The 72,089-nt window shown below is 36.6% G+C and overlaps 2 protein-coding genes and 1 long non-coding RNA gene across 3 annotated transcripts; all 3 read right to left on the reverse strand.

The window, feature by feature from the left end:
- Window positions 1-28,407: 28,407 nt before the first annotated feature.
- LOC113277254 (high affinity nitrate transporter 2.5-like) lies at window positions 28,408-30,889 on the reverse strand. Its single transcript, XM_026526396.1, has 3 exons — window positions 30,573-30,889; window positions 29,124-29,951; window positions 28,408-28,787 (listed from the first exon to the last, which is right to left on the reverse strand). The coding sequence occupies exons 1-3, from the start codon at window positions 30,887-30,889 to the stop codon at window positions 28,412-28,414; spliced, it is 1,521 nt and encodes a 506-aa protein (XP_026382181.1). The 3' UTR covers window positions 28,408-28,411.
- An 8,738-nt stretch (window positions 30,890-39,627) lies between these two features.
- Window positions 39,628-41,741, reverse strand: LOC113277255. Its single transcript, XM_026526397.1, has 7 exons — window positions 41,702-41,741; window positions 41,409-41,560; window positions 41,183-41,321; window positions 40,948-41,087; window positions 40,747-40,860; window positions 40,522-40,653; window positions 39,628-40,444 (listed from the first exon to the last, which is right to left on the reverse strand). Exons 2-7 carry the CDS (start codon window positions 41,451-41,453, stop codon window positions 39,995-39,997), a joined length of 1,020 nt encoding a protein of 339 aa, XP_026382182.1. The 5' UTR covers window positions 41,454-41,560; window positions 41,702-41,741; the 3' UTR covers window positions 39,628-39,994.
- A 3,049-nt stretch (window positions 41,742-44,790) lies between these two features.
- Window positions 44,791-47,497, reverse strand: LOC113277256. The gene is made up of 4 exons (XR_003324817.1): window positions 47,019-47,497; window positions 46,704-46,797; window positions 46,175-46,383; window positions 44,791-44,953 (listed from the first exon to the last, which is right to left on the reverse strand). It is a non-coding gene; the product is annotated as an uncharacterized LOC113277256 (long non-coding RNA).
- Window positions 47,498-72,089: the final 24,592 nt, after the last annotated feature.

Consider the following 72,089-nt stretch of genomic DNA (forward strand, 5'->3'; position numbering starts at 1 on the left):
ATTTATGCTAATATTTCTCAACCGTAGATCGAAAACTTAGCTTGTCACACACACTTGGGTAGACGTTTAATGGGTTTGTGAAAACCATGCCCAAACGTGTACGTGTATGTTGGTTCAACATAGTAACCCAAAAGGTTAACCATATGAGCATTTCATATTAACCTTGTTCTTCTTCACCATAACTAGTTCAATTGATTCAAATGAACTAGTTAAAGAGTTGTTCAATTGCTATGAGATCTTATGTAACTACACAAGACACAGTTGAAACAAAGATGATTCGATTCGATTCGATTCGATTGAATCGGCTCATGAACTTTATATCCACGGTTTGCGTGAAGCATTCCTTAGTAATTTAAGTTTCATGTTCAGAGCACATCTTTAGATCATAATCTCTTAAGCTCACAAACAAGTTCGCGGACTTAAGACAACCGGTGGAGTTTTCCAAACTCAGCAGAAAATATCGGCAAAGAGACTTTCTCCAGTCCGCGGACTAGGTTCACGGACTTACGCGCAAACGAGTTTTGGAAAATCCCAGCAGAAATTCTCGGTACAAGAACTTCCGTCAGTTCGCGGACTGGGTTCGCGGACTTGGAAAAGCCAATTCCTTCGGTTTCTCTCAATCAACAAAGTTCGAAAAATTCGGATTAAGGAATACATGGTTATGTAATCTAAACTCGCATTCCAATCATTGAGACATTCTCAGAGGACGTTATATAGTCGTTATTCACAGACCGTTTCGCGTCAGAGCAATTCTCAAAGTAATTGAAACTTTTTATGACTTTCGTCACTAGGTGAAGATAAACTTGATCAAAGCGAAACGCTTTACCAACACATGATTTCGAGATATAGATAAGCGAGATATACTCGGCTCGAAAAAATGTGTATGATCCAGTCTATATGGCATACAACTTTTGTCTCATTAGAAGTAGGAGATAGAAGAGATAGACTTTTGAGTGATAGATAAGTTCAAGTCTTCACATACCTTTTTGTTGATGAAGTTCCACGGTTCCTTGAGTAGATCTTCGTCGTTGTATGATGAATCGCCATGAAGTCCTTGAGCTCAACTACACTTTTTTATCCTAGTCTGAGACTTAGCTATGTAGGCTAGAAATCAAGACTTATAGTTTTGATCACTAGCATTGACAAACATGCTTGAGATAGCAACGCATGCGAGGTCGACCGATCTATGATCTAACAATCTCCCCCTTTGTCAATTTTAGTGATAAAACTATTAATACATATGGAGTACAAAAAAGATAAACTTTAGTGGCTTTTATTCCATAGTCTAATCTTCAACGTTCCCTGAGATCTTCATCCTTGCAAGTACTCCAATGATCCCAAAGGTTGTAAGTTTAACATCACGTTGTTAAAGATCCGTAGCTATAACAATGAGAGAAATCGAGATTCTCAATCATTATTATACAGTGTCATAGTATTATTATGTAACATCAAAGTACAATTGTATCACGACTTTAACAATAACACTATGGTGATATGTATCATTCCCCCTTAGTCAATACTCCATCTCGATCATGGAAACCACTCCCCCTTACACAATGATCCAAAAACCATATGTATTTGTAGTGTGAACTAAAATATTTCTCCCCTTTTTGTCAATAAAATTGGCAAAGGTACAAGAACGGGATCATAATTAAATTTCCACAAGAGACATTTCATAGACTAAAAGAAAAATACATACCAACTTAATTTAGATGCAATCATAAAGCCGAAGCTAAATGCATTCATCAAGGAGTTTTAAGATACAAGATAACCCCTATAAAATTCCACAGCCGCACACCCCGCAAGATATTACCATTAAGCACAAGTTCAAAAGAACTCTCCCCCATTTGATGTCATTCCCGAAAGAACAACAAGAGAGACCTTCTTTTCTTTAAGTTCAAAAGAACTCTCCCCCATTTGATGTCATTCCCGAAAGAACAACAAGAGCGACCTTCATTTCGAAAGAAAAGAAGGATTTTTAAATTGGACACCAAAAACCGTAGAAATGATTTTCTATATCCAAAAGTCAACCAAATTAATCACAAGAAAACCCATGATTAATTTAATTTGAATACGCAACTAAATCAAACCACAAAAGTGATCAATTTAATTGAAGGTGCTCAACATAAGTAAACTTACGGAGCTACGACTAAGGTAATCATATGGAGACGACTAACTTAATCGTTCGCATACTCAACATAAGGAAAAACCTTACGGAATATACAACTATATTAACCAATAGAACATGATTTGTATAGCCGTTCATATACTCAACATAAGAACTTGTGGAATATATGAAAACTCAACTAGACTAATTACAAGAGAACTTATAATTAATCTAATTGGAATACAAACAACCAAACTAATCAATTTAATTTTCAAAAGATTTGCTCGACAAAAGAAGACTTTCGGAGCAAATAACTAAATAACCAACCAAGATGATTAATTTAGTTCACAATGCTCAACATATAACATCTTATGAAACAACCAACAAAGCCAATAAGAATAATCGACTTAGTTGTAGCGTGCTCAACATAAGACACACAATGGAGCCATCACGGTAAAACATAACAAAATGGATCAATGAAGATCAATACCGTGGATAACATACAAGGATCTATTATATTTTCCATCATAATGACATAATAGACTTTATCCTTGTCAAACAAAAGATTTTATCCTATTTTCCATCAAATACATGACTGCATAGGAATAACTTTTGTAATTGTCAAAAGTCCATTCGTCCTTTCATCAATACGAATATCAATTTATGAACGACTTTACTTTTGACACAATATGGGACCTTCAATTTCACGGACGTAAACAATGCATATCCCATAATCAAATTGCAATATCACAAAATCATAACGATCAATACTGCAATAACATCATCCTCCAAATATTTTTAGAATTTAAAAATCAATAAACCTAAAAAAATAATATAAGAAGATGAAACAAAAATAGCTATGTGTAGTCACAATCATCGCTATTCAATGCACTAGTTATTCTTCCAACTAAACCAAAAAGAACATATACTGGGCAACAATTCCTTTGAGAAATTCTTTATCATTCCTGAAATCCTTGTTATCGACAACCATCGGGACATAAGGTTCACGGAGATAAGTGTCAATACCCACGAACTTTCTTGGATGAAGAGGTCGAATTAGGGTCCTCTGAATTTCCAAAGATTTAGACACGGACGTCTTTATTTCATAAATCTCCCTTCTTATTTCCTTTAACTCATCAAGAACATAGGAAAACTTCCGAGAGTTAGAAGGAACAACCCTGGGTTTTCTTGTATTCCTTCTTTTTCTTTTCAGGGACTTAGAAACAGGAGATTTTTCTTTTTCCTTGATTGAAGACTTAACAATCATGTTGAATCCTTTCCATCTGACGACATAGTGCTTTGAGAACAGTTATAAACAACTGGATTTGTGTGATTGAATCACTTAACTCAACAAGCAGTCTTATATATGATGTCAAGAGGAAAAAGGAATGTAAGGTTCGAAACCTATTGACAGGTTCGTATACACCCAACTCTAAAACCGTATAAAGAGTAGAATTGTGGATAATAACCCTTTCTTTTATTTAATAAACAAAAAATAACAAAACTAAGAAAAGAAGGAAAAACTCTTCTGAATCCTGGATCAGCACTCAATCTTGTCTCTTTTCGAACAGGCACATGAGACAAGATATTCCCAACAACCCAATCAAGTTGTGTTGCGATGAACAACGATTTGTCCATTTTTTTCCTCATGGGAGGAATCCTCTGATCTTTGTCTATCAAAACGATTTGACCATATTTTCTTTTCAAATGGTCTTATTCTATCCTTGGAAACCAACTTCTTAGACGAAGATAAGATCCTACGTACCTCGGCGGTCTTCTGAGCAAGTTTCATCTTCCTTGCTAATCGATCTGCTCTTCGTTGAAGTTTGCTGGCGTGCCTTATTTGGTGCTTGTATTTGTAACACCTTGATAGTTCGTGTCCCTTCATCGAACAAAACGAGCACGTCAAGCTTGGATAGTATTCAGGCATCTGAGATGTGCAAGCAGATAGACATACAGTTGATCTTGAAACATCACTAAAAGGGTGTCCAGTTATCAGATTCAAAGAATCTTCCAGCTTGATTGGGTTTCCCTCTTCTCCGAACCCATTGAGGTTGATATATGTATTGCTACAAGTATCAAAATCGATGTTTTCACAAAGAAACCCTACACTTGATTTCCTATCTTCATCGGAATCATAGGTTTCAGACATTTCATCAAGTGTTACAGCTAGACCTTTGTTCCCAGTGTATTTTCTACGATTTGGGCATTCGTTAGCAAAATGACCAAAACCCTTACACTTAAAGCACTGAGGCATGTCCTCGTCATCAGCCTCGTCAGCATCCCTGTTTTTAGGAGGCACGCGACCGTGAGGTTTGTCTGATGACTTAGGTTTGTCTCTTGAACACCGTTTACTTATATTTAACAGAAGATCCCTAAACTGTCTTGTGATCAAGAAGACTGATTTGTCAAGATCTTCATCCGAAAAATCATCCTCAGACTGATCATCCTCAGAGACATGAACACTCTTACCTTTGACCAGTAATTTAGTATTCTTCTGTGCTTTAAAGGAAACATCTTTACCGACTTTGGATGTATTCTCATGGTCAAAGATCTTAAGCTTTCCAAACAAGGTGTTTCTGGAAATATTATCGAGGTTATTCCCCTCAACGATGGCATGCTTCTTAGACTCGTATATAGATGGCAACGATCTGAGAATTTTCATCACAATGTCCTTTTCAGGAATAGTCTTACCCAATGTAAAAGATGCATGAACAATTTCAGACACTTTGTGATTAAACTCATCAAATGTTTCTTCATTTGCCATACGAAGGTTCTCCCAATCGGAATTCAGGTTTTGAAGCCTAACATCCTTTTCACTGGAGTTTCCATCAAAATCGTTTTCTAAGATATCCCAAGCATCTTTAGATCTAGTGCAGTTTGTCACATGATGCTGAAGATTTGGGGTAATTGCATGTATGATAGCATTCAAACCGTGGGAATTTTGCTTTGCAGCAGTTATCTCAATATCGGAGTATTCACCAATAGGTTTGGGAACGTTTACATCACCGACTGCCACAACGGGAGCATCATAGCCATTAACCACATATACCCATGATTGAAAATCACCCGATTGAAGAAAAGCTCACATAGCAATTTTCCACCATAAGTAATTGGAGCCATCGAAGACTGGTGGTACGTTAATAGAGATAACACCTCTGTCCATAGAGTCAGATCGCTACAAACACAGACTGATGAGGTCTTAGCGTGTTTGCCTGCTCTGATACCAATTGAAAAAGCGGGGATCTAACAACACCACTCAATATTTCGCTTAACAATCTGTATGGACTAACTCTGAAATACTTTGCTAGAGAATCAACTAGACAGTCAGACTCAATCTAGATAAAAGTATCTCAAGGAGTTAATATCTCTCTCTTGATTTGATTTTTACTCAAGCTAAAATCAATAGCGAGTCTTTATCAAATACAAGGAATAACTTGGACGGTACCAAAGACCAATGTCCAAGGATCTATCAATATCAATCAACAACCAAAGGTTGGATTTCCAATTGATGATCACGAACGCACAACCTGTATTATTTCAATTATATAAAATATAATGCGGAAAAGAAATAACACAGACACCAAAAGTTTTGTTAACGAGGAAACCGCAAATGCAGAAAAGCCCCAGGACTGATCGCAGTCGTATGCGTCAAAAATAATTCACTTTCTCACTCAACTAAATTTAAATGAAGTATGTGGTAAGAAAGAGTTCGTTCCCACAGAGAGGCTTTTGTTGTTATAAAATTTCAGTTTCTTAGTAACCAAGGGAGGGATTTTTGTTTTTATCTAAGCAATAAAATCAATTGAAAGAAATAAAATAACTTGAATAATTAAAAAGGAGAAGATATTGGTCACGTGATAGTATCATTCACAAACATGTATTTTCATCAATGGCTAGAATTGGTATTTTAATCTTTCATTTACTAAAAGTCCTAGGATACCTTGATCGCAAGAGTATCCCGTTTATTTCCCGATTTTATCACAAACAACATTAAAAGATGCTATTGTGAAATCTACCTAGAAAGCAACCTAAAGTGTAAAAACACAATTAAGTTTAACTCCCTAAGAGCATTAAGTTCTAAGAAATAAGACTAATCAATGCAAACAAACGTGTAAAAGCACTAATTCGTTTTAATAAAGGTTATGATTCATTTGTGACTAGTAGGATATATCACTACAAGCACTACCCACAATTATGCTACTTGTAATCAGGAATTATCACTTTTTCGTATAATAACCCTAATCTAGCAATAGAGATGAAGACTAATCTAATTGATTCCGGACTCAACCAAACTAGCATTCCAATTATATAACAATATAAACCATGAATCATAAACAATAAAGTTGAGACAAAACTAATCCATTGATTTAAATATCATGCTCGAGAAATCAACTTTTATCCCATAACCAATAATAGTATTTAGTTACTCATAGCTTTTGAGTTCATCATAATCAAACCCTAGTCTCCGCTCTCCTCCAAACTCCAAGTATAAAAATACTTCATCCTCAAGAAAGTAGAAAACTTTTCTTTTTTGTAGCTCTTCTTAGGTCAAGTCTTCAAAAGCCCATCACCAAGAAGTCCACCAAGCCCATGTGTGTGAAGAACACATGTAAAAAACTTGCCAAAAGTGGCCGCAGGAAAACTGGTGAAAGTGCTGGAAGTTGGCCGGAAAAGAGCTCAAGTGACCGGCAAAGTCAAACCGGTAACCGGTCAACGAGTCAACCCAGTCAAAGCAACTGAGTCAGGGTCTAGTCGGCCGAGTTAACTCAGTGTCTGAACTAGACTGAGTCAGTTAGCTAAACAGATGAGTCAGGTCTGGCTCAATCTGACTCACTTTGGCCTACGCCATTTTGCACAAACCTGAGCTGTTGCAAGCCATAATGTGGTGCACCATGATGGTGCTTCACAACCTTCTACACTGCTTCCTTGGCATGTTCTTTTTGGCTGTAACTCTATTACCTCATTATCATAGCATCACTGCACTTACAGCCTCAACAACTATGCATGCGACTTCTTCCCTGTTAACCTAACATTCATCTATGCCACCATATTAATTCCAGCACAAAGCTCGATTGCAATCTTCTCTGCATTTATGTCTTCTACCAGCACTCCATATCAAGCTTCATTTGTAATCCCCAGTGCCTTCACTTCAGCTGCCATTCCTTTCTTGTTCTTGACTGCGATCTTCTTCTCATAGCTTCAGCTGCAACTCCACCAGTCCATCTCCACAATAGCAGTAAGACAACGCCACCAGAGACCCATTTCCTCCACCTGATTGCAGTTTTTCAGCCACACATCCATAATTTCCTCCAATTTCAGTACCACCATGGAAACTCACTGCACAAACACCAACGAACCCCATTCTGTCTTCTCAGCTGCACCACTTGTTACACAACTGCACATTGAGCTCAAACATGTCCTAGACATACATCTAACACTTCAGATCAAACCTTCATGGCAATCATCACAATCTCTCAGTAGCAACACCAAAATCAAGTCAATACTGCATCCATTAGTTCTAGTGCAACCACCACTATCTCTGTGGCTTCATCTGCAACCATTCAAACATCTCAGAGCCAACTCCACTCCCAGCAATTACAACTGCCACTGCAATTACAGAAACTACCATGAGCATAACCTGTTCATTCCAATTTTATTTTTGCAATTGCTCCTGCATCCTCACTACACTATCACCACCTGCAATGAGCTCAGTCTCCATAAACCTCAGCTTCACCTGTACCTATCCACCTCAGATTCAAACACAACACAACCATGGCAGCAGTACCACCAACAACATCTCATTTGAGCCTACATTAACTTCGACAAAACCCCTGTAATCTCTGGCAGAACCCATGACCTGCAATGTCTCAACTGCAACAGCTCCACAGTTAAAACTGCAACTGCATCCAAGCTCTCCTGTAACTTCAGCAACACATTCTGTAATTTTTCTCAAAACCCATTCAATGAAACTTGTTTTTCATTACCAGCTTGCATCAGAAACTCAACAACATCACAACCACCTCAACCTGCAGTTCCAGCTTAATTATACAACCCATATCTCCATTTGCAGCATCAATTTCATACAGATTCAAGACCTAATTTGAGGTACCACCTCTCTAAACTTTCCCATCAAAAGACTAACCAAAACCCATTTGAATCTCGACTTTAATCTTCACTCTCATTGCCAGTACACAACAACAATTCATCATTTGAATCTCCCCTGTAATTTCTGCAACAACTGCCACATTTAACCCATATCTTCTTCTCTGATTTGAAACCCTAACCCTGAATCAATCGAGCACACCTCAGGAACATCCAAATCCTAACTTCCTTTCAATCTGATTTCTTCTAATGGCTGCAGTTGATTTCTTGCTCAGAACCCATGTATAATCACTTCACCAAAACCCATTAATCCATGGCAGTAACATATCAAGCCCTTGAAATCGAATCGATCTCAAACAACAACATAAATAATTTCCCTATCAATTTGACTTACATCAAACCCCAATTCTTTCTTATGATTTTATCCTCATCATCTCTATGAAGTCTTCTCTTGATTTCACTTGTTCTCTCTGAATTTCTCCCTTTCATTGAACGAAGATGCCATCACTTCTCGGTTTCAGACAGAGGGTGAGGAGTAAATATCTAATGATAAGAAGAAATAATGATAAGAAGAAATGTGTTCTCTCTGATTTTTAGGTTAAGTGTAGGAACCAAAAATGCTATTGGCACCCCAATTTAGTGGTTAAGGGGCAACCATCTCACACATGACAGTTCATTCTCCACCTCTTCCTTGCGCAACCTAGTCTGCTCTAAACATAACTCGCCTGTGAATTAATATTTTTGCCCTTTTACGCTCCAAATGTATGATTTCTCCTTCTTTTGCTCCAAAAGACTCCATTGCACCTAATAACTCAAAACTAAACATAAGAGATGCAATTCATAAGGATAACAACAAAGAAAGCATAAATACTAGATATAAAATTAGGTGCTTTACAACACCTATCAGGGACCTAGTCCAGATTGAATACACACTGTATTAAGCCGCTACAGACACTAGCCTACTCCAAGCTAACTTCGGACTGGACTATAGTTGAACCCCAATAAGTCTCCCACCGATCCAAGGTACAGTTGTACTCCTACGCCTCTGATCCCAACAGGATACTGCGCACTTGATTCCCTTAGCTGATCTCACCCACAACCAAGAGTTGCTGCAACCCAAAATTGCAGACTCAAATCTGTCTCACACAGAAAAGTCTATCAAAGGATAAATCTCTCCCACAGATAAACCCTAGGTTTTGTTCCGCCTTAAGATATGAAATCAAGGTGAACAGGAACCAATTGATAATCCGGTATTATATTCCCGAAGAACATCCTAGATTAATCAATCACCTCTTTACAATCCTTCCTGACTACACAGGCAGTTTGTCGAGGAATCACAAACAGTGAGACGAAGATGTTTGTGACTTCGTTATCTTGCATATTGGAGAACTCTCACGATCTCAATCCAATCAAAGATTGTACTCGTACGATAGAAGAGGCAAGATCAGATCACACAACTACGATAAAAATAGTATCGGTATGGATTCACAATCCCAATGAAGTCTTTAAGTCGTTAACCTGGTTTTAGAGAAGAAAACCAAAGGTTAAAGGAGAATCGACTCTAGCGAGCGCACTAGTATCACACAGACGTGTGGGGATTAGTTTTGCACAATGCTAGATGTCTCCTTTATATAGTCTTCAAATCAGGGTTTTTCCTTAGTTACAAAGCAATCCATATTCACCGTTAGATGAAAACCTGATTTAGATTCAAGTTAATATTTCTAAATCGTTAGATCGAAAACTTAGCTTGTCACACACACTTGGGTAGATGTTTACTGGGTTTGTGAAAACCATGCCCAAACGTGTACGTGTATGTTGGTTCAACATAGTAACCCAAAAGGTTAACTATATGAGCATTTCATATTAACCTTGTTCTTCTTCACCATAACTAGTTCAATTGACTCAAATGAACTAGTTAAAGAGATGTTCAATTGCTATGAGATATTATGTAACTACACAAGACACAATTGAAACAAAGGTGATTCGATTCGATTGAATCGGCTCATGAACTTTATATCCACGGTTTCCTTAGTAATTTAAGTTTCATGTTCAGAGCACATCTTTAGATCATAACCTCTTAAGCTCACAAACAAGTTCGCGGACTTAAGACAACCGGTGGAGTTTTCCAAACTCAGCCGAAAATCTCGACAAAGAGACTTTCTCCAGTTCGCGGACTTACACGCAAACGAGTTTTTGGAAAATCCCAGCAGAAATTCTCGGTACAAGAACTTCCGTCAGTTTGCGGACTGGGTTCGCGGACTTGGCAAAGCCAATTCCTCCGGTTTCTCTCAATCAACAAAGTTCGAAAACTTCGGATTAAGGAATACATGGTTATGTAATCTAAACTCTCATTCCAATCATTGAGACATTCTCAGAGGGCGTTATATAGCCGTTATTCACAGACTGTTTCGCGTCAGAGCAATTCTCAAAGTAGTTGAAACTTTTCATGACTTTCGTCACTAGGTGAAGGTAAACTTGATCAAAGAGAAACGCTTTACCAACACATGATTTCGAGATATAGATAGGCGAGATATACTCGGATCGAAATATCAAATGTGTATGATCCAGTCTATATAGCACACGACTTTTGTCTCATAAGAAGTAGGAGATAGAAGAGATAGACTTTTGAGTGATAGATAAGTTCAAGTCTCCACATACCTTTTTGTTGATGAAGTTTCATGGTTCCTTGAGTAAATTTTCGTCGTTGTATGATGAATCACCATGAAGTCCTTGAGCTCAACTACACTTTTCTATCCTAGTCCGAGACTTAACTATGTAGGCTATAAATCAAGACTTATAGTTTTGCCCACTAACATTGGCAAACATGCTTGAGGTAGCAACGCATGCGAGGTCGACCGAGCTATGCTCTAACATAAGCAGAACTAACATTGTTGGAGTATGATATTTTAGAACCAATACCCATTGTTTTCAAACCAAGTGGTTTTGAATTTTGAATGTTAGTTACACCTTTTAAGATGAGATTCAAGGTGTTTTGGAGAGACTCAAACCGATTGTTCTCCAATCTAAGCATATACTTCCTTCGAACATGTCCTTCTATCACAGAAGTAATAGAGATTCTGAGTTCTGATGGGATCAAAAGGAGTATAGTTGACACAAAAACTACCATAAGTACTTTTGCTTCTTGGGGTAATTTTTTTTTCTTGCTCAAATGATTTTGATAGTTTATCCGTTTTCAAGGTAGTAACACCTTGAGTATGGCCTTCTAAGGAAGATTCTGTTAGGACATTATGTGTACCATCGGAAATCACCTTTTATAACTCCTTAATTTTCTCAAAGGCCAAGGAAAACGTTATTCTTTCAAATTCACAAACACTACAAGGAGTATGAGGAGTATCCTGTATTCGTTTAAGTCTTAAGTCATATTTCTCAAGTTGTGGCCCAAGCGAGATAATTCGGATATCCACTTCATCCTTTTCTTCGAGAAGAATCCTTACTCGTGAATCCTTTTCATTAACCTTACTAGTGAGAGTATTGAATTTTTTTTTCAGCTTGTTGACTTCAGAAGCCTGAATTATAAGATGTTTAAGAACCTTAGCACTTTCTTTGGATGCTTCCCTTTCCACTTCTGAGTCATCCTCATCAATAAGGTAGCATGGATAATAATTGCCAATACCTGATTGTTTTATAGGAACAAAATGTCCATCTATTTTCGAGAGAGAAGAAGATCCGATCTCATAAATATAATCCATAAAGACAAAACTTTTAATAACTAGTGACACATTATCAGAGATTGAACTCTTCTCCGAAGATTCATATCACCACAAACACAGTCTTGTTAGGTCTAAAAGTGCTTGCATCTTCTGATACCAATTGAAAAGGACAGGGTACCAAGTACACCACCAAATTTTTACGGCAACCTGTATGGACAAAACCTAATACAATTATAAGTAGGCCAATTTAATGATCCTTGAATAATATGTATATAGAGTTTATATCTCTACCTCTTTACAATCAGAAAGTCAAGACAACAAAGTCGGTGAACCTGATTGCATACAAGAATACTTGGACGATCTCAAAAATCAATATCCAAGATCAATCTAGTCGTATCCAAATAATTGAATCTGAATTCTTCTAAGTATGAAACATGTTATTTATCTTTCAAGATACAAATTTTACAAGAACGAGTCTTTTAATCGATCACAATTAATATGGACTTATCTAGTAAAATTGATTAGTACTACTTGTGATATTCCTATCATAAAGATAAAACAATATAATATGGAAAAGTAAAAACACAAGACACAAGAAGTTTTGTTAATGAGGAAAACTGCAATTGTAGAAAAACCCTGGGACCTTATTCAAATTTGAATATCGAACTGTTCCAAACCACTACAGACACTGGCCTATTATCAAACTTCGGACTATAATGTAGTTAAGACAGAATTCATGCTCCTAGGAAATTCAACTGATGTTGTGTTCCTTACGTCTCTTGAACCTTGCAAGGCTATACACAACTGATTCCCTAAGATAATGTTCTTTACTGTTAGAGCACTACTCGGTCGAATTCACAAGTTTTTTTATCTCAAACCTGTTCTCAATATTAGTAGCATAAAACTATATCTTGATTTCTAGTCTATTAAAGTCAAGTATCGGACTAGGTTATATCTGAATAACCCTCGAAGATTAGAGATCAAACGAAGATATTTGGAGAACTTTATCAACAAAGAGATATGTGAAGACTAAACCATTCTATTAACTCACAAATACTTCCATTTTATCTATATGAGACTATGTCATATGAATTCTAGTAGATATTACAAACAAGAAATTTTGAGTCGAGCTTGTCTTGTTAAATATCTCGAAATATGATTCTACCAATAGTATTCATATACTTGAAAAAATAGTTTAAAACAATTTATTGTTCATGAACTATGCTTGTTTCAAGTTAATCATTTGAAAATTTCCCAAGCAATGGTGTTTATCATCTGTGGCAATTGGAAAGTTTAAAATCTTATTAAAGAGAGTTTAAAGAACTATTAAATTCTTGATACAAGACGATACACGTACAAGTACGCGTACCATCGTCATCTGAGTTTTGGAATAAGGGTAGGTACACGTACCTAGTACGCATACCTCAAGGGACTGAGTTTGTGAATTCCTTTAGAGTATGCATGCTCGGTACGCGTACCTTGGACATTTGAATTTACGAAATGGTCCATAGGTACGCGTATCCTTTCGCAGTGAACAAGTCGGGAGTTTACACACACTTAAAGTGTGAACGACTGTCTTATTTATGCCTCATAAAAGAATCCAATCACTTTTATAGTATGTAGTGCTCTTGAAGAAACTATAGATAGCGCCCGTGGAGAATATCAGAATATGATTCACATCCTCTAAGTATATAATTCATTAAAGATGATTTTTTTTATAATTCCTCTGAAGTGGCGCTGGTACTAGTATGTGAACCATTTATTGAATATACATGTGTTAGAGAAATGTGTGAGATCTATACGATTGTCGATTATTTATACTTACGGTAATGGTTATGTACACCTTTATTAAGGAACATCGAAATCGTGATTGGTAGGTAAATAATCCAATCATATCAAACTAAGATATAGATTGGAATCTCTCAGAAAAGCTCAAAGTTCGGATCCTATTCACAACGTAAAATTATGATGCATGAGTGTTACAGGTTAACGAGTAAAATGAAACAAGGAGAGAGAGTAATCTAACCCCTTTAAGTGCAATTTTGGGGTTTATTGTTGAACCCCTTGATTGGTCCCTTAAAACTAAAAATATTCCCCTAATGTTGATGCATTTTAGCGTGGTAGTCCCTGAAGGAATCATGTTGCATCTTGTTATGACTACTGTTTGGTGATTACTGAAGATTCTAGTTTTGAATCAAGCAGCCTTCTGATCTTGTGTGTAATGTCAGGCGTGATATTAAGTCATAATCACCACTTCAAATTGGAGAATTTTTGTGAACAATCCTTTGTGTGCTTTACATTATTACAAAATGACTAAAATCCAGATAAACTCATGATATCATATTTGGCTTTTTGAAGAGCCCTTAATAGCGTTAAAATCCACGCTTGGACTAAATCATGAGAACTAGTTGAAATTGAAATATTTTCTCAGCATCAAGTTCGAGGACATGCTAGCATAGATTGTTTGTATAGACTAGCGTATCCAATTTTGATATTTATGTTACTTGTTGTGCTTTTAAATTAGAAATATTAATATGTGATCCCTTAGGGTGGAAGATGATATATGTGTTACGTACATAGAAATTATTGATAACATGGTCCAGAAGTACCATGATAGAGTATCATGTGCACATTATCATGTTGTTGTTGTTTTGCATGTTACACCTTTAAAAGGCTAAAATTTATTCTACGATATAACTGAGTTTACAAAAGCCTTTTTATTATTGTGTATGAAGTTAAAGCGACAAACTAGAATTACTTTGCATTAAATGAAGGATTTAAATGAGGTGTAAGATGGTATGTATGCACCCGACACAAACTCTGGCAGTCAATTCTCCATAAACTGTAAAAAATAAGTAGTTTTCTAAAAACTGTATTATGTTTGCACTACCTACCGCTTTAAGAAAGTCATACTTTAGGGAGAGTAAACTCGTAGAATCTTCCACTGGACCTAATCACGATGTACTTTTTCCACTTCGCCAAGGTATTGTCTGGAGGGGTTTTTCTTGCAAGATTTTAACGAGGCAACATATGCGTTTCCAGCACAATCATTAGTCTGTACTATTTTCCTATGGTCAGTTTTTGTCTAATGTGATAATCCTGATGAGGTTTTAACGAGGCAACACTAGCAACGACTTCGGTATTATTATGATTTGTTTTTGTTTTTTTTTTTTTGCTTTTAGGTTTTATTCTTAGTGGTTTTCCCAACGCAAGCATTCAAATTTTGTCCCAAGCAGTTTTCCTGACGCAATTTTGACACAGTTGAAATTTCATGGCGGTGACCTACCTTATTCTGAGCTCAGGTTTTTTCCAGAATAGTTTTCCTTACACAGTTTTAAAGTAGAAAAAAATTCTTGACGTACGTCATCAACGTTTTTGAGTACATATTGTCGGCATTTTGGGTGTGTGGCTGACCACATTTCCATGGGACCCACACAACCCACATTTGTACTAGGATACAAGATTAATCCTTTTTTTTATACAAGAAAAACCTTAGATTAAAATTAAAAGTCAAAACAAACTTGGTGTTGATAGTTTTGAGGATAGTTGTTGATAACCCACATAGTTACAGGTAGTTGTTGCATTAGCAGAAACATCATCTAATGCAATTTCCGCCTGGTTTGCAGATTTACTAACTGAAGAGTAAATGAAAAGTTTTGAAGAAATAGAAACATTCAAAAGATTTGGAATTTTGTTTTACCACAGAGCTTTAGCTTGCCAATCTATACTACTTGGAAGTCATGATATGAGCCTGATTAGGTTGGTGTTGTTAGCTTCAATGTTGATGGTGAGAGCTTGAAGTTCTAATACCCATTTGCACACCTCAATAGCCGCTAACACCTATCCAACTCCAACATCCCTATTCAACGTTGTGAGTCCAATAATCTTCACTTCCCTGCAATAACTTAAAGTGTTTCTTAGAATCATTGTTGTTTTCATAAATTTATTTGATTGGTCCCATTTGGCAGCTCTGTTGATTTTGGATGTTCCTAAATCTAGACATTTCCAATATTTCGTTTGAGTTGGTGTCGTTCTAACTGCGAGTTGTTCTTGTTTCTTTGGTTGTCCTGCCAATTATCCCTCCATAATAATTCATCTCTTGCATGTATGTGTTGGGGGTTTGCGTTGATTCCTTTAAACACCTTATCACATCTAGCTAGCCAAATGTGCCAAACTATAGCTGCACAGAAAGCATTCCAAGGACCCAATTCGGTGTCCCAACCAACTTGAATGGTACTCCAACTTAATATCCATTACTGCAAAGATAAGTCAGGGATGCCAAGCACAAAAGGATTTGCAAAAGAGGCAAACCAAACAATCCTAGCAAAAGGACATTCCATAAATATATGCTTCAAAGTTTCATTTGGTTGAGAGCAAATGGAGCATGTGTTTAGCATGTCAACATACTTAGTAAGTTTATCATCTATAGGGACAATATTATGCATGCATTTGAATATGGATAAAGTAACTTTTGGAGCAGTTTCCATACTCCAAATTTTTCCCCGGGGGGAATTGGTAATAGTCTCAAATTTTTTTGATGCTATGATAGAGGGAAGCTGTGGTGAATTTTCCATTCAGTTTTAGTTTCTACTTGATGGTATTATTTCTATTAAGTCGTATAAGGATTTGAAAGTTAGTATGGACAATACTTTGTTTAAAAATGGAGTGAAGGACGTTAACATTCCAATACTGGTTTACTACATCGATAAAGTGGCTGACCAGGAAAATGTTATCAGGCAACTGAGTATTCTAACGTGCTAGGGTACCATTTATCCTCTGTTATATGGATCGATTGGCCATTGCCTATTTCCCGTATGCAATGGGGTTTAATTATCTCTAGCCCCTGTTAAATGCAAGACCAGATCCAAGGTCATGTAGTGCCGACATTTGGGTCAAGAGGATGTCTACATTTTCTATAGTGGACGGATCTCAGAGTTTGAGCCCAGACCGAGTCCGGGTTGTCTAGAAGATTCCAAGCAAGCCTTCCTAGTTTGTGCTGAATAGTTTGCTTCTAAGTCTCTAAATCCTAGCCCTCCTAGGGATGTTGGAATGTTGAGATCCATCCAGTCTTTTAAAAAACAACCTTTTTTACCATCCTTCTTTCCCCACCAGATGTTTATGAAAAAATCATAGGGATATTTATGAAGATGATTATAATGAGTTTTATGGAGACCATGATGTTTTGGCAGAAATACTTGCTATTTCCAACCTAAGAAGAGGAATTTTAGGGTGGGAAAGGGGGCAAACGTTTTTAATTCCTATATTTTCTTCTTTTTGTTAGATATTTGTGTCTAGGAGCTTTTTATGAACTTTTAGTGCTATTTGCTGTTATTTTTCACCCTTTTGGTTTATGGGGGTGGGGGGACTTGAGCCCTCTTTATAATTCTTATATTTACGTTTTCTTTGCTTTAATAAATTATTGAACTTAGTAAAAAAACAAAATAATAATTCTTTCCCCACAAAAATTTCTTTGTTGGAAAACGAGTTGGTTGGTAACGTTTTCGGAATCTTATAATAACCCATCTGGTAGATGGGTAAAAATTCAAAAATTGACTTAACTATCACAGTTCTAACAGCTTGGCTACAATATCTTCCGCGCAAATTCTGCAATCTACTTCCAAATCTAGATATCATTGAATCAAAAATCTTTATTTTGGATGCTCCTAGAGAACAAAGGCTTCATTGCTTGAATTAACACAAAATGGATAAGTATCTTAACTTGATGCCACAAGATGAATCAAAATCTTTATTGTAACGTAATAAAGGGTGTAACAATACTAAGTTAATAGATTGTTTGGATACTATTGTAGAAGTTGTTTGTTTACTTCTTCAAATAAAAAAACTCAAAAGTTAGTTTGAATACTCAATTTTTGCAAAATGACTTTAAAAATAAAAAAATTAACTTTTTATGAAGCAAAAATATTTCATTTTCGACTTCTAAACATGCTATAAGGAAATAAAAGAAATTAAAACCTTCCGTTTGTCACTATTCTCTCATTTTATTTTCTCGTGTAACTATTATCTCATTTGTCATTTTATCATAGATCATGTGGGTTACTCATATAAATGATAATAGGGTGTTTGGATGTACGCTCAAAAATTGCTTTTCGAAATTTCTAAAGGTCGTAAAATCAGAAGCCAATTTGACAATTATTATAGAAGCACAAAAATTAACTTTTCTGTAAAAACACTAGTTTTGCTTCCTAACTTCTGTTTCAAACGCGCTCTAAAAGAGACCTCTAAAATAAAAATAAGTGCCTTCAATCAATGCCGAGGCGACAAGTCGGCACAAATAACATGATAAATCTAAAAACTAAACTGTTTTTTTCTTTTTGTCTGTTTTTTCACAACTACATTTGGCAAGTAAGAAATGGGGAAAATACAAGGATATGGGAAGACAATTGGCTGCCTAACTCAAGTCCCTTAAATCACCCAGTTGATAAGACTGATCTGATCCCGAAAAAGGTTCATGAACTTCTAACTTCTGAAGGTGATTGGGATATAGGAAAATTAGATAAATATTTTCCCGCGGAGATTAAAGAAAAAATTCTAACAATTACCCCGAATAAGGATAAGAAGGACAAATCAGATGAGCGCACCATTCTTCTGGGAATTTTTTGGCAAAAAATATCTACAACCACCTGATCAATCAGAGAAACAATGATGAAGAAAATATCAATTTTTCTTGGAAAAATATTTGGAAGTTGCAAACAATACCTAGGATCCAACTGTTTATATGGAAATTGATTCAAAAAGCCTTACCAACAAATAGCAGATTAGCAGCTCACAATACAGAAATATCCCTAGAGTGCCAACTTTGCAATTCTCAAGAAGCGGAAACAGAAGATCATCTTTTCAGACACTGTCCTTTCGTTAGAGCAGTTTGGTTTGGCTGCGATCTTAACATAGTCATTTCGCAAATCCAAACAGATTCTATTGTCTCGTGGGTTGATACGTGGATATCTAGTTCTAATTTCTCAACGCAATGTGAAAAAATCGCTACAGTAGCCTGGTTCCTGTGGAAGCATAGATGCGAAGTAATATTTAGGAATACTAAGCCTGATCCTTATGTTTTAATCCAAGCAATTAGGAATTTCCTAAATGCGCAACCGAGCAATAAGGAGATTCTTCATAAAGGATCTCAAGAAAAGAGAACTTTGACCAATAGATGGAGCAATTTCACTTCAGATTGGATAATTTTTACATACGCTTCTTTTAATAAAGATAACAGGTCCATGGGTCATGCTTTCTTCCTATACTCAGTAGAACATGAATCTTTTATGCATATTTTTGCAGGTGCAGACTGGGCTTCGTCGGCTTTACATGCAGAATCAAAATCAGTTTTGAAGGCCCTAAATTGGTTAAAGGAAAATATCCTCTCCAGCGTCTACATAGTCACATATTGTAAAATCCTATCAGACTGCATCAACAAAAAAGATACAATAGCGGACTGGGCGGCGCAAAACACTATTGGGCACATATACTCCTTGCTATAGAACCTTCCACAAGCCAAGATAAAATTCATCAACATAGTTCACAATTCAACAACAGATTCAATAGAAAAGGAAGCAAGAATTAGAAGAATACAACATCTTTCGAAACACATTCAACAGAAAATTCAGTCAGAAAGCATCGTTTCCAATGTTTTTGAAAAAAATGAAATTGTAGAACTATTGTACTTGGTTAATTAATATTTGAACTTTTCTCATCAAAAAAAAAAAAGAAGTAGAAGTAGGTGATGTGTTGCTACCTGAGGTGAAGAAGAAGAGAAAGAAGAAAGGAATTAACCGTAAGTGTGTCTACATTTTTGAAATTTGGATAGATTTTTGTGAATATTAGAACTTGGAACCCTTTGTTTCTGATACTTATCAATTTCAATTTCCGGCGACCTTCCTTCGAATCTTATTTGGTGAAATTTCTTCTAATTCATTTTCTGTTGAAATCCCCAAACAGTTATCTCAGAATTCTAAATCACATTTCATCAATTTGTAACTCCGGTTCAACACGTTCATTGGAGGAATTCCTGAAATTTTAGTTCTCTTCAAGAACTTCATCATCTTTGTTTAGATTGGAATTTGATAGGAGGAACATTACCTTCAGCATTAGGAAATTGTTCTTCGTTAATCAACAAATTTCATCACTGACCTTGATGAATTGGGCATACGAACCAAGTAGAGATTAACAAGCGTCACCATTGTTACCATTTTATAAGTAGCTTCATTGATTTGTAGCGGCGTCATGGTTAACATATTCCAAGTGATAAACATGAGCATAGAGATTCTAATGTAGTTGTGAGAATAATTCTCTTTATCTTCATTGATAGGCAAAAGCCTGATTTATACATGTTTACACAACTATATAAGGCAAATAAAAGATACACCTAACAACTAGATAAGGCAAATAAAAGATACACCTAACAATATCTAGGATATATACAGAAAGAATATACATGCAGTTACAACCAAATAACAAACACAATAATGTCAAGATATATCATATCTTGACCATATCTTAACACACACCCCTCAGACTCAAGGTGGTGGAGTACACATCTTGAGTCTGGAAATTAAGAATCGAAGACGAGCTGCAGAGTGAATCTTGGTGAAAAGTTCAGCCACTTGAAATTCTGATTTAACATGTAGAAGAGTGATTGTACCTTTCTTGAAATGATGACGAGTAAAATGACAATCTATCTCTATATGTTTTGTACGCTCATGAAAGACATCATTGTGTGTAATTTGAATAGCAGCCTTGTTATCACAATACAGTGGTGTAGGAGCAGAAATTAGAACTCCCATATCACCAAGTAGCCACCGTAACCAAATGAGTTCAGATGTGGTGTGAGCAAGTGCTCTATACTATGCCTCAGCACTTGAACGAGAAACCACACTTTGTTTCTTACTTCTCCATGAAATCAACGAGTCTCCCAAGAACACACAATAGCCTGTAATTGATTTTCTATCTGTAATATCCCCAGCCCAAACGTAATCTGAGTAAGCTTGAAGAGTGATATCAGACTTTGATGAGAAACACAGACCTTGATGAAGAGACCCCTTGATATATCTTAGAATTCTGAGAACAGCTGCATAATGAGTAGTTCATGGAGCAGACATAAACTGACTGACTATGTGAACTGCATGACTTATGTCTGGTCTCGTAATGGTCAAGTAATTTAGACTCCCTACTAGTTGACGATACAGTGTTGGATTAGACAATAGATTCCCATCTGTAGGACTGTATTTTACATTCAATTCAAGAGGTGTATCAGTTACCTTATTGTCAGATATCCCTACACGCTGTAGAATCTCAGATACATATTTGACTTGTGATATGAAATAACCAGTGGGTGACATGCCAACTTCAATGCCAAGAAAGTAACTTAAAGATCCAATATCTTTCATCTTAAAACAATCACCGAGATATGATTTGAGTTCAGTAATACCTTGTAGATCACTGCCAGTAATAACCATGTCGTCAACATACAAGAGAAGAATGACAATTCCTTTTTCTGACGATCTGACAAGCATAGATGAATCACAGAAGCTTTGTGTAAAGCCATACTGGAGAATTGCATTGCTAAACTTTTCAAACCAAGCACGAGGTGCTTGTTTGAGTCCATATAATGCCCGTCGAAGCTTACATACTTGATTAGGTTCATGAGGCAAACCAGGAGGAAGTTGCATGTAAACCTCTTCTTGTAACTCACCATGAAGAAACACGTTTTTCACGTCCATTTGATGAAGCCCCCATTATCGTGCTGCAGCAACAACAAGTAATGTACGAACTGTAACCATTCTGGCCACTGGTGCAAATGTTTCTTCATAGTCAACACCATACTCTTGTGTATAACCTTTTGCAACAACTCGTGATTTACATCGTTCAAACTCACCATCTGACTTGGTCTTAACTTTATAGACCCATCTGCTTCCAACAACTGATTTTCCAGGAGGAAGGTCCACCATTTCCAATGTGCCTGCCTCTGCATGTGCTTCCAATTCATCATCCATTGAATCTTGCCATTCTGGAATGGATGCAGCTTCTCTATATGTTTTTGGTTCATAAAATGACAAAATAGAAGACAAGGAACAATGATAGTCTGCATACTTAGTTGGTGGTCTTCGATTGCGAGGTGGCAAAGAATTTTCTTCAGAATCAGGATCTCGTTCCTGAGTTGCACTGTTAGGTTGAGTCGTAGAGTAGTCTTGGTCATCCATATTTGGTGGATCAACAACTAGAGGAGATGGAATTTCAGGAGTAGATATAGGAAAAGTGCTAGGATTGGATTCACTAGGAAATGGATCAGAATAAGTGAAAGACTCAAAAGATGATGATTTTCTTCTTGGAAGTGACCAGAATGGAACTTTCTCCCAGAGTGTGACATGACGAGAGACACGAAGCTTTCTATTAACATGATCATAACAACGGTACCCTTTTTGTTCAATACCATAACCAAGGAAAACACACAAGACATTCTTTTGACCAAGTTTATGACGTTCACGTTCTGGAAAAAAAGTTGAACCAAAGACTCGAAGCTCAGAATAGTTTGGTTTCTTACCATAGAGACGCTCATAAGGTGACATTCCTCCTATGACAGTTGTTGGGACTCTATTGATGGTGTAAACTGCAGTAAGGACTGATTCTCCCCAGAAATTTGAAGGAACTGAGCCAGAAATTAACTGAGTTCTAGTTGTCTCTATAATATGACGGTGTTTACGTTCTGCAACTCCATTTTGTTCTGGAGTTTCTGTACATGACAGTTGAAGAATTTTGCCTTGGGTTTTAAGAAATTCTTTGAATGGATTGGAAATATATTCCCCTCCTTGATCAGCACGAAAATTTTTGATCACTTTACCAAACTGAGTTTTTATCATGGTTGAGAAATCAACATATAACATAAGAAAATCTGCTCTAGAGCTGAATAGATATACCCATGTATAACGCGAATAATCATCAATAAAACTGACATAATACAAAGCACCTCCCTTTGACATAATTGGAGATTTACCCCAGACATCAGAATGTATAAGAGCAAAAGGTTCAGTTGAGACAGAAGTGCTAAGATTAAAAGAAAGAGCTGGTTGTTTTGCCAGTTTACAAAAGATGCAATTTGGTTCTTTATCTAACCGAGTATCTCTTAGTAAACCCTTATTGATCATATATGAAAGACGAGAAAAGGAAACATGACCTAACCTAGAATGCCAAGACATGAAGGGAGATATTGACACAGGTGCAGTGGGAGTAGCAGCTACGACATGACTTTTAGATTCCGCTGAGAGAGCAAGAGATTGAAGGAGATACAACCGACCAACTCTACGGACTATCCCAACTATATTCCCGGTTTTGAGATCCTGTATAACACAACCAAAAGGAAAATAATATGTGTTATAACCTTGATCACACAGTTGACAAACTGAAACAAGATTCATTGTAATATTTGGAACAAGAAGCACATATGGTACATAGAAGATATTTGAATTGTTGACCAAGCCTATATGACTTGCAGTTATTGTTGATCCATCAGCAGTATGAATCTTAGGGGTGATGACAGGATGAAGACTTTCAAAAAACTTTTGATTAAAAGTCATATGGTTTGATGCTCCTGAGTCGAGAAACCATTATGTTGAATAAATAACTGAGGAGATAGAGAAGGCAGATGCAGCTGTAGGGTTGTTACCAATTGAGAGTGCTTGTTTAATCATCTCTTGAATATCAGCAAGGTTTGGTGCTGAACCACCACCAGGTACAACTAATGCAGATGAGGTTGTCGATGTTGCGTATGGATCTGTTGCAGATGAAACTGGAGCTGCCGTAAATCTGGTAGGTGTATTGAATTTGTTTCCTCCATTAATATTTATCCTTCTCATGTTTCTTGAGGTTGGTGAGGTGCATAATCTAGATGAGTGACCAAATTCCTTACAATACCCACACTGTGTTGTGGGTGTGTCAGGTATTGTGGCAGCAGGTGATGTATTGGCCGATGGGAGATTGCAGTTCCTTGCCAAGTGTCCAAAGGTCTTGCAGTTATGACACTGTACTTGAGACATATCACGTTGCACTTGAGAATTTGAGTTTCTTGGAAAATTTTTAGGGCTGGATCGTGAGGGCACAACAAATACTCCTGATATCTCCGGTGTGATTCTTTTCCTTGTTTCTTCTGTAATAAGTTCAGACAAAGCAACTTCCACCGTGGGAAGAGGTGAACGATGAAGGACTGATGCCCTAACAGACTCAAACTCATCACGAAAAGCCATTAGAAACTGAACTAAACGCGTTTCCTCTCTATACTTCTGCCACAATTCCAAATCTACGGTCCATATTGGTTCCATGAGTGCTAATTGATTCCATATTAAAGACATCTCAGAATGAAAAACATAAATAGACTGATCATGCGATTGTTTCATAGATCTAATATCTTGTTCGAGTTTATACCTCTGAGAAAAGTTGATTTGGGTGTACCTTTTCGAAAGAAAATCCCATGCATCTTTGGCTACCTCAAAACTTGTGAGTTGCATGCTTATGGAAGCAATGTCTGTGTTTCCAACCCAAGTGAGAATCCTGTGATTGTTAATCTCCCATTCTTCTTTTGGATCCTTTTTCTGTGTTTCATTTTCTTTCCCTTTTCAACAGAACTGCTTGCTGTAGGTTTCTTTTATATACCATCGACATACTTCCACATACTCTTTCATTTAAGAAAACTCCTCATGAGGAATGACCAGTTATTGTAATTGGTTCCATCAAAACGGACAGTGATAGGTTGAGAATCTTCTCTTGACATGATTACTATGTTTTCTCTGGAGCGGAAACTGGTTCTCAGATCTTTCCTAGATCTGATGCCATGATAAACATGAGCATAGAGATTCTAATGTAGTTGTGAGAATAATTCTCTTTATCTTCATTGATAGGCAAAATCCTTATTTATATATGTTTACACAACTAGATAAGGCAAATAAAAGATACACCTAACAACTAGATAAAGCAAATAAAAGATACACCTAACAATATCTAGGATATATACAAAAATAATATATATGCAGTTACAACCAAATAACAAACACAATAATGTCAAGATATATCATATCTTGACCATATCTTAACACCCCCCCTCAGACTCAAGGTGGTGGAGTACACATCTTGAGTCTGGAAATTAAGAATCGAAGACGAGCTGCAGAGTGAATCTTGGTGAAAAGTTCAGCCACTTGAAATTCTGATTTAACATGTGGAAGAGTGATTGTACCTTTCTTGAAATGATGACGAGTAAAATGACAATCTATCTCTATATGTTTTGTACGCTCATGAAAGACATCATTGTGTGTAATTTGAATAGCAGCCTTGTTATCACTATACAGTGGTGTAGGAGCAGAAATTAGAACTCCCATATCACGAAGTAGCCACCGTAACCAAATGAGTTCAGATGTGGTGTGAGAAAGTGCTCTATACTCTGCTTCAGCATTTGAACGAGAAACCACACTTTGTTTCTTACTTCTCCATGAAATCAACGAGTCTCCCAAGAACACACAATAACCTGTAATAGATTTTCTATCTGTAACATCCCAGCCCAAACGGAATCTGAGTAAGCTTGAAGAGTGAGATCAGACTTTGATGAGAAACACATACCTTGATGAAGAGACCCCTTGATATATCTTAGAATTCTGAGAACAGCTGCATAATGAGTAGATCTTGGAGCAGACATAAACCGACTGACTATGTGAACTGCATGACTTATGTCTGGTCTCGTAATGGTCAAGTAATTTAGACTCCCTACTAGTTGACGATACAGTGTTGGATTAGACAATAGAGTCCCATCTGTAGGACTGTATTTTACATTCAATTCAAGAGGTGTATCAGTTACCTTATTGTCAGATAGCCCTACTCGCTGTAGAATCTCAGATGCATATTTGACTTGTGATATGAAATAACCAGTGGGTGACATGCCAACTTCAATGCCAAGAAAGTAACTTAAAGATCCAATATCTTTCATCTTAAAACAATCACCGAGATATGATTTGAGTTCAGTAATACCTTGTAGATCACTGCCAGTAATAACCATGTCGTCAACATACAAGAGAAGAATGACAATTCCTTTTTCTGACGATCTGACAAACATAGCTGAATCACAGAAGCTTTGTGTAAAGCCATACTGGAGAATTGCATTGCTAAACTTCTCAAACCAAGCACGAGGTGCTTGTTTGAGTCCATATAATGCCCGTCGAAGCTTACATACTTGATTAGGTTCATGAGGCAAACCGGGAGGAGGTTGCATGTAAACCTCTTCTTGTAACTCACCATGAAGAAACGCGTTTTTCACGTCCATTTGATGAAGCCCCCATTATCGTGCTGCAGCAACAACAAGTAATGTACGAACTGTAACCATTCTGGCCACTGGTGCAAACGTTTCTTCATAGTCAACACCATACTCTTGTGTATAACCTTTTGCAACAACTCGTGATTTACATTGTTCAAACTCACCATCTGACTTGGTCTTAACTTTATAGACCCATCTGCTTCCAACAACTGATTTTCCAGGAGGAAGGTCCACCATTTCCCATGTGCCTGCCTCTGCATGTGCTTCCAATTCATCATCCATTGAATCTTGCCATTCTGGAATAGATGCAGCTTCTCTGTATGTTTTTGGTTCATAAAATGACAAAATAGAAGACAAGGAACAATGATAGTCTGCATACTTAGCTGGCGGTCTTCGATTGCGAGGTGGCAAAGAATTTTCTTCAGAATCTCGTTCCTGAGTTGACTGTTAGGTTGAGTCGTAGAGTGGTCTTGGTCATCCGTATGGGACAGCTACTCGCCATATCGCACTACTCCAACAACATCTTGCAAGAATACACTAAACCATCGCCTAAAACTATTGTTGTTCTATTAAGTACGAGACATTCACCAAAAAATCTTGAGTCTTGATTATACCAAACACGAAAAGAAATTGAGAACTGGTCAACTACTAAATAATTTAAGATATATAACGTACCATCAGTCATCTTGGCCTCGATGATGGGCACATATTTATCATCATTCACATGATCATAACCATGGGGACGCTTCCTTGAATGAGTCTGTTCATCATAGACAACCTTGTCTTTCTTGCGGTTCTTAATACCTGCAATAATATAAAAAAAATCATCACATTTAGCATAGTCCATTTGTATTAGAAGACGATGTTTGGTCCAATATATGGGATCAAAATCTTGGGTTATGATTTTCTTTGTGTTTGTATATGATGATTAAACCATGTTATAAATGTTGTTCTTTATTTTAATTTTCTGTATGTTAATTTCATGTGTTGATTAGACTGTTCAAACAAAGAATAGTGTTTGACAGATACATTATTGATGAGCTAGACCACGGGAAATGGTTTACCATTATTATTCTTGCATTTAATTGGGTGTGTGTTTAGGTGTAGTATAACATATGGTAGATTATGCCCTGCACTTAACACACTGATTTGAGAGATTGTACGAGGTAAGGATATGACATTATTTCGGAGATGAAAAGGAGAAAATTATGAGTCTTTGATATCGTTGGTGCACAATTCTTTGTATGTGCATGATTGTTTTAGTATCACAAATTCACAAGTGAATCGGTATGTAGGGTGGGTACAGGGGTTTCAATGCTCAAAATACAGTTCCATTGACACTAAAGGTTGTATCTGACATCAGTGGGACTATCCTTGGGACATCAAGAGGTGGCATCATACCACGAAGATAGTTGACAGCATTCAAGACCGGGGCATTAACCAGGTACATAGATATAAATGTGTATTGCTTTCATATCAAAGGTTGTTTATTCAACCTATGAGTGATTTCACTGTATGTTATTATGTTTGATTACTCTAGGGCTTGATTACTAAGCGGATCTGTTTTAACATCAGATTGTTGATTGGCTTGTTACCAACTCTAGGAGCACGCATCTGAGGCACGCAAAGAAGCTGTTGTTAGGGGCAAGGGATTCAATTGTTAACATCAGATGTCATACGCGCAAGATGGGAGATGAAGCCGTGACCGGTAAGTTCTTTTTAGACAATTTTCACTTGAAAAGAGATATAAAAATAAACTTGAAGCTTGGCTTTTTAGCTCTAAATAGATGCTTATTCCTGTTTATATTTCCTGTTTACATTTAAGAATATGCTAAGGCTTTCTGTTCGAGTATTTCTGATTGTCTGAGGGTATAAACTTCAGTATATAATCATCTTCCATGTTAAGTTCCTTCAAACCATGTGCTCCTCTGAATTCAACTTTACTAACTTAGAGCTGTGAAACTTACCTTATAAATGAACGCAAGAGAAAGGAGAAAAATAGGGCAATTCTTGAAATCCAATACCTACTAACTGAAGATTATATTTGCAAGAAAAGTTATCTCGATTCCAAATTGCAACATTACAATCAGATGACAACTCTTGCACCATATCCAACACAATTTTAAACCCTTACGTAGTATTGACGAAGGAGATTTATACACGAACATGTATTGTGGCTATTAGGAGCTTTGGATAGAGCTGAACCTTAATGCAAAGTGGTAGTTGTCAAACATCAGTGTCTGAGGTTCCTTTGGAGGGTGTTGGTTCAGAAGCGACTCTTCTACCTCGTTCGGTTTTACTAGTGTCTGCAAATTTTAAGCATCCATGGTGTAACCCTTTCTCCTTTTCATTAGAATTCCATTCAGATGTGTAGTATTCTTCTTCTGTATTCTTTTCTTTTGATGATGGACCAAATAACATTCCACCCCATTGTGGGAAGTAGATCAAGAATAATGGGAGTGTGCAACATATAATCATGATACCCATCAGAGTTATTCCTGTTTCTTTTGAATATCTAGAGCCTTTGAAAAATATTAGCTGAGTAATAACTGCACCAACGTTCCCACCAGCTCCTGTCATTCCTGATATGAGTCCTAGTGATCTGAAATCCATATGTTATCAGAAAGTTAGTTCTGAAAATCTGTTCTTTACCTAACAGAATTGGTTCTTGTAGTTTCGGGTAAGTACAGCAAATAGAAGAAATAGTCGGGGAAGAACAAAGGAAACTGATTATCCTAGTACACACAAGAGAAAAATATTTTCAACTTAAGAATGAGGTTATTCTACATTCTAGAGACTAATTTTATTATGAATCTACTTCTGAACAAATAACCGCTGCACTGTGTATATTTCAGAGGTTGAAAACAATTCGACCAGTATTGAGTTTTGTAGTATGTAAATCTAGAAGCAAAAGCACAATCAGAATGGAACTAGTTACCTTCTGGAGACAAAAGGAACTACTCCAAATGTTAGTCCACATGCAGCTTGGACAAAAAACGAAAAAACCAGCATCACTGCGACTGATGCACCTAGTGAATTTACTCTCCCAAGAAGAATGCAGAGTAATCCCCCTAAGGTTTGAACTAACCACAAGCTCCAGAGCCTACCTCTCATCCCAAACCTCTTCGCCATCATATCTGACAACACACCCCCACCAGGACGAGACACAATATTCGCTAATCCAAAACTTGCTGCAATGGTTCCAGCAGTGTGGAGCTTCAGATTGAATCTATCATAGAAGTACTCTGCTACTATGTTGTCTACTGTCAGTTCTACCCCGAAACTGTACCCATAAGTCAAGGCCAATATCCAACCCCTGTAATTAGTGATCCCATGGTAGAAAACTTTCGATAGCTTATCTTTTGGTTTCTCACCAGATTTCTCAAGTCGTCTAAAGTTTCCATCTGGCAGGTCTTGACCCAAGAGAAAAACCGCATATGCTGTTAATGTCTGGAACAACGCTGGGATGAAGAAAGCAACACGCCAGGCAGTGAAATCAGATGGTCCGATCTTCCTTATCAACTCATATACAAGTGGCATAATGAGTTGGGTGGCCCCACCACCGAGGTTTCCCCAGCCACCTGCAACACCATTAGCCGTTCCAACGACATTTGCGGAGAACATGCTGCTCATCCAGAACTGGGTTGAGACAAAGGTGGCAAGTGAGAAGCCTGTGAAGAAGCGGACAAGGAGGAAGGAAACAGGGGAAGAAGCAACAGCTGTGAAGTAAACTGCTGGTGAAGTTAAAAGTATGAGCGCCGAAGAGGTCACATGCTGTCTGTTGGAATATTTTCAACGCCGCTAACCAAAGGGGGGTTCTGGGGGGCATCGCCCCCCAGGCTGTGGTCGACCTGACAGGTCAGGTCGTGGGGGTCCAGGGGAGACCGCCCCTGGTTGGGGTTTCAAGGGGGCAACGCCCCCGGAAGAATTTTTTTGAACTGAAGGTTTTATTTGGCCGATAAAAGCCTGTTCGAAAATTTCGAATCCAAAAGACACCATTGATGTCTGTTGATGAAGGAACCTGACGTTTCGTGAATAGAAACCTGTTGGCGAATAAAAAACCTATTCCCAACAGGTGCAAAACCCTTTATAAATAGCTTCTCCCAGTTTCGTTTAACATATAAGAAAAATCAATCTGTTTTCTCTGTTTCAAAAAAAGCATCATCAGAAATCAGAAATCTCTTTGTGTGTTCTTGATTGAATCAAGGGGTACAAACCTTGAATTCAGTTTTCGTTGCAGGGCTTTCATTGTATCCTGAAGGCAATATTTCGCATACCTGTTGTAATCGACAATTGTTATTGGGAGGGTAGAAATATTTGTCTAAAAGAAATTTATACAAGCCTTGAAAATTTTGGAGTGCAACAATCTCTTCTCTGTGTCATTCATCCTTTGTGAAATCCATTTTTTTCCAACACTGTCCCCATGACAAGCCTTGCAAAGACTGCACCAGAGACTGAAGCGATCCCTGCATTACCTATGTCAGTGGTAGTGAGGTTGAGGTTGTCCCGTATGATGGGGAGGAGAGGTGGTGCTGCAAAGGTGGAAACGAAGCAAGAGAAGAAGGAAATCCATGAGAGGTGGAAGGCTCGCATGTGAGGTTTTGCCACCGATAGTAATCGAAACTCAGTCGCTTTGTTCTCAGAATCCACCGGAAGAGCAAATTTTAAACGCTCTGGTTCTGATTCACGACCATTCATTTCCATTGGATGAGTGATTAAAAAATCGGTGAGTTTGCTTTAGTGGTATTCTGTTTAATCTCTCTCTCTCTCTCTCTCTCTGTGTATATATATGTGGTTTGAAATGGTGAAACTTTTCTTCCTTTATATGTTTTGCAGATAAGGAGATGAAATCCTATGGATGTTCAAAACTACACTTGCATATAGAAGGAACTATTCAGGTAGATTTATCTCTATGAACGCCGAGTCCTTACATTTATGTGTAGCACATTGAATGTAGAAACAACAACTTGAGAAACCATGAAATGTTTTCTCTTTCGGCGACTTGTTAAGTATTTTGACTAATTGTTCGCTTTAACAGTTGAAAAGATTGACATTTGGTTATTTACAGATGAATTAGATGGCTAAAATATCAGTAACAATGGTGGATTTCTGGGGCTAATTGACATTCAACCAGACTACAGCTGCAACTGGTACCCCTAGCTATTTTCCACGGTTCATAATTCTCAGGCGAAATTACAAACACCTTGGACGCTATTAGTGGGTGATGTAGAGATTAAATTGTTGTGTTCTTATACCCCAGTCCAACTCTCCTTCCTTGCAATCATGCACACAAACCAATTCTCGTAATCACTCGAAGCAACCTCCTTCCATTCTGCTACTAATTAATCAAGCCCAACCTTCTCTTCAACATCAGTAGCAACAGAATATTTCCTCTTTTACCGAATTGCGACTCAAATCAACAGAAAGAACCCTAAATTCACCATCTCAGTAACAACAACTTCAATCTCACTTCCTGCAACCCCATCTTCTTGGTTTTCAAATCTCAATTCGAGTTAACCAGACCAGCTTCTTATCCATTACCAGCTGAATTACAACAGTTCACCACGAACCCTAAACTAATTTGAGTTCTGAATCTCCATCTCCGTCTTTCTCTGAAGTTCTTGTGTTACTTAATGGTGAAGTTGGTGTCGGTTCTATGGTGAAGTTCTGGAGCAATAATCCCACAAGACCAATTCTTCGTATCTTTGAATCCATCTTCTTCCGTCACCTGAACCCATGGAAGGAAATCAATCAGTTTTAATATCACCAGCAGAAACTCTATTCCCTTGTTATTCTTCGTTTGCTGAAATCAACTCTCACTGCTCAATCATCCCTATTCTAGAAACCCATCTTCCATCTCTTGATTTTAACAACATCAGCAATTGATTCAATCCCAAATTCATTTCATAAATTTCAGGAACCGCTTCTCTGCTCGATTTCACTTGAGAATTTGAAAGCAGTATACAATCAAGTTAGTTGAGGGTATTTTGGGACGAACATAAAACACGTGTGCATAGGTGCTGACTCAGCTAACCGGGCAGTGGATGGAAAAGCTAACAATGGAAGAAAACACTAATTTCAATCTTTTTGGAGAGGAAACAGTAATTAGCGATCTTGGAAGGTGAGGAAACACAAAATAGCCCTTATTTAAATGTAATTGAATTAGCGGCTAACCTGTTACTTCCTTTTCCATCCGTAAAATAGGTACCCGGCATTAAGGATATGCCTGGATGTGAGCATGAAATCACTTGGGATGAGAAACTTTGGATTGAACGAGCTCTGCGGAAAAAGGCGCAAAAGGTCAAGCAGGTTGAAGATTGCGCAATATATCTGGAGGTAAATATCCAACACTAGGTACTACGGAGTACTTTTTATTCTTTAATACCACATTTCTGGTACTACGGAGTACTTTTTATCCTTTAATACCACATTTCTGAGGTTAGCTGTTTTCTTGTTGAAGGATTTTCGTAAAGAAGTGGGGCCAATGGCTGAAAAAGTTGGAGAAGTGAAAGGGCAGCTGGGAAATGCTCGCAAGATATTGAAGGGGGTGAATGAATTTATCCAAATCCTAGCAACAACCAAGCAACATAGATTTACAGTGGACAAAGACAAGAAGAGAAAAAGAAATACACTGGAATGCCCAGGTAATGTGAGTCGGGAGGTGAACAAGAAAGAGGTTGAGGTGAACAGGAAGGAGGTGAACAGGAAGGAGGTGGACAGAAAAGAGGTTGAGGAAAGTCTTCTCGAAGTGCTCAAGAAAGTGAGTGGAAAGGCATTGGAGAGCAATGCAGCAGACACAGAGTTTATGAAGAAGTGGGATCTTATTGTGAACGATTTGCATCTCTTATCGAATTGTTTGAGCTTGAGCACTGGTTAGGGAAGTGGCCACACTGAAGCTGACCCTAAGATGCCTGGATTACCTACATAGCTTATTCCTGGGGCCAAATTTTTGGTGTTATCGAGTCTACCAAAAAGCGGATCAAAGAATTGCATCTGAACCTCGGGGGTCATTAGACATGCTTTATTGCTGGAGGTGCTGGTGAAGTTTTTGTAGTTATAGTTTGAGCTGATGTTCCTTTAGATGGTATACTTTGAGTTTGTATCGCATCTAGGTGGCATTTTTCATTCTTGTATGTTGATTTTTCTTTTGAAAATGAATTACAATATGCATGCTTTGTTTGGCAAATTAGCAGTTACCAGCAGATTCAAATTCAAGATACTGCATTCCTTGTACAAATAATGTGTACGACTTGTACATTTCCAAAGTGAAAAATAAATGATAAAAAATGACATAATTTGCCCAACATGGGATGCCAAATCATTCAACCGAAGGTAAACAATTTCACTTCATAAATAACCCAATAATGCTTCAAATATCAAGCTAAACTCACCAAGTTTGGTTGACCAACCATCTTAATCCTGTAACTTATGTTTGTTCGACTTTTCTCCTAGTGTATTCAGTGAAACAAAAGTGTTCACATGGGAAATGACCGTGATACTCTCAAGATGAAAACTAGGATCATCAGCCACGATCTCTTTCCAAGTTGTGGTTTTAGGGTCATAACACTCCATAGTCTCATAATCCTTCGTAAATATGATTTTGTTGTTCTTTGTAATTATTACCGGCCAAAAAGAATAATCATATCCATCTTCTTGCTTTTCATATCCTATGTTGAAGTCCTTGCACCAGCTGAGGTTTGTACCTGTCTTCTTCAAAGACCATATTTCCATATGCTGTGCAGTCAACTTTTGATGGAAAAAGCACAAATTCCCACTTAACACCACAAGTCCAAAATTATCATATAATATAGCTCCTAGAATGTGACAAGGAGGAGATGAGAGGATTCGCAACTCTTCATTAGCTAAATCAAATGCGTAAATTTTTGTAAAGTCGAACCTATATAGAGATCCGTCTACAAAAGTAGCAGGTGGTACAGCATTCGCCCATGGGAATGGTTTAGATAGTTCTCCACCCACAACCACCACCAAGTGTGTATACTTGGACCTGTCCAGTTGTTTCATGGCCAGGGTAAAAAATTCTAACTACCTTGTACTCATTAGTAGAAGGTACATATCCAAACCCTTGGGCTATGCAAGGATAGCTACCATTAGGTACGATGAATTTCGGAAGATTCAAATACTCTCCTGTGGCAGGATTGTATATGTAGATGGGATCAGCACATTGGTGGTGGTATCTACCAACACAAACCAACCCATTGCATGAGTTAACCACATATTGTTTCGGCAATTCAAAGTGCATTGGAGGATGTCTGACCTTTTTAAGTGTCTTCTTGTACTCGTATAAATCATCAGTATTGATCTTATCATTATAAGATCCTCCATAGAAAAGTGAGGCGTGCCAGGTCTCATCTGTTGTACAACCGAAGAGTAGACCCGTGTCCAACTTATCATCATGAGCAGCACTGCGATACAGTTGGTTAAGCTGGCGGGTAATATGGATGTTTGTGAAGAAACTTTTCCTACCAAGGAGGAGCTTCAGCCACCCTTTGCATACTAATTTGCACTCCAAGACAGACTCAACTGGTAACCGAGAAACAATATCTAACAAGATATCGTCCGGAAGGTTCTTGATGTTCCCTGAAACATTACATAAAGAAAGTTGAAGACTAATTTGGGATTAATCCTACCAAATACAATAATTATCTTAATATATACAAGTTTAGATTTCACAAAATCTAATGGATTTTGGGCAGCATTTACATTTTTGGAGTTAAAGATATTGCCTAGTTCAATCCCAAATTCACTCGTACAGTAATATAAACGCCCCGCCAAATCCGTTTTCAGAAAATAAATGAAAAAACGTTTTTAATTACGTATGTTTCTCGGGTTTATATGGTTTTCAGAAAAACACTTGTGAGCACTTGAATATGTGAGAATTGAGATCTTCGATGCTTTCTGTAACTAGTAGGTGCTTTGAGTATCTGCATTCTAGTTTGACCAAGATTTCATCTTTTACGCAGCTCAAATAAGTTCAGTCAAACTCTGTTTACTCAATTGCTAGCTTTTTTTTAGATCATTGTGTTACTGAGAAAGGGTATTCCAGAAGGGAAAATTAGAATGAACTTAAGAAGTCAAATGTCCAAGTATTCCAGGCAGCGGTAATTTAATACGGTATTCCTTGTACAGATTGTACAGAAGGAAAATTTCTAATAAATTTCTAAATTCTTTTACTCTCTAGGTAAATTTCAAGCAGGGAGGCATAACAGTAATACTTGCAGATTCCAAAGCAAAATACAACTCAGGATCATAACAACTCAGTAATTACCGAGATACTCTCAATAAAAAAATGACGATCATAAGCCACAATCTCATTCCAAGTTGTGGTTTCAGGGTCATAACACTCGACAGTCTCATCATCCCTCATAAATATGATTTTTTTTTTTCTCAGTAAAGTAAAGAATTTATTAGAAAAAGGAGAGCATGCAAAAGAGCAGCCAACCACCAAAATTACAATAAAAACCAAAAGGAGGGAGGCCCTCAAAACAGATCTACCCTAAGGAGTTTCGAAAAAAAACATTCCTCCGGTTTACAATGACCTCATCGATTGAAATTCCAAACATGGAAGGAGAGTATCTAGCCCACTGAACTTGATATCGTTGATGATGTTTCAATTGTTCTTTCTTTGTTGTTGAAGACCTGATTGTTGCGCTCCAGCCAGATAATCCAAAAGATCGCGGCATACAATAAATATGATTTTATTGTTTCTGGTAACTATAATAGGCCAAAAATAATCAACATGGAATTTGTCTTTCTTCTCGCATACTATACTGAAGTCTTTGCACCAGCTCTCCTTCATATCTGTTGTATTCTTCAAAGACCATATTTCCATATGTGGTGCATTCAACGTTTGGCGGAAAAAACACAAATTCCCTCTTAACACCACAAGTCGAAAATTACCACTTATCATAGATCCTAAGTCAAGAGAGTGACAAGGAGGAGATGGGACCACTCACAACTCTTCCTTAGCTAAATCAAATGAATAAATTCGTGAACCAATAAAGAGATCTGTCTGCGGAAGTAGCCGAAGGTATAATATTCACCCACGGGAATGGTTCACATTTAGTTCTGCAACCACAACCACTACCACTACCAAGTGTGTATACTTGGACCTGTCCAGTTGCTCCACGGTCGGGGTAAAAAATTCTAACGACCTTGTACTCATTGGTCGAAGGAACATATCTAAACCCCCGGGCAATGCGAGGTAAATAACTTCCTTTAGGTATGATAAATTTTGGAAGATTGACATCCTCTCCTGTGGCAGGATTGTATATATAGGTGGGATCAACACATTGGTGGTGGTTTCTACCAAGACAAACCAACCCATTGCATGAATTAACCAAATATTGTCGCGGTAATTTAAAGCAGCTCATTGGAGGATGTCTGACCTTTTTAAGTGTCTTCTTGAACTCATACGCGCCATCAGTATTAATTTTATCATTATAAGATCCTCCATAGAAAAGCAACACGTCCGGGCTCTCACCTCTTATACAACCGAAGAGGAAACCTATGTCCAACTTATCACCACAAGCAGCACCACAGTAAAGTTGGTTAAACTGGCGGGCAACATGCATTTTTGTGAAGAAGCTCCTTCTACCATGGAGGAGCTTTAGCCACATTTTGCATACTAATTTGCACTCTGAGACGGACTCATCCGGTAACCGAGAAAGAATGTCTAACAAGATATCTTCCAGAAGGTTCTTGATGTGTCCTGAAACATTTCAGACTGAAAATGTCAATCCTCCACAATATATACAAGTTCGGATTTGATGAAATCTAATGAATTCCCCCCAAAACCGAATGATGGTCTAATAATGAAAACCATTAAAGATGAGACTGACGATATATTTAGTGTGCATATAAACACATGTCTCCCCGGATGAAAAATTAGCTCTTCTCATCATCTCTGGAACATGAAAGCTATAATTCCAACAAAATAGTTTGATCTTGTACTACTTAAAACCTTACTTAGGTCAACAAATCAAGATACAAACAACACCAAAGAAATTCTATTAAAAATTTAAAGGCATAATTATGAATCCCCGTATAGAGAAACCTGGTCAATTTTGTAGAGGTTTCTGGGGATTCTTCAAAATAGGGTCCAACCTTTTTGAGTTTGGAAGAACATCAATGGCGGTTTTAGTGATCATCAACCAAAAGAAAAATAAAAATAAATAAAAATCAAACCACTTACTGGTGTGTTTGTATGATCATCAACTTTGTCATTCTCTAACGCCAACGTTCCTTTCATTTTTATTTGGTGTTACGAGGGTTTTAAGAGGAAAACCGGTGCTGATTTCAGGTTTGGGATTTTACTTTTAGTAATTTTGGGAAGAATGAAGAAGGTGAAACAACCCACTCGTGTTACAAGTTCGTTTTACGAGTTTTGATTATTACACCCGAACAGGAAACCGATGTCCAACTTATGACTATGAGCAGCAATGTTGTAAAGTTGGTTAAGTTGGCGGGTAACATGCATAGTTTTGAAGAAACTTATTAGCATGGAGGATCTTTTGCCACTTTATTTTTAAGCGTTGAGGAAGTCTGGTTGGATTACCAATAGAAATCTCCATTTAAAATTATACACTTAGTACTAACCATTTCAGAAACTTTCGGAAAATACCTGATTGTTCCATACATTCATCAGTGATCATTTCAAGAATCTTCTCAAACTTCTCCTCTGTTTCAAGTAGATTTCGTCCACAAAGAAGGGTCTCCTTACTTGTTGATGTAATCTTCTGCAATATGGTACTACTTGGTAAAACTTGAAAAGCAATTGAGATTTTGAAAACGTCCAAAAGAACACCTGTACTTGCACAAGAGAAGGATGAAGAACAGGACCTCCTAAGAAAACATTCTTACCGCTATTTTAGTTCCCGTGAGATTGATCTGAGTCTAAGAGAGATTTTTTCATATGATGCTATAGTCAGTATACCACCATATATACATGAAAGCTCTCTGTAAAATGTTAACCCGCAGGAATAAATAGTATATATAAATCTCTTGAATAAAGGCTAAGTTAATATAGAATTCAGGCTAGACTTCTGCATCTTCTCGTGGGATAACATGTTCTACTGAGATAAAACTTTCATTGTTTACTTTTTTCTTTAGTTTTTCTTTCGTTTTTACCGTTATATCTGCTTGCTGTAATTTTTTCTTCTCCTTTCAATAAAATTCTCCTTTCTCGATCAAAAATAAATAAAAAAATATAGAATTCAAGACTATAGTAAATTCACACCACTTTCTTGCTCGCGCATTGCAAACAAAACAATTATATACACAGAGAATGTGAGTAAAGCCAAAATCCCCTAAAACACAGATGTTTTAAGTAAAAAACAAGTGTAAGGTCTTTATTTGACTTTCCATATAATTCAAAAAAAAAAAGTACTTCACATGAGATCAGTGGGGAAAAAAAAAAGGATCCTCCTCAATTACTAAATGTCTAGATTAGGTTTCAAATTATGATCAAGGGATTCTGCGTTATACAGTGGCCAGGCATTACATTCTTAACAAACCTAAACTTTAGTAGCTTGATACTTCACAACTGGAAGTATGATAAATAATAACTTCTATCGAGTATCGACAAAATATAGTGTCGATTATACAGAATAGCTAACACTTATTAAGTAGCACGATAGAACTTTCAAAGGATTGAAGTAACAGACAGGTATTCATTTTATCCTGCTTGTACCAGCATAAGCTAAAAGGTGCTGAGTATCTCGTACAGCAACTCATAGAAAGGAACAATAGATGTCAGTGCTTTTCCTGTTCGCCAGAGTAAAAGAAAACGTATAATCCGGAGGCGGCACATGAAGCAGAAAACTTCAATTAGCTAAAATGCTTATCGGCTGGAAAGCTCGACTCGCATGAGAAATATACAGCTGCCAAAAACATGATTAGATTGGATGGCAGTGCCCATCCAATTAGGTCATTATCTGAATTAGGGTACTCAGCGAGTTCAAGTTTTCCTGTTCACTCAACAACAGTGAGAATGGGGCAGCTCTTCTAAGAGTTAAAATTTCAAGAATAGCTAATGCAGGAACTCCTACCTCCTCTGAGTGCAGAATGAATCACTTCAATAGCAATTGCCATTAATGGCCAGCACCTTTTGCAAATATTAGCACCCAAGCAGCAATACTGAACATCGTCTTTAATCTGACATATCCTGCGATGAAGTGCAGTTTAAGCATTCAAGGCAATGGGTCTATATAATGTTTATTTAAAAACAAAGAAGTTCCGCAACTTACATTACCGAAAACCACTTCTCCACCGGAGTGAATGCATTCTCAACAGCACACCCATTACATTTAACAGGCTGTAGAAAATGTTTAAATTACAAACAACAAGCTTCCAAGACACTTTCATAAGTTGATTAAGGGTTAGGGTTTGCATTCTCTTATCTTCTCTGCACGATTGATTTTTCTTTTTGAAAATTAAACATCTTATAGAACAAAAAGGAAAATTACACAGTGGTAGCACCTCTGTTGGTTGTCCTTATTTCAGTTACAGGGCCTGAAATATGGGAATCCCCCAACAAAAACTGCTCCTTGGAGTTTCAAAAATAAACAACATCTGAAGGTAGAGACTGTCTATCAAAAAAGAAAAAGTAAAGAAAAGATTGCTGCTTGTGTATACCCTGTTTTCTTGCCTCCTCTGACAATGTATCTGCTACTTGACTACCTTTCCTATGCTTAAATAAGAAACCCAAAAAACTGGAACTGGTCTTCAGAATTCCTATTGCTTCATGAATAATTGCCTGATTCCTCCATTGCCTGAACTTCCTTAACCAGTTTACGACCTCAAATAATCCGAAAAAAGAAAGAAATCGTTCATAATAAGATCCCACTTCTTCATAAACTCCGTGTCTGCTGCCTTGTTCTCCAATGACTTTCCACTCGCTTTCTTGAGCACTTCGAGAAGACTTTCCTCAACCTCCTTTCTGTCCACCTCCTTCCTTTCCTCAACCTGCTTCCTGTCCACCTCCCGACTTGCATAACCTTCTTTTGCATGTCTCCTTTTCTCAACCTCCTTCCTGTCCACCTCCCGACTTGCATAACCTTGGCTTCCTTGTGTATATCTTTTTCTCTTCTTGTCTTTGTCCACAGTAAATTCACATTGCTTAGTTTTTTCTAGGATTAGTATAAATTCATTCACCCCCTTCAATAATCTACGAGCATTTCCCAACTGCCCTTTCACTTCTCCAACTTTTTCAGCCATTGGCCTCACTTCTTCACGAAAATCCTTTAACAAGAAAGACAACTAACTTCAGAAATATGGTATTAAAGAATAAAAAATAGAACTTCGTGCCAGATATTTACCTCTAAATATATGGCGCAATCCTTAACCTGTTTGACCTTTTGCGCCTTTTTACGTAGAGCTAGTTCAATCCAAAGCTTCTCATCCCAAGTGATTTCATGCTCATATCCAGGCATATCCTTAATGTGGGGTGCCTATTTTACGGATGAAAAAGGAAGTAACAGGTTAGCCGCTAATTCAATTACATTTAAATAAGAAGAATATAGATGTATAGACTCAGAACTCACCTGCTCAACAAGTTTCTCAACACGAGTCTGACAATAATCTCTATATTCCCTATTGGATTGTCCACACTTTTCCACGAAAATATCACACTTACTTCCCAGAGCAGACGATAAACCCTTATTAACACAAACAACAATCCAATATAACTAGCAATTCAGAAGAAGAAGAAAAAAAACCTCTTAAACTAATTAAACGAGTGTTACCTTGAGCTTTTCTAATTCTTCTTCAATATTGAAACTGGGATCTTCCAGTCCATCTCGAACACGTGTGTACATTTCACGAGCCGATTTCACATCTCCAGGAGTATCCCACCCTACAGTCTTGTTTAAGAGATCCAGGATGTCTATCACAATATACAAAATTCAAAGATGTCAACCAAATTAATGGAAATGCAACATATAGTTTAAGAATTTCAAACCAAGTTGTGAATATACATACCACTTGGGAGCTGCAGTCTTAAACCGTCCCACTGTTTTTGAATATTACGATTACGAAAGCAATTAGGAATATCACCATCTGGGAGCTTGAGTTGACGAATATGAGGATCATTCATACGAGTTCCCCAGAATTCTGCCCACTTTAGAAGGAGGAAAGGAAACAAAATCAACCCGACAGGAAAAAATCCAGAAAAAATAAAAAAAAAATTGAGTTTTTTATGGCAAACCTGATCTCCAGATGCAGAAGAGGTGCTGCTTGTTGCTTCAGCCATGGTATTGATAAATCCTCTCTAACCTTCTTCTTCTTCTTTTTAGGGCAAACCTTAACAAATTCTCTGTAGGATTTTTCTCATATATGTCATCCAAAGTAACTTTCAAGCTGCAGATTACAAAACCAGAAACCACGAATCAATTAAACTAAACAGATGCATATCATCAATAAACCAATTTTTAATCCAACAACTATTAAAACCCTAGACTAGAAAAGATAATCAAAATACAGAAAATCGGAAAACCTTACCAGTAGAGAACTCAGTGGGTTGATCGAGAACTAATGTTTGTTTTGGTCCTTTGGTGAATATAGAGATCTGCCATATCTTCTCTTATATACTTTTTTTTTTCCCCTAAGTTTGGAAAGCCTATCCGACGGCCCCTAATAACATGTAGTAATGTTACGGGGGTGTGGCGGGTGGGTGAACAAATTTCGGATAGGCTAGCAAAGTGAAGAAAAGCAACGGCAATCTACACTGAGAAGAAGAGAAGAAAAGCACAAAAACAGGTGTATCTGATGTTCTCTTTCGAAGATAAGAGATCTGAAGAACAAAGATAGAGACTAGGTTAGTAAACACAAATTCTGGGGTTTGCTCTCTTAATTTTGGCTCTTAATCTTGGCTCTCTTAATCTTGGCTCTAACGTTTCAGCTTTTATATAACCCTGATTTCTAAAAGAGGGAGAAGAAGAATAAAAGAAAAGAAAGGTTGACTTGAGAGAATCATGGGAAGGAAACAATCTTTTTATATTATCTCGAGTCGGGCAGTCACGAGAGTTATGTTATTAGGCCAAGCACTCTGGGTTGGCATTGGGAAAAACATCGTTTCGTCCAAAATCACATAGGTAAATTATGTCACCGGATTGGTTGTAAGTGAACCTGTAGGTCCTGTACTACACAAATTAAGATTTTTATTCAGATTTTCTGCTGAGCCAACTGGAAGAACATAAACTTTTTGTAAATGAGTTGAACCATGATATAATAATGTTACTCTATATAAGTAAAATCATCGTCGACACAGATTTTAACTATTTCACATCACCACCCACTGACTGAAAAGGTTGCAACAAGCAGAAGAGGTGTTGCTTGTTGCTTCAGTCATGGTATTGATAAACTCTCTCTATGCTTCTTCTTCTTCTTCTTCCGCTTCCTCCTCTTCTTCTTCTTCTTCTTCTTCCTCTTCTTCTTCTTCCTCTTCCTCTTCTTCTTCTTTTTAGGGCAAACCTTAACAAATTCTCTGTAACTTTCAAGCTGCCAATTAAAAAATCAGAACCCCAAATCAGTTAAACTAAAATACAGAAAATCAAAAAACATTACTAGTAATTTACCTACCAGTATAGAGAACTCAGTGGGTTGATTGAGAACTAATGTTTCAGCTTTTATATAGCCCTGATTTCTAAAAGAGTGAGAAGAAGAATAAAAGAAAAGAAAGGTTGACTTGAGAGAATCATGGGAAGGAAACATTCTTTTTATATTATCTCGAGTTGGGCAGTCATGAGAGTTATGTTATTAGGCCAAGCACTCTGGGTTGGCATTGGGAAAAACATCGTTTCGTTCAAAATCACATAGGTAAATTATGTCACCGGGTTGGGTGTAAGTGAACCTGTAGGTCCTTACTACACAAATTAAGCTTTTTATTCATCTTTTCTGCTGAGACAACTGGAAGAACATAAACTTTTTGTAAATGAGTTGAACCATGATATAATAATGTTACTCTATATAAGTAAAATCATCGTCGACACAGATTAATTACATAAAATTTTAACTATTTCACATCACCACCCACTGACTGAAAAGGTTGCAACAAGCAGAAGAGGTGCTGCTTGTTGCTTCAGTCATGATATTGATAAACTCTCTCTAGGCTTCTTCTTCCTTCTTCTTCTTCCTCTTCTTCTTCTTCCTCTTCTTCTTCTTCTTCCTCTTCTTCTTCTTCCTCTTCTTCTTCTTCTTCTTCTTCTTCTTCCTCTTCTCCTTCTTCCTCCTCCTCCTCTTCCTCCTCCTCTTCTTCTTCTTCTTCCTCTTCTTCTTCTTCTTCTTCTTCTTAGAGCAAACCTTAACAAATTCTCTGTAACTTTAAAGCTGCCAATTACAAAACCAGAACCCCAAATCAGTTAAACTAAAATACAGAAAATCAAAAGACATTACGAGTAATTTACCTACCAGTATAGAGAACTCAGTGGGTTGATTGAGAACTAACGTTTCAGCTTTTATATAGCCCTGATTTCTAAAAGAGGGAGAAGAAGAATAAAAGAAAAGAAAGGTTGACTTGAGAGAATCATGGGAAGGAAACATTCTTTTTATATTGTCTCGAGTCGGGCAAGCACGAAAGTTATGTTATTAGGCCAAGCACTTTGGGTTGGCATTGGGAAAAACATCGTTTCGTCCAAAATCACATAGGTAAATTATGTCACCGGGCTGGGTGTAAGTGAACCTGTTGGTCTTGTACTACACAAATTAAGCTTTTTATTCAGATTTTCTGCTGAGCCAACTGGAAGAACATAAACTTTTTGTAAATGAGTTGAACCATGATATAATAATGTTACTCTATATAAGTAAAATCATCGTCAACACAGATTAATTACATACAATTTTAACTATTTCACATCACCACCCACTGACTGAAAAGGTTGCAACAAGCAGAAGAGGTGCTGCTTGTTGCTTCAGTCATGGTATTGATAAACTCTTTATAGGCTTCTTCTTCTTCTTCTTCTTCTTCTTCCTTCTTCCTCTTCTTTTTCTTCTTCCTCTTCCTCTTCCTCCCCTTCTTCTTCTTCTTTTTCGGGCAAACCTTAACAAATTCTCTGTAAATTTCAAGCTGCCAATTACAAAACCAGAACCTCAAATCAGTTAAACTAAAATACAGAAAATCAAAAAATATTACGAGTAATTTACCTACCAGTATAGAGAACTCAGTGGGTTGATTGAGAACTAACGTTTCAGCTTTATATAACCCTGATTTCTAAAAGAGGGAGAAGAAGAATAAAAGAAAAGAAAGGTTGACTTAAGAGAATCATGGGAAGGAAACATTCTTTTTATATTGTCTCGAGTCGGGCAGGCACGAGAGTTATGTTATTAGGCCAAGCACTCTGGGTTGGCATTGGGAAAAACATCGTTTCGTCCAAAATCACATAGGTAAATTATGTCACCGGGACGGGTGTAAGTGAACCTGTAGGTCCTGTACTACACAAATTAAGCTTTTTATTCAGATTTTCTTCTGAGCCAACTGGAAGAACATAAACTTTTTGTAAATGAGTTGAACCATGATATAATAATGTTACTTTATATAAGTAAAATCATCGTCGAGACAGATTAATTACATACAATTTTAACTATTTCACATCACCACCCACTGACTGAAAATTTTGGAACATCCACGTCGGATATAGAGCCCGTTGTAGCTGCATTATTGGCTACTGGGCTGTCGAGAGATAGCAGAAGTCTTCCGATCAGCATTAGAATCATTACTAAACCTTGTTATCCCATTCAGGCGTTCATGTAGTGACACTGCATCAATAAAAAATAAAAATAAAGCATCTGAAATTGATCATCAATCACAAGAAACAACCAATAGAAATAAGATTATCAAATCTGCTAAACAGCTGATAATGTAACTCAAAAACAGAATTCTAGTCAGTAGGCAGTAACATTGAGGAACGAAAACCAAAACTGGCATGGCCGCCCAGATGATTAAAGACCAAAAAAAATCCAGTCAGCACACAAAAATGTACAATAAAAGTGGGAATGTTATAAATACCCTCCATTTTTGTTGACCTTGCACAAATACCCCGAGGAGTAAAAAATAATCTTTTTGGAGTCAACTTCAGAAACTTGCTTCCACTTTTTGGAAGCAACTTGTAGAAAATTGCGTTCACTTCTGGAAGCAACTTGTAGAAAGTTGCGTTCACTTCTGGAAGCAACTTGTGCTAGTTGCGTCCACTTCTAAAGGCAACTTATGCTAGTTGCTTCTACTTTTCAGAAGGTAGGGGTATTTTTAAAAATTGAATAAGGGTATATTTTAAGGGACGGGTTTTGAGGGGTATTTAAATAATGTTCCCAATAGAAAAAAAATCCCAATTTCAGTCAGTCAGTAGATCCACAATTCCACACTACAGGTTTTAGAGGCAAGCGTTTCAGATACCTAAAGGAGGAAAACAATGTCACAAAGAAAGATGTTGAGACATTGCGTGAATTTTTTTACTTTAATACATAGTGTTTTTTCTTTAACAAACTAACATACAACCGATAAGAATCTTATCAATGAATCTCAATACAGATTCCAAACATCAGGCTGATCGTAAGGTGCAAGTTGAAGGTGGATAGATAGTAATTTGGTGATAATTACTACGCCTACGTATAAGTATATGATCATGTCACGATGTCCCCGTATAAGTTCTAAAGTAATCCTAAATTCCACAAATCATGTAATCTAACACTCAATAATTAGCTAGTTCCTTTCCACTTAACCATAGATATCATATATACTAATATAAGGGTATAGTTATAATTCACAAAAGGTACTTGTTCTGTTGTTTTAGTTTGAAAATTTGACAATTGGACAGATTGCTTAGTACAATCATCAACTTCAAAGTTTGCAAGCAGAAACAAAAATGGTATAAGCCAGACTAAGTGAGATTTAACACTCGAAAAGAGATACTCAAGGACAGTCCAAATAAAACTTGCAAGAAAGAAGAAGTTCCCACCAATATAAGATGGGGGTGAAATTACCTAATTTTTCTGGCGTGTGCATCTTTTGGAGTTTTTATTTATTTTGCCTTCTTCATGATGTTTGAAATCCCCTAACCTGGGCACTCTTTGATGAAACTCCACCATAGGTAGGCAAAGAGAATGGTGTAGCATCTTAAAGGCATGCGCATCAATAAATCCTTTGTAAGGAGGTAAATTATAGATTTCCAAGAGCATTGTCAGAGCAGTTCCTAAATCGACATCCAAAACAGCCGATATGAGATGTTTGTATACAGAATACCAATGCAATTGCGGTATTTGTATTTACTGAATGAACTATCACAGCAAAACCAACCAATTCAATACGAATTTGTGAACAACAATCTCCCAGGCTCAGATCATAATATTTAGGGAAATAAGAGTGTTTATAAAGAAAACTAAGATCATGAATAGCAAGGTAGAAATGTAAGATAGGTTGATGTTTAAAAGAAAATTACAAAATTAAGGCTACCAAAATCGCGAAACTAAAACAACGAACTAAAAGGAAAACAAAAAGGAAAATAACGGGTACCTGAAATCTTGTGATTCCATCTTTCACAGTCTTGATAGACCACCTCTACTGCATGACATGACGGGTTTTTCTGCTCCCATTGCCTCTAAAGGAACTGCTTGGTTCAAGAAGTTGAGAGATAAGCGGTGTTAGACAGTTAATGTCAAATAAGCAAAACAGTTTTGTATAATTATGATTAAATGCAGTTGTTGTACTGAATATTTAAAGAAAATTAATGGAAACAAAAAATATACTCATGATACAATAATACTGTATTAGCAATTCAAGTTTTCTTAGGGAAAAACAAAAAAGCAATTCAAGTTTAGTAGATGATACCGCTATAGGAGAAGATTGAATTTCATCTTCCAAGGGATTCTTGAAGCCACCACCAGTCTAAGCCAAAAAGGAAAAAATTGACACAACTAAAAAGAAGTTTCTTATCCACATGAATCCAACATTTTCGACCTTAACGGAATTCGTGAAGTAATTGATATAAGTCATTTGCACTGTTGATTTTCAACAAAATCTTGACATCAGAACTAAAATCTCAAGTATCAACTTGTTTTTGGTGATACCACCTTTGTAGTAATTCATTGAGAGGATTATAGATAGATGTTATTTACCCTCATGGGATGAATTAACAATGACTGTGAAAAATGTCGTAATCAAAATTTGATTAAAATGAAAACCGTAATTCTGATAGTAGACTTACCAGTAGAGAAGATGAGAAATAAATTCTTGGTGGAAGAGAGATTGGAAATAATTTTTGGAATTCATGGTAGCCCTAATTTCCCATTGAGGAAGAAAAGATGGAAGAAGATGAAGTGAGAGGGTGGTTAGAGAAAAAGAGAATGGTTTAGTTGGCAGTTATGTGGCTTATTTCCGATTGAAGTAGAAAGTGGGGTACTGGGTAGTTAGTCGGCGGGTTCTCATCACCCGTAATGGGTGCAAGAGCATCTCGAACGGAGGGTGAATTCTTTTTTCTAGGAATTACTAGGTAGTTTAGGAAACCCAGTACCGGTTACTCTCTAATCCACTCCTACAATAAAATTATCCGCTAGTCTAAAAACATGTTTTTGAACCAGAATATTTATTCCCTAGTCCAAAACGTGCGGGTCACACAAAACAAGTTTTTCAAAAGTACCAAAAATACCCTTTCTGCAACTCCACGAACAAATCAAATTCAGTTTCTTTCTCTTTTTTTTCATCTCAGATTGTTTCTCTTTGGTTTTCTCTGCTCCTGCGTTTTGGTTCATCACAGTATCTGGTAGCGCCTTTCAATTAGGCTCATCACGGCTATTATCTCGTAAATCATCTGTGCTTCGAAATCAGATTCGAACAAGGTATTTATCTCGTAAATCATCTTCCTCTGTTGTTGTTCTTGGAATGTTGATGAATAATTAGGTTTATTCTGATCCGATTTCTATCAGAATAGTTGTCTATGATGTACATTGTTATCTTTCTTTTATGATTTCAGTTTTGTGATGATTTATATTGTTCAATTCAGTTTCCGTTCCATTTACATTGTGATTTTTGTGTGTTTCAATTAGGTATCTTAAAATCGAATTAGGTTAATCTCAGATTCGAACAAGGTATGTTACTATAATCACCTTTTCTCTGCTGCTGTTCTGTTTTAGTTTCTTTGTAATCTGATATAGGTTTGTTTTACTGTATTTTTTGATATAGGTTTGTTTTGTTAGATAGATCGTGTATTAATTTTGTATTCTCTTTTTGATATAGCTGCAGTTCTTCTATTTATAGAAGATGAAACTCAAAACATATTGATATGTTGTAAAATATATTCTACATGTTACATACCAATACGTACTGCATATAACCTGCAAATATATCTTACTAAAATACAGTAGATGCCAATACATATCAATATGTATAACGTATAGGAATTCAGAGACTTAGTTATTCTACATGTTACATACCAATACGTACTACATATAGCCTTTGCTCTTAGTATGTATCATGCAATACAGTAGATGCCAATACATATCAATATGTATAACTTATATCCATTTAGAGACTTAGTTAATTTTTGGATCATTTACAGGGTTAACATGTCTGACGTTACTCCCAAACCAGACTTCTCCATCTATTCTCATGTATACCATAAGCAATATCATTTTGCATATGAGGTTACATCGTTTTCAACTTTAGAGGATTTGAAATTTTGCATATGTAATATGTGGAGCTGGTTGACTCCATCGACTATTATGGTTAACTATTTACAGAATCAAGCGATAGTTCCTACTCTTGCCGATGTAACACTCCAGGGCATCTCTGCATTACATTCTTCAAAGCAATCAACTTTCTTTGATTTACACGTGGATGTAATTTCAAATGGCGCGTCTAGGCGTATGGAAGTTGACAGTAATGCAGACTTAGTTGTCAATGCAAAGAATAGTTATTTGAAAGAAGGTAAAGAAGCCCCAAGAGTGTTTTTTTAGATGGTTGGGATAAGATTTTTGATGATACAGATCAATTATTCTATGGTGGTGTTGATGCCGTACGTATAACATGCCAAAAATACTGCATGAGAACTGGATATGAGGTAATTAAGAAGAAGAATGACCTTGAGAGATTCACCGCCGTATGTAGTGTGAAAGGTTGTTCATGGAAGCTTCACGCAACTGTCATTGGTATTTCTATTGATGTTTTTAAGATAAAGGAATATGTGGGAAGGCACACCTGTGGTGGTGGTTATATGTTGAAGAATCCAAGAGTTACAAAAAAAACTCATGAACAGTCTAATTCATGAGATGGTCAGGCACAACCCTCGCATAACACCAGCAAAGATCATAAATTATCTTAAAGTTGGTGGTGGCATTGAAATCCAGTATCACCACGCATATCATGCAATTGAGTTGTCGCATAAACAGATTTTTGGTAATGATGTGAAGTCGTACACTGATCTTGCTTGGTGGATGAATGCTGTTAGGGAAACAAACCCTGGGTCATTTATTGATTTCGATTTCAATGATGCTACCAAAAGATTCAATAGACTTTTTGTTTGCTTTGGAGCTTGTATAGAGGGATATAAACTATGTCGTCCCATGATTTTCTGTGACTGTACATTTCTCACTGGAACTTTTAAAGGAGGTCTCATGGCAGCAACATGTCTTAATGGCAATCAAGGTAACTGGTTCTTTTTTTTTTGATATGTAGTGTCTTGTAGTTAGATCACTCATATTGACCTTACTTCACTATCTGACAATGAGTATTGACCATACTACATACTACATATTGACCTTACTGAGTATGAGATAAACCATACTGCATGTGAAAATGTAGTGTCAATCAGTTGCTTAACATGTTATTATGTAGTGTCAGGTTTTCACATATCAACAAAGAGGTAAACCAACTGCATGTTAATATGTAGTGTCAATATTAGTTGCTTAACATAACAAGTAATTCCTTTTTGCAGGATTTTATCCGCTTGCGTTTGCTATAGTACCTGGTGAAGACAATATCAGCTGGGAATGGTTTTTCAAGAAACTGAAGGAGGCTTTGAATGATGATCGCCCAATCACTTTTATGACTGACCGAGGTGAAGGGTTGGTTACATATATTCCCAAATAGTTCCCTGATTCTCATCAAAGATATTGTTACTTCCATTTGGACAAAAACTTACCTATCGCAAAGTCTGACGAAAAGTATAAGGAAGTGACTGATGCTTTCCGAAAGGCGACATATGCTCTTTATCCTGCAACATACGAGGAACGTCTTCAAGAAATGGTTAATTTGGGAAGGCCTTGGGTTGCTGACTACTGCCGCAACATTCCAAAAGAAAAGTAGTCCAGTGCTTTCTTCAAGGGCTGTAGTTATGGTTACACTTCATCTAGCGTTGATGAATCGTTCAATAGCTGGATTAACAAAGAGAAGAAATTACCTGCGTGTGCGTTCGTTGACTCGATCAGGTTTGTATCAGTTTCCTTAGTCACAGTACAATCTTATATTAGTTTTCTTTTTGTAACAGTATTAGCATATATGTTTTGTTAATCTACGTATATTTTTAGTATAACAGACTTTTTATCCCCTTGTCGTGTAGGATACGTATGATGGAAATGATGTCAGAATGTCGTGAAGAGACTCTCTTGATGGACCCAGAACTGCTAACCCCTACGTATCAAGCCTTGCTTGAACTACACATCCAAATTGGCCGTCCCTGGAAAGTTAGCCAGTCAGATGCTAATCGTTATGAAGTGCATTCTCCAAGGTTAGCGTTTACCCCTAATCTCTATCATCTAAATGTTATTTACTTTCTCTTTATTTTTTTTAAGTACCATGTTTCTGTGAGAACATATAAATATGTACTATGCATATTAGGTGTACTGAAAAATAACACATGAATATGTACTGTGCAGATCTCATATGGTAGATCTAGAGAGAAAAACTTGTACTTTCCAACGATGGCGCGTTTATGGTTTTCCATGCTCGCACGCTACTGCAGCTATTACTAGATATGGAGGAAGGATTCTTGATTACGTTGAATATTATTTCAAAGTTACCACTTTTCGTAAGCTATATTCAATAGATATTAGACCCGTTCCTAACCACGACAGGTATGTGTCCTTAATCAATACATTTTCATATTTTGCATAACAATATGTAATGGTAGATACCACTTACACATGTAATAGCAATTGAAACTGTCAACATAAACCTACTTACATATGGATGTTACATACTGATATGTAATGGTAGATACCACTACATTTTTTTATATTTGTTTTTCAGGAACAATATACTGTGTATATATTCATATGTAGTTGTGGTTCGTTCCATTTATATGATACTGTTTTTTTCTCACAGGCCCGATGAGTATCACGTAGATGATATCGTTCTCCCAGCAAAAGTAATTAGGTCTCCACCAGGCAGGAAAAAGGGGAAACGTATTAAGTCTGCATATGAGACTAGTAGAAAATCTGTCAAGTGTTCAAACTGTAATTTGAAGACTCATCACAAAAAGGCAACATGCAATCTTATCCGACAGTATGAACTTTCTGAAGAATGATTTTGTGTCAGGTATGTATTTCAGTCAGATACATATTAATGTCTTAATTAAGTAAGTTTGATATAATACAATGTACTTTTAAGCAAGTAGTGTTCTGATTTCTCTTTTTCTTTTATCACAGGCTTGAACGTGCAGTAGAATGTTATATCGATGATGTTGCCAGATTCCTTTTCCACAATTCTTTCCTCTAGCCCTTGTTCTATTCTACCATTTTTCTTTTTGATTTTGTCAGTACCAACTGAATTTGGTTAATAAGTATTTCATTTACAGTACATACATTACAAGTGTACTGAAAATACTGTTTTTGTTGTTTCTTAGAACATCTTTTGGTTTTTGAAACATTATAAGTCTATCAAAATGTAGTTATTGTAGTTATTTTCGAATAATGAAATATGTTGTTAAGTCTATCAAAATGTCAGTATCTATCACCAGTAGTGAAGTATTTACATACTGAAATTACATGTCAGTATTGTAGTGTTAGTATCTACCACTACATACTGATATGTAGTGGTTGTAGTGTAACCATACTAGATGTTTGTAACAAGAAAACAATTAAATATGTACTTGTTTGTGGTTTAACCATATTCCACTAAGATTATTTAGAACATCTTTTGGTTTTCCAGCTGATTCACCATCTTTTGAAGGGGCGCTGCCCCCTCGTATCAACAACACAAAATCATGTTTAAGTAACACAATTGAAATATCACTACATTAAAGTTAAACCCAAATTCAAATTAAAAATCACTACATATTATATATATGTTTTTGAACATTCTTGAACTCATGAAATGAAATGAAACCAAGAATAAAAAGAAAAGAAAATAGGTAAATAATGATATGTACTGTCAGATTACTTTTAGCAAGTAAGACTATTTTTGTGTCATCTGCCAACTGATTTCCGGTGGAGATGCTTTCAGCAATTTGCATGCTAACGGGACCCTTTTGTTACGAATCCTCGCTTGCACTTCTTCATCATCTCCCAAAGGCACTCCCACATATTTTCTTTTTGACATCATCTTCATAAAATGCATCACAAACAGTAGACAGTCTGGCGATCCCCCTTGTTGAGGTGCTTCACATTCATTCACTATTACATTCTTCATTGTTACTTTGTTCTTCTCCATCAAGTACACGTTGATAGGTACGTACATGTAATCTGCCATTTTGCAGGCGTGTGGATAACAAATACCTCCCCATTCAGCCTTAGAAGAATTGTAGTGGTTGAACACCATTTTTTTCGCAGTCATACTCAAGTAGCGTCCAATAAAGATTGTGGTGGCACATTGGTACAAGAATCTTCTTGATACTTTCATCCATCGCCAATATTGGTTTGTAAACAGAATCATGTGCTGCTCCTTTGAGGTTATCCGGGAACTCGACATTGTACTGAAAACATGGATGTACTTGAAATAGTTTATATCTAATTTTGTTTTATGCAATATTGATATGTAGTGTACCTACCCCTACATACTTTTTTAATTTTTGAATATGTGTTGTAGTAAATATGCAGTGTAAGATAACAACTTACCCAAGCGGACGGATCCAGATGCAACACAGGCAAGTATTTCCTGTATACTTCGTGCATCGGTTGCTCATTCTGAAATTTGGTGTTAAGCTTGTATTGTGCGTAGTTGAGAAGATCTTGTTCTAATAAATCATTCTGCACCAAGTCATCAACTGTAGTTCCACTTACACAAAGGCCACCTTCTCCCACTCTCCAAGCAATTGAGCTAGAAAATAAACGACGTAAAGGTTAGTATTCTTTGTGTAACAGTACATACTGATATGTCTTTCTCAGTATTTTTTATACAAATATGTATGTATATCAAAAGTACATACACAAACTAATAGTACATATCAATATAAAAGTGTCAATTGAGAACTCACCTAAGATTTTTTGCATTATTGATGTATGTGGAAAGAGTACTCTTTTGTTCATCGTTCATGTCATTATAGAATGGTGATTTAGTCAGTTTCCGGAAATACTTGCGCAATTTAAGCTTTCTCTTTTTGTTTAGTGGTAGTGCTTCTGCAGCTGCAGCTTTCGGTCCTTTATATGATGGTGAGAACTTACTTCCACTCTCATATATATCATCTACCTTCTTTGCAGGATGGGAACGAGTAACAGGTCTGGTGGGTGTTGTTACCTGCTGCTTTTCGGGCTTTGTAGCACGCTTTTTGTTCACTTTTACCATTTTTTGTTTCTGGCTTGGGACAAACTGTTCCTGCATTTTTAATCAACATAAAAAATATGTAAATATCTATATTGCATAAAACATAGTTACATCACCTAATCATTTTTGAAAGCATGTACTGGTATATGATTGTATGGTATAGTGATTTCTAGTGCTACCATACTGATATACAGTATGGTAGTGTAATATTAACTACACAAAATGAGATTTTTAGTACATATCATTACCTGTGATGGAACCTCCAAAACATCTTGCGAGGGGACATCCAGAACATCTTGTGATGAAACATCCAGAACATCTTGTGATGAAACATCCAAAGGATCTTGTGATGCAACCTCCAAATGACTTTTTGAACTGGTTGTAGGTATGTATTCTTGTTGCTTACCTGTAACTTCACCTGCATATTTTGGTTCAATGGGTTCTTGTTGCTCAGTTGTTTCTTGTGAAATTTGTAAAGGCCGCAAATCTCTTCCAAACAGATTATCAAATTGTTCTCGTAAGTTAATACCAAAAAGACCATCGTTGTTATCTGGAAGGAGGTCTGCAAACTCTTCGACATAACACCAATGCCAGAGTTTGCCATTTCTATAAAATATGGCATAGACAGCTTTTCAATGTGTTCCAAACTCGACATCATAGTAAACAAAGGTACATCCAATTAATGAAACTCTTCCGCCGCCAATCCGGCGTTATACTCTGGAAATTTCTGAGAATTAACTACAACTGAAGACTTCGTTTCTAGCATAGTTGTAAGCAACTCCTTTGCTGCTTCCTGCCTAACTTCAAGTTGATCAACCTGCAAAAATCAATTGAAACTGTCAACAAAAACCTACTTAGCTTGAGTTTTTGCTATGTCTACCACCACAAGAATGTACTGTTACATATAAATATGTTCCACTACAAGAATGTACTGTTACATATCAATATGTAATGGTAGATACCACTACATATTGATAAGTAACAGATAGATATTGATATGTAACAGATAGATAATGGTATACAAGAATGTATTGTTACATATCAATATGTAATGGTAGATACCACTACATATTGATATGTCACAGATAGATATTAATATGCTACTTACCTGTGTGTTTTCTTTACCCTTTTTCTCTTGTATCTCTTTGACTTTTTGCTCCAAATTAGATTTAGCCCAATTTTTAACCTCAGAACGCGGAACTTCAACATCATGGAACTTCAATACTGAAGTTGTTGACAATTCAAGCTCAGAGGTGGCATTAGCATGAGTTTGATCTTTCGGTGTTGACAAACCAACTTCAGGAATGTTGACATTAGCATCTGTTTGATCTTCCGGAGAACCTTGTATTTCGTTCTCAACTATTTGGTCCACATTCAACTCTTCATTGGGGTTTCTTGGAGTAGGTGTACATCCCAAGCTAACATAATCTTCCTGGCTGGCTTCTCTCTGCAAAGGGAAAGCTTTCCGGTAAATATCATGCAACATGAACTCAAGCTTTTAAGCGTCAACCGGTTCGCCCTCTTGCTGCATTGTGTTGAATTCACTCTATTTGGCAGATATTTTATTCCTCAAATCATCGTATTTAATCTTCCAATATTCTCCCCCCAATACTGAGTCCTCATCTTCTTTATATTCTTCCTTCTCTTCTTCCTCTTATTCTTTCTCTTCTTCCGATTCAGAATTGTCATCTAAACAAAAAGCATCATCATTTGCTTCCTGTTGAATCCTTCTTGAAATACGATTAAGGATTTGTATTTCTTCGTGTGTTATCTCATCTTTGAAATCAACATGGAACTGGTACAAATCAAATAAATGTAAAAAAGCAACTACATATTAGATATTACCAAAAAAAAACATGTCGTAGTTCTTTCTCTATTAGATACACGGGGAGAACTACATATTGATGTGCTAATAACTACATATCAATATGTATCACCACAAATTGATATGCTAATAACTAATACATATTGATATGCTAATATGTAGTAGCATATTGATATGCTAATAACTACTGCATATTGATATGCTAATAATTACATATCAATATGTCGAACTACGTGTACTTATCAATATATATTTTTATTATGACAAAATATGTACGACAAGTTTACCTGATACTCAGAAAGATCAATATCCTTTAGGAACTCAGCACATATCTTTGTATGATTCCACCTAGCCACTCTTGGCACATACATTCCTGCAGGTTCTGTCACTATATCCTCGGGCGCCACCAAATGGGTATGCTCCGCAAACCATGGCTGCAAAATATTGATATGCAGTATTAGATATACTATCAAAATGTAGAAAACACATAAAACAAAAATATTTTGAAGTAGAATAAACAAATAAATAGATTCTTACCAACAAATAAATAGCACAACCATTTGTGCGTTCTACGGATTCCACATTTTCATTCAGCTCTTTCTCTAAATGAGAATGGATGAGGTCAGGCCATGAAATATTCTTAGCCTTCTCAAGACCAAGAACGAAACCAATATATTTTTCAGTCAAAGCGTTTGCATCACTTGTAGCGAAAAATAATAAAGTGCACATATACAAGCAGATAAGCCTAACAAGATCTTCGGCATCTTCCTCGTCTTCCTCGTCTTCTTCAGAATCTTCATTTGATTGATCACCCACGCTTTGCAGAGACTCTTCATCAGACTTCTTCTTTTTCAGATTAATTGGTGTTCGTTTAAGGATATTCAAGATTGCCTTCACAATCATTGGCCTAGTCACTTTATCATCAGCTTTCATATCAGTAGGAAAAGTCCTTTTGAAAAATTCTGTTTCAAGCCATCCACTTTTTTTATTGACTTGTGTAAGCCTATAATCAAGATATTCCCTATTTGGAATTCTCGGATACTAGCTCATTCGGTTGGCCATGCCTTTTAAAAACAAATCTAAGCTTGTTTGGATCTTGACCCCTAACGTAACAACGTAACATTTTCGTCATTGCATCTTCAATCTTCAACCAATGTTCCAACTCAAATCTTGTGTACCAGAACATTAGGAACATGTTACCGAATGATGCTTCAGAAATCATCTTCAGCTGCAACTCACTCAACTCAAAGTTTTCAGTGGACTTCGCAATAGCCTTCTTAGTGGTCCTAATAGTCTTCGCAAGCCCCCACAAGCCCCTGAAACCACCACGGTATAAACTTCGTGGTTTTCCATCTCCTTTCTTATGCTTATTAGCACCTACACAGTAACAAGAACCAAAAACTATTACAGTACATATCAATATGGTATATCAAATATGTAGTTACATCATCAATATGTAGTTGTAATATCTACCAAGTCTTGAAACTACATATTATTAACAGTACATACGAGAATATAAGTATCTACCTCTATATATTTATATGTAATATGTTATGAGAGTATAAGTATTTAGATCTACATATTGATATGTAATAGTAGATACCACTACGTATTATTTTAACTACATATCGATTTGTAATAGTACGTATGGCATATGTATCTGCTTTGATACAGTAAAAATGTAAAAACACTTAATACCAAAAACAAGCACAACAATGCATCATTACATACTCATAAACATATGTTATTAAGGATACATATTATTCATACGCTTTGTTCTTATATGTAGTTGTACTACATACCTTGTACATTTGCTTTCCCCCCTTTTTTGGTGAAGGAGTAGCAGATCTCAAGGCAACTGCTTTCTTCCCCTTATCTTCCCCTACACCATATCAAATATGTAGTTAATGTATCTACCATGAACATGAAACAACTACATATCAAATACCACAACATACTAGTAATTTTATAACTACATATGAACCACAATTTACGGGGGTCGAGGGGGCGTTATTAAGAATTATCTTCAGTTTTAACATTACAAACCTTCTTTCAGGAGATCTTTTGCTTTCCCCCTTTTTGGTTTTCCCTTTCCTTTTGGAGAAGGAGTAGCAGCTCTCAGGACAAGTGCTTTGTTCCCCTTTGCTGGTGGTGAAGGAGTAGCAGTCGTTGTCTGTTTTTCCTTTTGCTTTAGTAGTTGCCGCTGCTGTTTTTCTTTTTCTTTTTGCTTCAGGAGCAGCAACTGCTTTCTTTCCTTTGGTTTTTGCTGTTTTTGTAAACCAAAAGTTTTGTACACATTACATATTACAGGCAGATAATAATATGTAGCACACATATCAATTTGAGATGCTATCATTACATATCAATAACTACAAATTGCAGACAACATATTAATATGTAGTACAGATATAAAACATATGAATCACACACTGCATGTCAATATGTTGTGTCAAATTACATACACAACAGATGAAAAACATGTAGAACATATGACTCACAGAGATGTTGTGTTTCTATTGAACAAAAAACATATGAATCACACATTGCATGTCAATATGTTGTCTCAAATTACATATACAACATATGTAAACATGTATACCAGACACTACATACAAATATCTAGTGATTCCATTGAGCATAGAAACACACACTGCATGTCAATATGTAAGAGTAAATTGCATATACAACAGTTGAAAACATGTAAAACAAACACTACATACAGAGATGTAGTGATTCTATTGAGCATGTGTAGGATATTAGTTGAACATCACTACATATCAACAGTTTTTCATCAGCACTACATATTGATATGTATTGCATGTCAATATGAAATTCAACAACAGTTTTCTAAGTATTGCATGTCAATATGAAGTACAAAATTAGGCTTTACTTTCTTCTGATTTTTGCTTACCTTCTACCTGAGGAACATTTGTTCGTGACGGAGTACCAACTTTACTCATACTCATTGTTGTTGGAGATTTAGCAGCAGGGGAGGATTGTGTTGGTGAATCATCAACATTTTTTCTTCTTCTTTTTACCTGGGTTTCTTCTACAATTTCTTCTGTAATTGTCCGCTTGATAGTTCTAACCATTTTTTCTCTTCAATAAAAATTAGGTTAGGAACTGATGATTTATGTAATTGATTAGGTCAGGAACTGATGATTTTTCTGTAATTAATGATTTCCGAAATCGTTTTTCAGATGAGTTTGATTGAGAAGAAAGAAGAGATAGAAGCGATTGGTAAAGAAGAAATTGAAGGAGAGGTTCTGTAACTGAAGAAACAAGAGAGAGAGAATCGAAAATGAAACTGAAAATTAATTTTAATGTGTCTATGGGTAGATAGATAATTTTAGGCAGGTTTAAACTTTATTGGACCAACCGATAAATGTGTTATCCCTCTGGACTAGCCAGTAACATGGGTCGGATTTACTGGACTAAATAAGAAATCCCTCTTCTTTTTTTAGTGACTCGTAGGAATTTAAAACCCGTATAAAAATATCTTCAATAATAGGGTCCTACAAATTAGGAGGGACCAATTACTATGCATGAAGATGTTCAAGAAAGTGATAAAAATTCTCTACTGTTGAAGATGGTTTTTAGATATGAGGTCATATTTATTCTATGTGTAGACCCCATAAATAAAATGACTAAATAAAAAAGCCACATAGGATTTTTTGCACCTTTTGTTAGAGATGCTCTAAGGAGTGTAAGTATATGTTTATGGTTAACTGGTCAAAGAGAGAGCTCTATTTGCTAATACTCTCACCAGAGTTGTTGTCACGCGCCCATTTAATCGCCTAAAATTTTATGGGACATGACCGATAGTTCTATGTGGTTCAGTGAATCAACTTAACCCACAAGCACTCAGCCTTGCACACTTGCATCAAAGTATGTATCTGCCCTCACTCACAAGGATTTATGCAACTGAAGTCTTCATCTTCTTTCTCTCTAACTCTATATGCCCCTATAAGCATAAGAGGTTTGTCATGCATCAATTCCAATTGAACAACTCACACAAATCAGCAACACAATGAACACAAATAATACTACAACAAACACATTTTATTGCACTAAAGGAAGATTACATCAAATAGTCGATCACATGGACTAAACATGCCATCACCCTCTTGGTGATGCCTTATTCTCTCAAAACATGAGACTAACTCTACCAACTCTCTCCTATGTAAGCCTACTGATATTCCCATGCCTTAGGACTATTTATACAACAACTTTATTAGTCAAAAATCGTGAAAAACCGTTGCACACGCATGGAACAACCATGTGTCTCATAGGGTAGTTTTCCTAACCGCCAATCTGCTTTTCAATGCCACCTTTTGTGTTGTCAAGCCAAATGATGCCACATCTATTCTTGGTGGTTAGATAGTGCCAAACTTAGTTATAAAGCCTCTTTATAACTATCTCAACCAACTCCTTTTCTCTGTCATGCGTGTGATGCACACACACTCGTAACTGACAGCTTGAACTCAAATCCGACAATCATTGCGCTGCACTAAACTTGGAACGTGCCAATGTTCGTCAAAGATTGTGCAACACTCGACTTGTAAGTACAACAATGGTTGCGCTTTACTCAATTTGGCCTCTGCCAAGTACAACAACAGTTGCGCTTCATTCAATGTTCACTTCTTCCAAGTATTCGACAACGAATGCGCTTCATTCATCCTGGTCATGTACTTAGATTTTTTGGATGCCAACACCCAAATATCATGCCAATTGAGTCTTGACTTGCTTAGTTCAACTTCATACTTCATATGCATCACTTGCATTCTTTTTGCCGAGCAATAATCATCAATGGCGCATTTGGCAACGCCACTGTTGCATATGCATTGTCCAAGCCTTGGATAATGCTTGGGCCAATGCCAAAGTCATCTCATGACTTTCATTGCATCCCTAATTCCTTTCTTGAGCTGGTCCCACTCTGAATAAAGGATATGCAACATTATCGCATAGTATTGCTTGTGCTAAGTAGCCTTTCTTGTCTTGGCCGTAATGACGCAACATCGTCGGACTATGCATCTTCATTGGCCAGGCTACTGACTTCAGTATTGCGCAACCTTTGCGCGTCACTGTTGGAACCGGCATATACCTCCCCCACCCAATTTTTTCAACGTCCTCGTTGAACACAACAAAGTATACTTGCTATACTTGTTCTCTGGCCTTGTACGCTTCTGAACGTATCTCATAAATAAACATACTTGCTTGGCCTTTTTCCTTGCCAAAAACTTTTCTGCCTAGTACCATATGCCATAACTTAGCTTACTTCCTTGCCATTGATTCTACTGACTTGTATTGTTGTTGTCACGTTGGCCTACGCTCCAACTCCCACTACAATCACAAATCAACAACCAAATGCAACCTTGAAATTCCTCTTGCCAATTCCCTGAATTAGGCTTGAACTTCGCACGAATCATTTGCGCCTAAGTGTACACAAGTAATGATTCTTCCCAGCTGATCATAGTGATCATTGCCATTGTCTTATGTCTTCATTCTCTGACTTTAGTTGCACCACGCAACATAACAGGACTTATACAAGACTTCAACATAGGATACGAAAAGCAATAAGATGAATATGATTATTCTTTTTGGCCGGTAATAATTACGAAGAACAACAATATCATATTTACGAAGAATTGTGAGACTATGGAGTGTTATGACCCTAACCACAACTTGGAAAGAGGTCGTGACTGGGGATCCTCATTTTCCTCTTGAGAGTATCATGGTCATTGCCCGTGTGAACACTTTTGTTTCATTGAAAACACATGGAGAAAAGTCGAACAAGAAAATTTATAGGAGTAAGATGGTTGGTGTTGGTCAACCAAACTTAGTGAGTTTATCTTGATATTTGAAGCATTATAGGGTTATTTATCCTGGATAAATTGGGTCCTGCTGTGATTAATTTGGGCTTACGATTACAAGACAAAAAAGAATAATTTGAAGTAAACTGGATAACCCCTTGTCCAATTATTTTACTAAATAACAAAACGACCCCTGATTGATTAGTGCTAATTTGGGTGATTAAATGATGTTTGAAAAAGCGGGGGTCTAACAACACCACCCAATATTTCGATTAGCAGTATGTATGGACTAACTCCGAAACACTTACTAGAGAATCAACTAGACAGTCAGACTCAATCTAGATAAAATTATCTCAAGGAGTTAATATCTCTCTCTTGTTTTGAGACACTCAAGCTAATAGAAATCAGCGAGTCTATAATCAAACACAAGGAATAACTTGGACTGTACCAAAGACCAATGTCCAAGGATCAATCAATATCAATGAACAACCAAAGGTCGTATTTCCAATTGATTGATTCAAACGCACAACCTGTATTATTTCAATTATATAAACAAATATAATGCGGAAATAGAAATAACATAGACACCAGAATTTTTTTAACGAGGAAACCGCAAATGCAGAAAAACCCCGGAACCTAGTCCAGATTGAATACACACTGTATTAAGCCGCTACAGACACTAGCCTACTCCAAGCTAACTTCGGACTGGACTATAGTTGAACCCAAATAAGTCTCCCACTTATCCAAGGTAAAGTTGTACTCCATACGCCTCTGATCCCAGCAGGACACTGCGCACTTGATTCCCTTAGCTGATCTCATCCACAACTAAGAATTTCTACGACCCAAAATCGCAGGCTTTAACAATAAACAAATCTGTTTCGCACAGACAAGTCTATCAAAGGATCAATCTGTCTCCCACAGAAAAACCCTAAAGTTTTTGTTCCGTATTTTGATAATAATCAAGGTGAACATGAACCAATTGATAATCCGGTCTTATATTCCCGAAGAACAGCCTAGATTAATCAATCACCTCACAACAATGTTAATCGTATGGTAGCGAAACAAGATGTTCTGGAATCACAAACGATGAGACGAAGATGTTTGTGATTACTTTTTATATCTTGCCTGTCGGAGAACTCTCACGATCTCAAGCCAATCAATATGATTGTATTATTACGATAGAAGATGCAAGATCAGATCACACAACTACGATAAAAGTAGCATCAGTCTGGCTTCACAATCCCAATGAAGTCTTTAAGTCGTTAACCTGGTTTTAGAAGAAGAAAACCCAAGGTTAAAGGAGAAAAGACTCTAGTAGGCAAACTAGTATCACACGTAAGGTGTGGGGATTAGTTTTGCACAATACTAGATGCCTCCTTTATATAGCCTTTCAAATCAGGGTTTTGCCTTAGTTATAAATCAATCAATATTCACCGTTAGATAAAAACTGATTTAGATTCAAGCTAATATTTCTCAACCGTTAGATCGAAAACTTAGCTTGTCATACACAAATGATTGTACGCTTCTAGGTTTTTTAACCGCACCCAAACATGTACATTGTTGGTTCAACAATAGTCTACCCAAAGAGGTTAACCATATGAGCGTTTCATACCAACCATGTTCTTCTTCACCATAACTAGTTCAATTGACTCAAATGAACTAGTTAAGAGAGTTGTTCAATTGCAAGGAAATATTATGTAACTACACAAGACACAATTGAAGCAAAGATGATTTGATTCACTCGAACCACGGTTTGCAAATGCATTTCTTAGTCTTTTAAGATTAAGTTCATAAATCATCTTTAGATATATAACCTTCTCAAGTTCGCAGACTAGGTTCGCGGACTTAAGACACCGGATAGAGTTTACAAACTCCAACAGAAATTCTCGGGTTCGAGAAATTCGCCGGTTCGCGGACTGGGTTCGCGGACTTGGATCACACAAGTAGTTTGTCAACTCCAGCAGAAATTCTCGGGTTTGAGAACTTCGGCAGTTCGCGGACTTGGCACTTGCCATACTTCTGGTTCTTTTGATCAACAAAATTCGCAAACTTCGGTTCAAGGAATCCATTTGTTATGTAATCTAAACTCTCATTCCAATCATTGAAACATTCTTAGTGGACGCTATATGTTTGTTACACTATTTCTCGTCAAAGCAATTTTCAAGGTGATTGAAACATTCATGACTTTCGTCACTAGGTAAAGATAAACTTGGTCGAAAAGCTTACCAACACATATTTCGAGATATAGATAAACGAGGTATACTCGGCTCGAAATACTAAATGTGTATAATCTAGTCTATATATATAGCATACGAATTTTCTCTCAAAGAGTAGGAGATAGAATAGATAGACTTTTAAGTGACAGATAAGTTCAAGTCTCCACATACCTTTTTGTCGAGAAGTTCCACTGGTTCCTTGAGTAGATCTTCTACTTGTATGATGAATCGCCATGAAGTCCTTGAGCTCACTACACTTACTATCCTAGTCTGAGACTTAGCTATAAGAGACTAGAAATCAAGACTTATAGTTTTGGCCACTAACATTGACAAACATGCTTGAGATAGCAACACATGCGATTTTGACCGAGCAGTGCTCTAACAATCTCTCCCTTTGTCAATTTTAGTGACAAAACTATCAATACATATGGAATACAAAAAAAGATAATGAAACTTTAGTAGCTCCTATTCCACATGTCTAATCTTCAACATTCCTCGAAATCTTCGTCACTTCCAAGTACTCCAATGATCCCAAAGGTTGTAAGTTTAGCATCACCATTGTTGAAGATTCGTAGCTATAACATTGAGAAAGCATCGGTCTCAATCATTGTTATACAGTGTCATAGTATTATTACACAGTGTCAAAGTCCAATTGTATCACAACTTCAACAATAATACTATGGTGATATGTATCACTCCCCCTTAGTCAATATTCTACCTCACATGAAAACCACTCCCCCCTTACACAATGATCTGAAAACCATATGTATTTGTAGTGTGAACTACATATTAATTCTCCCCCTTTTTGTCAATAAAATTGGCAAAGGTACAAGAACGGGATCATACTGAAATTTCCGTAAGAGACATTTCATGACTGAGAGAAAGAAACACACATCATCTTATTTAGATGCAATCATATAGCCGAAGCTAACAGCATTCATCAAGGAGTTTAAAGATACAAGATAACCCCTCTAAAATTCCATAGCCGCACACCCCTCAAGATATGACCATTGAGTACAAGTTCAAAAGAACTCTCCCCCATTTGATGTCATTCCCGAAAGAACAACAACGAGCGACCTTAATTTCAAAAGAAACGAAGGATTTTTATTGGACACCAAAACCATGAGAATGATTTTTATATCCAAAACTCAATCAAATTAATCACAAGAAAACCCATGAATAATTTAATTGGAATACATAATCAAATTAAACACAAAAGTGATCAATTTAATTCATTGTGCTCAACATAAGTAAACTTACGGAGCAACGACTAAGATAACCATTCAAGAGAGTGATTGGCTTAATCATTCATATACTCAACACAAGAGAACTTATGGAGTAATAACTAAATAACCAAGAAGATGATTAATTTAGTTTTAAATGCTCAACATAACGTACCTTACGGAACAACCAACAAAGCTAATCAAGAATAATCAACTTGGTTGTATCGTGCTCAACATAAGACACATCACGGAGTCTCACGGTAATATAAAAGGATGGATCAATGAAGATCAATACCGTGGAATACTCAAGGATTCATTCTTTTGCACAAGCATACACAATAGCAATAATCCTTGGATACAAAAGATGTTAACCTATCTTCCGTTAAATATTGACAATATAAGCTCAACTTTTGTATATGTCAAAAGTCTATTCATCCTTAAATCAATACATGAATACCGATCGTGAACGGCTTTACTCTTGACAAAATACGGGACAACATAGTTCACGGACGTAAACACAAATATCCCATAACAAGTTGCAATATAACAAATCAAAAATATTGCAAAACATCATCCTCCAAATAGTTTTAGAATTTAAACCAAAAACCTAAAAACAAGAAGATGAAAACAATAGCTATGTATAGTCACAATCATCGCTATTCAAAGCACTAGTTATTCTTCCAACTAAGCCAAAAATAAAACATACTCAGCATAATCAATAACACATGTTGCGCATCTTCTTCCTCATCGGAGACATTCCAAGATACTTTATTGTGTTCAATTCTTCCTCAAGCTCGGGAAACTTCGTTGCAACCAAAGACAATTTTTCTTGAACACACTTCACTCTTGAATCAACCTTAGACACACCTTTATGAATCTGTAGAAGAAGGCTCATGGTAGTAGGATCACTAAAATCAAGAGAAGCGATTCTTTGTCGCTTGCAAGCATTTTCCCTTATACGCCTAAAGGTACATGGAAGAACCGGTTTGGGGACCCCAAGAGAGTTGCCAATTGAATCACACCCACGATCACGGCAAATTTGACTAATCAAGCAAGGGTAACCCAACATCTAGACGGGTGAAGTCATCGAAATCATTTGAAAGATAATGAAACCACAAATATCGAGACTTGAAATACCCGAATCAAGAAAATAGACCAATTCCGCAAACTCGTGACTCCACCAAGAATTTTCAATTGTGGAGGGACAAAGATTGGGGATACCAAGTTTTCCAAAAGCCATCAAATCAATACTAAGATCATTAGTAGGGAACTTTCCTTGACTCCAAATGACCTTCTTGCCACAAAGCCCAACCGAGATATCATCACAAGATGGACGTTCGTCACTTGGTCTAGGAAACTGATAAGCACGAAAGTGCTACATTTTATACCCATATTTATATTAGCTAGGACTCAATATTTTGACTAATGACACTATTTTAGTGCTTTTGCAGAAAGTACAAGTGAATTAGATCATCCATCGAAAAAACATCAAAATGTGAGACTTAATGGTGAAGTGAGTCGATGTCAGCACACTAATGCCACCTAAGATTGGTCAATTTAATTGTGTAAACTCTACATTCATATGATTTTCTTTATTATTCATGCTTTTGAATTGATATTTTGTGCTTCGGTTAAATCCCTAGACGTGGTATGCAAGGATAGATAGGTAATGCTTTAGAATCACTACTCATGAAGCGAAGAAAACTAGAGCGGAGAAACAATATTTGAAAATGCATGGAATAGATTTTTAAAGATTAGTATAGTTTGCATAATTAATTGGTGGAAACCGAAAATCCTAACAACCTTCTATCATTCTGTTTTTTCGTTAAAATTATTTGTTGTTTCATTTTGTTTCAAATTTCTGAAAACTCATTAAACATTATCTATTTGATTATTTGGTGTTGGTATTAGTTAGAAGTAGTATTTTCACACTCCTCGTGGGAACGACCTGTACTTGCCATTGTTCTACTAGTGAGACACTGTGCACTTGCAGTATTTTATTGTAGGTTTCCGAACCTACCAAGTTTTTGGCACCGCTGCCGGGGAGTGGTAGCAAAATACTCGCTAGTTGATATCATTATATATAGATTATTTTTAATTTTTGTAAATAATTTATTTTTATTGTTCTTTTAGTTCTTTTTACGCAGTTTGTTTGATTTTTTTAGGTACTTTAGTCTGTAGTGCGGGCGAAAAGAAAGTATGCACTCGCAAGATATTTGCAAGAGCCACTTGGGAGATCCATTAGAGGTTTGCTTAGCTCATTTGGGTATGATTTTGATGACGATAGTGTTATTTGTGAATTCAATGCCTTGTTAGACTCCACACCGCTGTTAGACACTAATAAATAGAAATCCAAACTAGAACGTCTAGTTTTGTTCGAGTCTCGACTAGTTCCATCAGTCGAGAAAGTTTCGACCATGACCTTTAAGACATTAAGTTCATAATTTTTTTGTCTTGATGATATTGATAATGAAACCGTTTTAGATAATAACGGGTCTATGAGTCATGATATTATTGCTCCATTTGAGCCAACATATGTTCGTGTGCCCTATGTTGCTCAACTGGAACCAATATGAGCCATAAAAGTTATTTCCGTTGATTTAGAACCTGATTTAGGGCGTGCACCTCAACTAGAAGCTATTGAAAAATTTATACCTATTTGTGTGAATGATTTACATATCCTAACAATGCATGGATTGATTACTAAGGATTGTTATTTATGGGGAATGGATTCACATATATCTTTGGATGATTATAGTTTTTGCAGGTGCATATTTTCAGCTGACCGGATTGGTTGGGTTGATCCCCAACTTTTCAAACTCTATATATATGATTGTAATCCTTTGGGGTATCAACCTCATTTTGTTTGAGATTATGTTCTATTGAAATCAGGGAAACAATACATTTCGCTTCGTGGGAGTCAACCCATCAGATTTGTTCCCTTTTCTCTATCTTTTTTTTTATTTGTTTACTTTTTTTTTTTGCAATTTATAATTTCCCACCTTGATTTCTACGTTGGATGACTCAATTACATTGAGGACAATGTAATATTTAAGTGTGGGGGAGTGACACTTTGGTTAGGATTTTAAAAAAAAATTATGACCAGCTGTGTAGCGGGTCTAAAAAAGATGATCAGCTGTGTAGCGTGTCTTAAAAAAAATATATTATTATCGTAATGGTTTTTAGGGTCATGACCAGCTGTGTAGCGGGTCTAAAAAAACAAGAAAAAAAAATGATATGACCAACTGTGTAGCGGGTCTCTATATTCATATGACTAGTTGTGTAGCGGGTCAATTCTTTGTTTTGCTCGAGGACTAGGAAAATATAAGTGTGGGGTGTTGATAAGCACGAAAGTGCTACATTTTATACCCATATTTATATTAGCTAGGACTCAATATTTTGACTAATGACACTATTTTAGTGCTTTTGCAGAAAATACAAGTGAATTCGATCATCCAGCGAATAAACATCAAAATGTGAGACTTAATGGTGAATTGAGTCGATGTCAGCACACTAATGCCACCTAAGATTGGTCAAGAGTGACTTTATTATTGTTAGCATAAGAATGGAAGAATAACACCTCCATGACCACGTGCAAATGAAGAAAAAACAAAGATTAATATATCTTGTCCTTACATAAGTTCTCTTGCTATATTTATATAAAGAATCTGAAGGAATATTTGAAGCAACTGACGTCATTTTGCAAATACAGTTAAGGTGGGATCCAGCACATGCAAGAAAATATCATGCTTTCTAAATGAAATTCATATACTATGGAAAGTGGAGATTCGGTGATACTTTACAATGTCTCGTCATATTATGAAACGCGGCACAACATCATTGGGTGAATTTATATTTTCATGACATGTGGCAGACTTCTATTGGGAGGTGATGTGGAGACGAAGAAGAAAAACGTGAATTCATTTGTGAGCTATATTTATGTGTTGTTTCAAAATATACTAGGGGGAGCTCGGCCACAGAGCTGGAAGAGAAACAGGAGAAGGATTTTGGAGTTTTGTTTTCGATTCTTCGTTTATCTTTAGCGAAAGTTTGATTTTAATATGTTTATGGTTTTTGAGAAAGCCATGGCTAGCTAGAGTTATGTTAGGGTTTGGGTAGAAACCAAATTAATTGTGTAAACTCTACATTTATATGCTCAATAATGATTCAAATGACTAGTAGTTTTTCTTCATATAGCTTGGTATTTTATTGTTCATGTGATTTTCTTGATTATTAATGCTTTTGAATTGATATTTCGTGCTTCGGTTAAATCCCTAGACGTGGTATGCAAGGATAGATAGGTAATGCTTTAGAATCAATACTCATGAAGCGAAGAAAACTAGATCCGAGAAACAATATTTGAAAATGCATGGAATAGATTTTTAAAAATTAGTATAGTTTGCATAATTAATTGGTGGAAACCGAAAATCCTAACAACCTTCTATCATTCTGTTTTTTTGTTAAAATTATTTATTGTTTCATTTTGTTTCAAATTTCTGAAAACTCGTTAAACATTATCTATTTGATTATTTGGTCTTGGTATTAGTTAGAAGTAGTATTTTCACACTCCTCGTGGGAACGACCTGTACTTGTCATTGTTCTACTAGTGAGACACTGTGCACTTGCAGTATTTTATTGTAGGTTTCCGAACCTACCAGAAGCCGTACGTTCCCCAACGGGATTTTGGTAATTCTTGAAATTAATTCTCTATCAACAAGAAACCTTTCTCTACCAATCATGGATTTGAATTCCATCTTGTTGTAATCAACATCATGAATATTGGCATAGAAAATCCTTGTAAGAGAATCAAATCCTTGACCAAGACCATCAAAAATATTTCCAAGTTTGAATTTTTTAAAGCATACCAAATCCTCTTCATGCCCGCTAGAAAAATCCAATTTCTTTTCTAGGATGAAACCTTTTGAAGAAATCTTATCAAACACTCTAACACAAGAATCATCCAGAAACCTAATTCTAAGAGAGTTTTGGTCACAGGAAGAATTCAAGCTAGAGGTTTTTGGATTTTTAGAACTCCTTTATATGCTTCTAGAATTCATAATGGGACTAGAAATATGAAAGGATCAAGAGAAAATTACTTACTTGGATTGAATCTTGAACACCCTTTCTTTCAGTTTTTCCAATGAAGCTTTAATGGAGGAATCACACAAAACCCTAAAGGTTCATGTACGCGGACGGGTGATGAAGAAGACTAGAGTCCGTGAACTTCTTCTTTATAAGGACACAAATGGGATTGGACCCGTTCACGAACCGAGACCCACATAAGAAAGATGGGATTTCTTTAGCCATTTGCACATTAAAGGTTATGCATTCCGTAACAACACACATGTGAACGACAACGGATGCAATAGAAAGCTAAAATTGATGTATAAACACAATTAACAAAACTGTACACAAATCAAACCATTTTCTTGCCCCATTCCAAGATATATACAAATGGGGAATTGTCATCGTTGTTACCAAGAGACATAATGCGCAGAGGAATTCTCATGCGACATTTCTGGTTGATAGGTGTGAAAGTATAATCAAAGTAATGATGATAGTCATGGCAGTTAGAGCTTTCTATCCTTCGTTTGTTCTGGATAGAAGAAGGATACCTCTGATTTCTGGGTTGTATAGTATTAACATATTCAACACATACATGACCCTTTTCGGAATGATTCTTAGATTTAACAAATTTAAGTTTTTTTAAGAATTTAAAAATGCCTTCGAAAGCTTTGAATAGATCTTTATCAATTGATCCACCATGATAGTATACCTCAAAGAGATCAAGAGTAATCTAGTGAGGTTCCATATCCTTGAGCGTGTCGAGCGTTTTCTCAATCTTCCATTCTTTTTATTTTTTCCTTTTGATTGATTCTTCACGTCTAAATCTTCCTTTTTAGATGAAGTAAGATTATCATGAGAACCCAGAGGTTTTAACCATAATAATCTTTGAACAACCTTTAAGGAAATCTGGCGTGCGCTACAGATGCCAAGAGCAAGTTTTCCAATGAAATTTCCCATGGGAGAATTTTTAAGGAACGAACAAACACAAACTTATTAGGTTTAAGGTGTTTGCCTGCGCTGATACCAATTGAAAAAGCGGGGGTCTAACAACAACACCCAATATTTCGATTAGCAATTTGTATGGGCTAACTCCGAAACACTTACTAGAGAATCAACTAGATAGTCAGACTCAATCTAGATACAAGTATCTCAAGAAGTTAATATCTCTCTCTTGTTTTGATTCACTCAAACTAATAGAAATCAGCGAGTCTATAATCAAACACAAGGACTAACTTGGACGGTACCAAAGACCAATGTCCAAGGATCAATCAATATCAATCAACAACCAAAGGTCGGATTTCCAATTGATTGATTCAAACGCACAACCTGTATTATTTCAATTATATAAACAAATATAATGCGAAAATAGAAATAACACAGACACCAGAATTTTGTTAACGAGGAAACCGCAAATGTAGAAAAACCCTGGGACCTAGTCCAGATTGAGTGCACACTCTATTAAGCTGCTACAGACACTATCCTACTCCAATCTAACTTCGGACTGGACTATAGTTGAAACCCAATCAGTCTCCCACTGATCCAAGGTACATTTGTGCTCCCTACGCCTGTGATCCCAGCAGGATACTGCACACTTGATTCCCTTAGCTGATCTCACCCACAACTAAGAATTGCTACGACCCAAAACCGCAGGCTTTAAGAATAAACAAATCTGTCTCACACAGACAAGTCTATCAAATGATCAATCTGTCTCCCACAGAAAAACCCTAAAGATTTTGTTCCGTCTTTTGATAATAATCAAGGTGAACATGAACCAATTGATAATCTGGTCTTATATTCCCGAAGAACATCCTAGATTAATCAATCACCTCACAACAATCTTAATCATATGGTAGCGAAACAAGATGTTGCGGAATCACAAACGATGAGACAAAGATGTTTGTGATTACTTTTTATATCTTTCCTATCGGAGAACTCGCACGATCTCAAGCCAATCAATATGATTGTACTATTACGATAGAAGATGCAAGATCAGATCACACAACTACGATAAAAGTAGTATCGTTCTGGCTTCACAATCCCAGTGAAGTCTTTAAGTCTTTGTT

The sequence above is a fragment of the Papaver somniferum genome, chromosome 5, assembly GCF_003573695.1.
Source record: "Papaver somniferum cultivar HN1 chromosome 5, ASM357369v1, whole genome shotgun sequence".
NCBI lineage: Eukaryota > Viridiplantae > Streptophyta > Magnoliopsida > Ranunculales > Papaveraceae > Papaver > Papaver somniferum.

Bases quoted from the DNA above. Each gene is read 5' to 3' on its own strand.
- LOC113277254 (XM_026526396.1), bottom strand. From the start codon at position 30,889: ATGGAAATGAATGGTCGTGAATCAGAACCAGAGCGTTTAAAATTTGCT. The intron at 29,952-30,572 runs ATGAATGACACA...ACAGCATGTGAC, and splicing joins AAAAATGGATTTCACAAAGG to CTCTTCGGCGCTCATACTTT. The intron at 28,788-29,123 runs GTAACTAGTTCC...TATGGATTTCAG, and splicing joins GTTCCTTTTGTCTCCAGAAG to ATCACTAGGACTCATATCAG.
- LOC113277255 (XM_026526397.1), bottom strand. From the start codon at position 41,453: ATGGCTGAAGCAACAAGCAGCACCTCTTCTGCATCTGGAGATCAG. The intron at 41,322-41,408 runs GTTTGCCATAAA...CTCCTTCTAAAG, and splicing joins CTTCTGCATCTGGAGATCAG to TGGGCAGAATTCTGGGGAAC. The intron at 40,861-40,947 runs GTAACACTCGTT...TGTGTTAATAAG, and splicing joins AAGAATTAGAAAAGCTCAAG to GGTTTATCGTCTGCTCTGGG.